At 49.7% G+C, this 60,948-nt stretch overlaps 1 protein-coding gene across 2 annotated transcripts; it reads right to left on the bottom strand.

The window, feature by feature from the left end:
• Positions 1–6,252: 6,252 nt before the first annotated feature.
• On the bottom strand, positions 6,253–57,425 carry LOC111150742 (myelin protein zero like 1). 2 transcript variants are annotated; one of them, XM_022508321.1, is made up of 6 exons: positions 57,185–57,425; positions 20,795–20,961; positions 16,943–17,156; positions 16,115–16,247; positions 13,600–13,702; positions 6,253–7,901 (listed from the first exon to the last, which is right to left on the bottom strand). In XM_022508321.1, the coding sequence occupies exons 1-6, from the start codon at positions 57,423–57,425 to the stop codon at positions 7,800–7,802; spliced, it is 960 nt and encodes a 319-aa protein (XP_022364029.1). In that variant the 3' UTR covers positions 6,253–7,799. The 2 variants fall into 2 exon arrangements, with proteins under 2 accessions (XP_022364029.1, XP_022364030.1); XM_022508322.1 differs by lacking the exon at positions 57,185–57,425 and adding an exon at positions 56,712–56,877.
• Positions 57,426–60,948: the final 3,523 nt, after the last annotated feature.

Genomic DNA, 60,948 nt, shown 5'->3' with positions numbered 1-60,948 from the left:
TCCCACAGGGTCTGAACCGAGCTCGGCGAGCAGGGCCATGTGCCACAGGACGTGGGACTAACGTCGCTCAAGGCCCCATGGACCGGGCAGCTGAGGGGCTGCGAGCTCCCCTGCCAGCGCCGTGGGACACAGTGACTTCCCTGAGGAAGCGCGTGCGTCGCGTTTTGTCTCAGAAACTCCCCCTTCGTGGAGCGCGGGGTGGACGCGGCCACCGCACAGACACTGGGGGACGGGTGCAGGCCTGGAGCCAGCGCGGCCCGCTGCAGGGGAGGGCAGTAGGGAGACGAGGCAGCCCCATCTGAGACGCCGGAGGAAGCGTTGAAACCGGAGGAGGACGCTCATGAGTGACCAGCACATAGGGAGAAGCCCCGTTCCCTGGGGACTGGCGACGTTTCGAGCACTTGGTCTTCCCGGGACCCGCTGAATGGACTGTTCCATCGCCCCCTGTCGCCTGGGCCACAGCCCTGGGGCCCTCAGGAGCCCCCGCCGGTGAGCCGGCTGCCCATCTCTTCGCGGTGCTGCCGCTGCTCTTCTCGCGCCTTCTCTCTCCGGCCCCCGCCCGTCGCTGTTCCCATCCCCCCCCCCCCCCCCCCCTCCCCCCCCCCCCCCCCCGCCCCGCCCTCCCCAGACCCTCCTGGCCATCTTCGCTCCGACCGCTCTGGACGATCTGGCTGGTCGGTGACGGATGTCCCTGACAGCCACATAACAGATCTCCGACCGCCACCCCACTAATGGGCAGGTGCGCTCGCTCCCTGCAAATCCCTGCTCGCTGCTGCTCTGCTAAAGCCCTTTGCCTTCGGGGCGGCCGCCCAGTTTCTCAGCCTGGACCTCAAGGCTGTCAGGGCCCGCTCCTGCCGGATCTGACGTGGCCATTGCGCTGGCCTCTCTCCCCCAGCCCGAGGCTCTGGGCTGTCCCCTCCGGCTGGAACGGCCTCCGCCGGTCCCGAGAGCGTGTGGGGGGCACCACTGACCGGAAGGCTGCTGGCTCCTGCGTGGTCTGCCCTGGGGCTGTCCGACAGAGCTCCCTGAGCTGAAGGAAAGCTGCTGTCCCCGCGCGCCCCGTACCTCCACCTGCGGCTACCAGGCACGCGCGATGTGGTTAGTACGACTGAGGATGTGAACTGTAAATTGTATTTCATTTCACGTAATTTTCATGTCAGTGGTTGCACGTGGCCACTGGCGACCATACAGGGCCGTGCACTAACTTCATTGACCTTAAAATGCCGAGGCAGAACCACCAAAGATGGAACGGGAGCATCTGTAAAGAGTGATACCAGCTTGGATCGAGGGAATCTCTAATACGGAGGAGAAAACGTATCACATTGCACGGGCTACACTTCTCATCGGGATGTGTCTGCCGGGACGCCTGGGCGGCTCAGTCCGTTGAACGTGCAGACGTTCAGCTCAGGTTATGATCTCGGGGTCCCGGGATCTGAGTCCCTGCTCAGCGCGGAGCCTGCTGCCTCCCCTGCTTGTGTACTCTCTCTCTCTGACAAATAAAATACTTACACAAAAAAGAGTATTTCTCCAATTAACGGGATTCCAGATGTCAAACCAGTGCTTGACAACAGCTCTGATGCTCGTCCGATGCCGGGTCACACACTGGCTAGGCTGCTTTATACTTCTACCCTCCTTCCTACCCACCCTTGGCCTCCAGGGGAAGGGACTGCATTTTGCAATGACTTGAACACATGCTCGTGGACGGGGAGGAGGAGGTGGCGTGCAAGGGAACCCTGGAAAAACCCAGAATGAACTGAAATGGACAAAACGTACACGAGGCACCCGAATCTCTCACCTTCCTCACGGTATCAGCCCAGGTATTTCCAGCCAGGTGTGGGCGCACCTGCTTCCCTCCTCCTTGCTCACCCTCACTTAGCTTCATTGTCATTACTCAGCCTCCTCTCCGCACCCCTGCGCGTCCTGAGATGTCCGTGTCCGAGGGGTTCTGGCTGTGCCTTCTACACATGCTCCTTTCTTGGGGTGCGATGCTGTTCCACAGGCTTGACCCTGGAGCTGGGCGTGGCTCCCTGCGCGGAGGGACTCCGTGCGGTGTGGCCCTTGCTGGCCACCAGCACCTACTTGGCCCACAGATATTTTACATTCTTTGGGACCAAAACGCCCGGGCAAACTTTTCAGAAACTCGTCTCCCTCTGGCAGAGCAACTACCTTCAGGAAAGGCTTCTGGGTAGGAAAGTCCAGGCCTTTGACTCTAAAAGAAACGTCCAGACGTGATAGAAACAAAGCCTCTGGGGTTCCATGGGGCCCGCAAGAGCAAGGGCTTCTTTGCTCCCTGCTCCACATTCCTCTGGGTCTCTTGTACATTTTAAGAGATTCCCTACAAAATGAAGTAAACATTTATATTTCTTTTATCGAGTGGAAAGACACTGTTGTTAAAAAACAAAAAACAAAACAAAACAAAACCCTAAGAAAGAACGAGAGTGGATCTAGAGTCAAAGTTCAGTGTCCTCGGAGTCTGTGGCAGGCGAAGGCAAACCTCGGGCCCTCAGCCAGGGGCCTGAGCTGGGCCCTGTCCCCCATTCCCTCAGCAGAGTGGTGATCTGGGCACAGGAGCGCAAAGTAGACGCCATGTGTCCGCCACGCAGCACTGGAGGGCAGGGCTCGGAAGCAGACGTAGGGGTTAAACCCGCCAGACTTCCTTGTCCCAACCGTGGACATGAAAAAAAAAAAAGAAAAGAACCAGCCCTTCCTCTTCATGCTCAGGAGCCCTGCAGGCCGGGGCCACAAGGCTCCCCGCAAAGGAATGACGGACGACCCAACCGGAACCTGAGCCAAGAAGGGACAATGGTCCCACACCGTCTGCAGGAGGAAAGGGAAGCCGGAAGCAGCAGCTCCTCAGGGGCTTGAAAGGTTCTCGTTTCTGTCCTTGTGAGCACAGCCAGGGCCTGCAGGTGCGGGGGCCTCCGCCGGCCTTCTGCCCCCTCCCCCCCATTGTTCTTACAGTCCAGTCCATGGCCCTTCCGCCAGCCGCGGGGCCTTCAGAAGGATGTGGTGGGGACAGGGAGCCGGAAGGGAGCTAGAAGGCCACCACCATTGACCCCTCCCACTCCCTTTCCAAGGTGGCTTGTCTCATCTGTGCCGCTGCCCCGGGCTGCAAATTCTTCAGTCCCGAGAGCAAGTGATGCTTACAGGACTATTTGGGTCGACAGAAACAAGACAACTAGAACAAAAGCCAGGAAGTCAGAAATGGTTTCCAATATGGTGCATCGACCCGAGAGCAGGCCCCTAGGTGTTACCGGCTGAGGGCCTGGTGCTTTCCGTGCTTGCACAGAGGCTGCTCCGAACCGCACTGAGGGAAGAAAACAAACCACAGAGGCCTGTAGTCCTGTCTTTGTTTCGGACACAGGCACGACGTCGTCACTGGAGCCGTGTTTGGATGGGTCCTGATCCGAAGAAACCATTTGTAAAATGCCATTTTTGAGACAAGGGGAAATTTGAATATGAACAGGTTTTAGATGATATTAAGGAATTCTTGTCATTATTTTTAAAGACTGATTTTTTTTGAGAGTGAACGAGAGCGAGAGAGAGAGAGCACAAGCAGGGACCCAGGGAGAGGGACACGCAGGCCCCCCGCTGAGCAAAGAGCCCCATGTGGGGCTCGATCCCAGGATGCTGGGATCATGACCTGAGCGGAAGGCAGACGCTTAACCGACTGAGCCACCCAAGCACTCCTATAGTCAAAGAATTGTTTAAATGTGTTTTTTAAACTTTAATTTAACTAACATACAATGTATTACTGGTTACAGAAGTACAGGCTGGTGAGTCCTCAGTCGTACACAATCACAACGCGTGCTCTCCTTAGTGTCCATCCCCAGCCACCCCTCCACCGCCAGCAAACCTGTTTGATTAAGTCTTTTATGGTTTGTCTCCTGGTTTCATCCGGTTTGATTTTTTCTTCTCTTCCCCCATGATCCTGTCTTGTTTCTCAACTTCCTCATATCAGAGAGATCATATATTTGTCTTTCTCCGATTGACTTATTTCTGTCAGCATAATACCCTCTAGTGCCATCCACGTCATTGCAAATGGCAAGATTTCTTTCTTCCTTTTTTTTTTTTTTAAATGTGTGGTTTTTCTTAACACGTTTCTGTTAGGGGTGCCTGGGGTGCTTTGTCAGTGGGCATCAGGGCTCTTGGTGTCTGCTAAGATCTTGATCTCTGGGTCATGGGATCAAGCCCGCATCTGGCTCAGAGCTCTTCCTCTACCCATCCCCCTGCTCTCTTAAATAAATTGTTAAATGTAATAAGACATTACAGTTATGTAACAAAACTTACGTATTTTTAAACATGACCAAAGAACATCAGGTAAACTGACATGTTTTGGGATTTGTTTTCAAATAATTCAGAAAAGAGGAAGAAGGAGAAAGGGGCGGCTGCAGCGTCACTGAGGCGGATGCGTGGAAGTGGGTTTTACCCTCCCCTCTCGTGCCACTTTGAAATCCTTCACAGAAAACGTGAATATACAGGGAGAACGTGTGTGCGGAACCTGTCATAGAAACAGACGGTCAGTGCCTTGCCTCGTCTCCACCCACGACAAGTGCCACTTTCCTCCCCGGCAAGAGCGCTCCCTCCGCTGTCCCAGGCACTCGGGAGAGGGTTAAGCCATCGGTTCCTCACCCCAACTGGGCCAGCACCGCAGTCACCCAGAAGGATGCGGAGGGAGCCTCGAGGGGTCGGGGAAGAGAGAATCTGAGGTTTCCACTTAAATACTGCCAAGCCCGCCCGGGGGGGCCGCCTCAGCAATCACGAGTGTGCGTTTGGTTGGCGTACTCCCCGTGCAGCCTGGAAACCACAGCCCCAGTGGGAGAAACTCCCCCGGACCCAGTTCCCGGTACTCTACCTCTGTGTGCTGAAGGAGGGTCTCCCTTCCCGGCGCCGCATCACGTGGTCGCTGCACTCCCGTGAGATCCTCTCCCACGGCCGGCCTGAGCGCCGACCCTCTCCCACTCCGGAGAGCGTGAAGGCCAGCCGCCTGTGCTTCTGCAGTAATTTTAGCAAGTTAATAAATCCCTAGAAAACATCATGGCTTATAAGACATTACAGCGTTTTGTTTTCTTAAAGATTTTATTTATTTATATGACAGAGCACAAATAGAGGCAGGCAGAGAGGAGGAAGCAGGCTCCCCGCCGAACAGAGAGCCCGACGCAGCGCTCGATCCCAGGACCCTGGGACCATGACCTGAGCCCAAGGCAGACACCCAACAACTGAGCCACCCAGGCACCCTCATTACCTGTGACACAGCTCTCAACAGACTGTCACCATATTTGTCTTCCAAACTGAGTGTGGCCCCTGCTCCCTGTGTCTGTACGACACCGCCCTCACGTCAGCCCCACTGAGCTCCTCCTGAACACGAGGACTGCCTTTCAGGCACACGACACATTGATTCGAATAAAGAACTTCTTGTATTTATTTGCTTATCTTGGTGACCTAGGCCACAGGGCAGTGTTTCAGAACAAGCCCAGTCCTGCCTCTCTGGACATTATTCGCTGAGTGACCTCCAGCAAGGTCTATACCGCAAGCATGACACGCTTTCCACAAGTGGGGTGAAGAGTTGTCCAAGCAGCGTGTGCGCCGTGCGACGCAGAGTGAGAAATGCCGAGTGCCGGGCCCACAACAAGCGCTCAGTCGGTGCTGGCTGGCGCCGTTGTGCTCCGTCACGCTTGCTCTGTGGCAAGGGCCTGGAGCTTGGCTTCTGCATTTGTTTCCTGTGCTCGGCACAGCCCCTGGGGCAGGACCATTCTCATTCTAAACGTGCTGAAGGAACAGCGTCCCCCTCCCACCCGTCAGTGCTTGCTGAGCCCCGGCGAAGCGCCAGGTGCTGGTCTGTGCCCTGAAGAAGCCGTGAGCCGGAGCCGTGCTCTGGGGCTCGTGCTCCCACGGGCAGAGCCGGCCGAGCACACGGCAGTGGGACCGAGGAGGCCGGAGAGCCGGCCGAGGGGGTGAGGCGGCTGTTCTACATGCGGCCGGAAGTCTCTCCGAGGGGAGCGACGCTCACAGGAAGTGGGGGAGCAAACCACCCAGACAGACACCAAGTGCAAGCTCCAGCCGAGGGGATGGCAGGTGCACAGGGCCTGAAGCCCGCAGTGCGCGGTGCTCCGAAGAGTGAGGAGCCCAGTGCGGCCCGAGGGGACGGCAGGTGCACGGGGCCTGAAGCCCGCAGTGCGCGGTGCTCCGAAGAGTGAGGAGCCCAGTGCGGCCCGAGGGGGACGAATGGTAAAGAAGGAAGACATGACATGATTCAGTAATTGAAAAAGATGTATTAAGATATTCACAAAAGTACAACAATTCTGAAGAAGGAAAAAACAAAAAATAGTAATGAACTAGATGGGTTTTCCCGAGCTGGACACATTTCACTGAAAACCGAGAGGTGGTCTGGGATCTTCATCTCTTAACAAATGCCTTCTGGGTGTCCCCTGATCACATGGAATGTTAAAAGGTCTCGTCCTGCCACTAATAAGGCACAGGAGAGGCAGCTCTGCCAGCTGAGAGCAACCCCACCGTTGTCATCTGCGGCAAGCAAGGGCACACCGGGACACACGAGGAAGGGCTAGGAGGCGCCTGCTACCAGGGCCAGGGGTCTGGCTGGGCGGCAAGGGGGCCGGGGGCCGTTGCTAGAGCGGGTGCTGAGCTCTCAGTTTTAATCGATTCCACGTACTGGGGGAAGTAGGGGGTGGAGAGTAAACATCAGAAAAAGAAAACCCCCCAAAACCCCACCCCAAACTTCAAAACAGTGACAGAGAAGGGAACCCCAGAGTAGAAGTGCTAATAACCCTACCCACTGATTCACAAAAGTCTAGACTATCTTCAGCCTCTTGAGACACTGGGAAGCTATCACGGAGCTATGACTGATGCCACCTCTTGCCGGAGTCATGCCGGAAGCTTTTCCAAAGAGGATCGTCTCACGACAGCTCCGGGTGCCGCAGACTGGCTTTGTAATTACCCCATTTGTGCCTACTTAAAAGGAAAGGAAACTCCTCTCCTTCAGCTGGACGGAGACCCTTCTTCAAGCAGGAAGGACTTGGGCAAAGAATGTTAAGTGGTACTTCTTACTCTCCAGATGATACCCACTCCTCAAGCAAGGCCTGGGCTTCCTCCGTCAACGGTGTTTATGGTATTGATCTGAAAGCATCTAGGAAGTGGTGGCCTTGGCATTTACCCTTTGCTGGTCTCGCTCTACCAGATCCACGAACTGAGAGGATCTAACATGAAAGCTGGTCTCACAACATGCAAAGCGAAAAACCGCCCTGTATTCTAGAGAGAAAAACACCAACAAAGACTTCTCAAGCTGCGTCTAAGGGGCGCGCAAGTCGAGGCTTTCCAGCTCCTGCAGCCCAGCAGGGTGCCGACACTGGTCAGTGTCTCCACTCTCCGACCACGATAAATGCTAAGACTGGCTAAGCCCTTAGACCACAGGGCCACGTCTACTGGAACACTAAGGATCTGCTACCGTCTCCACGAAGGCAAACCGCACGTAAATGACAGCAACAGGAATGTTTCAGACTTTCCCCAACTTAAATGGCCCTGGAAGACAGCACGGAACAGCACGGCGGTTCATATATACGTAGAATCGTAGCATCTTGTCGTCATGCAGCACTGGCTCCCCGTATCAGATCAAATAGAATGTTTATACATATCCTTTATACAGTCTTTTTCTCCTCCCGTGAATAAAACATGTGTTCATCCTTGCCCAGCTCTCCCAGGCCACACGGGGTTATGGGCTCCATTTTCTGCACAAGTGTCCCGTTTCATTTATTTCTTGCTTAGGATATGTTCTGGGTCTTCTCTTAATTTTTCCGGATGTCCGCATACACCACAGACTCTGACTTGTTAATCTTGTCACTGTGATGTCCGCCAGAGTGGTCTAACTGCGCATATATGACTGGGCCCTGGAGGAGAGAAGGACAATTAGGGGTTTGGGAAAACCGGGGGTCCCTCCAGGGGCAGGTGCAGAAGCAATCATTGAAGAGGTAACATTAGGGTTCCAGAGTCATCAAGGAGACCTCTTAGGAACAGCGTGTCCAGCGCAGACCCTGAAACAAGGCTGGGGACTGTTAAAGCCGGTGCCTGGGGGCACGTTACCTTATGCCATCTACTTCTTCATCTGTTTGGGGATTTCTATACAGCAGAATGTTCCTCCTTAGGAATTACCCTTACCTCAATACCTGCCACAAAATCCCTCAGCCCTTGGAACTGACGGATAAGATGGGCACTTATCCCAACCCAAGACGTCCTGAAATCATGAGCCTCAGACTAATGCCAGTAAGAAACCAGCATCCTGGGTATCACTCAAAGATATGCCCAGTCTGAACCGGTCACTTTGTACAAAGAGGTGCTTAGAAACATTTCAAATCCTCTCTCATGTGCCTACTTAGAGTATAACCCTTTCGGTCCGATCCTGTCATAACAAAGATATTGCTTCACTGACATCTAAGACCACGTAACTGAGCCCCCCAGGCGCCCCATATACCACTAATTCTTAACACACTACCTTGGAGTTCATCTAAATATGAAGATCTCCTCAAGGATGTTTGCCGGGGTATTCAAGAAACAAAAACTAAACAACCCCCCCCCAAATATTCATTAGGATTAAACAAAAATTCAGGACATCACAGAAAAGCCTAAAAATGATCCCAATAATCCAGGAGACCCTAAGGTTTTGGCGGGCAGGGTCTGGGTGCCAGTCATCTCCCCAGCTCAGCCTATGCGGCCTGCAGGCAAGTGCCCGCGCGCCTGTGGAACAGCTCACGCCGGGACAGACCGACCAGACTCCTAAGAGAACCCTGATGTTTGGTTGCATTCAACTTATAAAAGACGATTAATCTAGGGCACCGGGGTGGCTCAGGAGGTTCAGCATCTGCTCGGCTCAGGTCATGATCCCTGGGTTCTGGGATCAAGTCCTGCATTGGGCTCCCTGCTCGGTGGGGAGTCTGCTTCTCCCTCTCCAATTCGCCCTGCTTGTGCTCTGTCAAATAAACAAACAAAATCTTTAAAAAAAAAAAAAAAAAGGTAATTAATCTCATAAATTCCCTAATAAGATGAACATACCAGGTCAAGTACGTTTTCCCTAAACTGGGAAGATCTTTGCAGCCTCCATCTGAACAAGCTGAGGGAGAGCGTATGTCACAAGGGTTCTGGCGAAAACAACTTCCATCAAACACTCCGATGCTCGGCGAGGCATCGCTCTGGAACCTGAAGATGGCACTTGAGCGATGGTGAATGAAAGCACATGCCGGGGGCGCCCGGGGCTCAGTCAGGTAAGTATCACGTTTGATTTCGGGATTGTGAGATCGAGCCCTGTGTTGGGCTCCACGCTCAGAGGGGAGTCTGGCTGGAGACTCTCTCTCTCTGCCCCTCCCCCCTGCTTTCTCTCTCTAAAAGGAACAAATAAATCTTTAGGGAAAAAAAGCACAGACTAGGATCACCTGTTAATGCTCTATGGCACTTGGGAACTTTATGGTGTGAAGGAAGCAAACATTTTTGCCTTAGGAGAACAGTCCCTGTTGTGAGTTGACATGGCCATGAGATGCAACGCCAAACAAAACAAAAGCCAGAAGAGAAGTCTGCTAGGAAATCACATGATCTACGTCTAAGCCTGGCCCTAACTGGCAGAGGATGTTTACGTTCCAGAAACAGGTAAGGCAGAAACTAGTTTGAACAAGTACAACTGCAAAATAAAAGGTACAGTATGACTTGATAAAAATAAGTGAGTCAGACGAAGGGTACTCAGGTGCACGCCACCTGAACAGAAACCCTGATTTGCAGTCTGATGGGGACAGAAGAGGCCTTCAGGGCTTTGCCCTGGGCACAAAGGAAATCACCCAGGAATCAACTGTGAGGAATGCCCCAATTCTGCTCCCAAAGCTAGTCTGCTGTTACCTTGCAGATGCTGAAAAATGCCCATATAGGTTGACACCGTGGTTGGATTCTCACCAACTTCGGCCTGGGCAGAACCCTGGGGGCTGACTTGCAAGAAGAGAGGTTGTCTCCGACTCAGGGCCAGCAGGCACGGGAGGGGGAGGTGTCGGCCCTCCAAACACGGTGGGCAAGTTTGCCTATAGAGCAAGGAGCCCTCGTGTGTCCTTCCTCTGCTCCGCTCCCAGCAGGGACTTCCTTCTGGAGAAAGTGATGAACCCAAGAAGAGAAGACTCCCAGCAGCGGGTTCAGAGGTCCCCGGTGGAAGACAAGCAGCACCTTATACCCACAGGAAAGCCCATGACCGAGGAAGCTCTGTCCCTATACAAGCAGCTTCAGGTCAGATCTGAGCACCTTCACTATCAATGGGTAACCAGGGGTGACTAAGCGTTTGAGTAAAGCTTCTAACATCAAAGAAACGATAAGAGAAAAAGGTAACTGAAAAGAAACAGCAAAATCAAGTGACAGAAGAAAACATTTTTTAAAAAAATCACATAAAATATATGAAAAAATGATATGTGCAGAGAGAAGAAAATGCATCCATGAAAACAAGTACAGGATGTTATAGCGATAGAGTAAGAAAAAGCTTTTGAAAATTATTAAGAAAGGGGCACCTGCATGGCTCAGTCAGTTAAGTGTCTGCCTCCAGCTCAGGTCATGATCCCAGGGGCCTGGGAATGAGCCCTGAGTTGGGCTCCATGGAGCCTGCTTCTCCCTCTCCTCCTGCCCCTGTTCTCTCTCAAATGAGTAAATAAAATTTTTGAAATACATACATACATACATACATACATGCATACTGAGAAAACTGCAAATAAAAAACAAGGCAAATACTGACTCCATGAAAAATGAAAAATTATAAAAGGAAGCAAATATATGTGGTACAATGGTGGGGAAAAAAAAGGTACACACAGCTCTGAAATATACCTAAATAGAGTGACATAACCACATCGGGAAGAGGCCTGTGTGTATGTATGTGTACAGAATGTGTGTTAGGAAAAAAGACTGGGAGAAAAAGAAATGTATATTTTCATTTTCCATAGTATGGAGTCGGTAGATAATATCTAAAAGTGAAGAATCTAGAAGTAGTAATATAATAAAGTTGTTTAGAAACATGAAGATAAATACCAGAAGAAATAGTTAAAAGAATGGAAAGCATTCGGCTATTATGTAATTTTTTTCCTTATTCTCTTCTCTTTCCTTCCTTTTTCTGACTCTAGTCAGATGTGGCCCATCTCCTCTGGTGAACCCTTCTCTTCATGCTTCATTTTGGGTAGTTTCTATTGCTGTCTTCAAGCTTTCTGATCTTTTCTTCTTTGGGTTATGCCATCAAATGCTGCTGCTGTTGTTTACGCCCCACCCCCCACCCCATTTTGGTCTTTTTTATATTTGTTTCATTATGTCAAGGTTTCCTTTACATCATTAAGGTTATTTCTAAGATTTTCATGCTTGTTTAAAAGTCCTGGTTCCATGTCCATTGTCTGTCATTTCTCGTTTTGTTTCTATTGATTGGCTTTTCTCCTGGTTATGTTATTATCTTCCTGCTTCTCTGTATGTGTGGTAATTTTTGATTGGTGCTAGACATCGTAAACTCTGCATTGCTGGGTGCTGGATTTTGTTGTATTCTTGTAAAGAGTGTTGGATTTTTGCTCTGGCCTGCAGCTGAAATACTTTCACTTTAGTCTGATTCTTCAAAGGCCTCCTTTGAAGCTTTGTTACGGTGGGCCCACGGTGTCCACATGCTGGTGCCGCACTAGCTCTACTACTAAGGCATGACCAATTGTGAGGACTGCAACCAAAGCTCTGTGTAACACCAGGTCTCTGCATTCTGGCCTTTAGGAACACAAACAGTTCCCGGCCCTGACTGGTATCATAAAATCTGCTGCTTTTCGAGTGGCTCTTTCTCTGACTGGAGGGTGTTTTCTCCCATGCAAGCTAAAATCTCTACTCAGGAGAAGGCTCAACGGAGTCCCACCACTGCACATTTCTTTTTCTCTGTGGTTTCTTCTTCTCTGGTACTTTGCTTCATAAATCCTAGACACCTTGGTCTCCCCAAACACTGACTTCTGCTCCTCAACTCACTGAGACAACTGAATATCGTTTTGCTTCCCCTCCCAGCCCTGCCATCTGGGAACTGCCTCGAGGCAGTAAGCTCAGAGAGTCACAGGGCTCCTCTTATTTGTGTCCTTTCTCTCAGGGATCACAGTACCATACTACGCTGTTTCATTTTCCAATGTCCAAACACCATTCTGGTTTTTATTTCCTTGTTTGTTTTGAACAGGTAAGCAATGCCCACAGCACTTCAAGCAGAAGAAAAAGTTTCCAAGCCTTCTTCAGATGTTATGTCGAACTCTCAAGCCTTTATTCATAACCCTATTCCCGTCTGCAACCCAAATTAGTGAGCTGAAGTATCTGAGACATAGTATGTTCTCTAAGAGAGACAGACAGACTAGGAATTAGTCATGAGCCCTGATGCTATGATATGACAGAGAATGTGCTAGAACCTGAGTTCTAGGCCCAATTCTGTGAACTGCCAGGTGTGTGCTTTTAGGGAGCGACCATCACAGTGCCTCAGTAAAAGCTGTGGAATAAGAGCATGGAGGGGCGCCTGGGTGGCTCAGTGGGTTAAGCCTCCGCCTTCGGCTCGGGTCATGGTCTCAGGGTCCGGGGATCGAGCCCCACGTCGGGCTCCCTGCTCAGCAGGGAGCCTGCTTCCCCCTCTCTCTCTGCCTGCCTCTGCCTATTTGTGCTCTCTTTCTCTGTTAAATAAAGAAATAAAAAAAAAATCTTAAAAAAAAAAAAAAAAAAAAAGATGAGTGCTGTGAAATGCGTAAACCTGGCGATTCACAGACCTGTACCCCTGGGGATAAAAATACATTATATGTTTATTTTTTAAAAAATTAATTAATTTTTAAAAAAAGGAAAAAAGAAAAAGAGCATGAGTATCACCCTCCACAGAACACTGTCATTCTGTCCTTCAGTTCCCTTTAAATCCATCGGAGCTCCAAAACACCTCAGGGAAAAACTGGAATTGGCCAAATTCCTTAGAATGCTTTCTACCCCGGAAGGACAGAATTGGTCCTAAGCTCTGGAATTTCTGCCGTGCCGCAGTTAGAGTCCCAACAACACAGCCGAAACACATTATCAAGCACGACACTAGATCCCATGCTGAGTTCCAAATCACAGTTACTTCTCCTCTGTGCTTTCGATACGAAGTCCACATCCACGCTGCTCCCTGTTCATCGAGCTTACCGGTTACTCAGACACATCTTTACTTTCAGATTCTTCTAGAGAACTCATACCAAAAAACGGTTCCTGTTTTATTTTCAATACCAAGAATATCACTTTTTCCTGCTAATTCCTTGTCTTGCAGGCGCCTCAACGCATAATTTAGTTCACTAGACTTGTTTCCTTAAGCAGTTAAGGAATTACATCTGGCGAAGCCATCCCCTCATTTCATCGGGCCGAGAGGAGCAGCATGACTAGTACAATCCAAACGGTGGAACCCTTTGCGGGCCGGATTCTTCGGCACGCGTTCCCGTGGCCCTCCTCAGCCAGCTCTTGCTTCCCCCTTCCCGGGTTGCTCTCTTTCCTGCCGCAGGGCTCAGGACTGTTTCCTGCACCAGCAAAGTGGCAGGGCGCAGAGCGGGGGACAGGGCTGCAACGGGCCGTTACCTGGGGGGATCCGGAAGGCAGGCTCTTTACCAGACCCTCTGCGTCGGAGGGTGACTTCCGTGGAGCCTCCTTCAGTGGTGACGCGCTCTCTGATGTACTGCAGCTGGTGAGGTGGCAGTTTGGAGAACAAATGTGAAAAAAAAAGAAAATAAAGAAAATAAATGGAAAAAATATATAGATGGGCAAATGACGACAAGATGAAGCAGCAGATACAACACAACACAACAGAACGATGAGGGTCAACATGGTACAGGCTCGAGGCTATTTCTCATCCCTGACACTACTTCTCTCGAGGCGACGAACCCACTGTGTGTGCACAGAAACCAGCGAGGTGCACCCTCTTGGACCCACACTGCAATCACGCTACCTGCTGAGGGGGTTCCAGCTCTCGGGGTCACTTATGCTTCCGCCGCTCTGTGTCTTCCCTCTGCTATCATCCCCCTCGGCGAGCAAGCCAAGCCTTCCTGTCACTGGCTCGAGGCAGACCCCTGCTGAGTGTGCTCCAGAAGTCACAGACCCGCACCCAGGTGCGTCTCCTTCCTTCTGCCCCGTAGCGCCCCAGACTCAGCTTCCCCACGAAGGCTGCAGCCCAACCAAAGAGAACCCAGGAGGTCACGAACACTAAGAAACTGGGATGTCACATCACCCAGGCTGAACTTGGTCAGGCCTCTGGGGGTCTTTCAGAATAAGCATTACCTCATAAATAAAGGCAGAGTGACTGCAGGAGGAAACTCATTAGGGATTCTCTAATGGTACTTGTCGGAGCTTAAGTCCTTTATGATGCATTTTTTAAAGCAACTCTCAGGAGTGGGGAGGTGTGGGGTGGGGTGGGGGGGTGTCACATTCAAGTGTGGTTACTAAGACCAGAGCGACACTGTGCTCTGGGAATGGCGTCTTCTCCGAAACAGGAAGCTCTGAGCTCTGACCCCAAACCAAAATGGTCCGGGGATCTTACACAAAAAGGGTCTCAATCACCAACACCACAATTCACATATGAAAGAACACTGACACACACGCACACGCCACACTCCACACGAAGAACATACATACTGCGATGCACAAACCCTCTAGGAACACTGACAACCCAGGTTCCGGGGATGGCACACTCGACAAGGGGCCTGTGCAAACACAGGACGCATCCGTGGACAAACGGTAGTAACTGCTGGGTTAGCTCAGAGCTAGCGGGTTAGCTGTCGACAAGGGCGAGGGGCGGAACACACACACGTCATGTTAACAGCAACGGGCAGTGTGATTGGTTACCATGTGTCTACTGGGAGTGGAAGAGGACCCCAGCCCTGCCACAGTCCCAGGGTGTCGTCTATGTCAGCTTTTCTTAGGAAGTGGCAGATGAGCAGGATCTGATCCCAGCACACCACGGCAGAAAAAGCAGGGGAGGAAAAAACCACAGTCAGAAGAAAAGCAGCATTCACGATGCCATGCAGGATTCTAAGGCACAGTTCTGCCCCCTTCTGAGCCCCAAAGCAAGAGCCACAGACCCAGGCGTGTCACCACCCGCCGTTAGTCTCACATTGAAAACCAGCCCTCTAGTTACAGGTCTTCGTAAAGCACTCACCATGCAAAGGGGAAGACAGAGTCAGCAGGACAGAGCATTCCAAGCAAACAAGATCTGAATTTGAACACTCAAACTTGTTAGAACACGGCACTCCTACTAAAGACCAGAGCAGTGGAGCCCGGGTTCCTACCACCAGCAGCACGGGGGTCCGGGGCACGCCATCCTCTCGGAGCACAATCCCTGATTCAGGCTGTTGCTGGTAAGCCCGCGCACAGGGGGCCCGGCTCGCACTGCTGCCTGAACCCGGCCTCCACTCGGTCTTACCCTGGGAGTCCTACCTAGCGTGCGTGGGCTGGCCGGCCAGCTGGAGCCAGGGAGAAGTCCTTCAGTTAGACACGCACCCTCTGCTCCGAGGTACTCTCTTTCCGAAGCCATAAACAAAAAGACAATCTACTTCTCTTTATTGCTGGTACACTCTGCTGTTCAGCTCTCACTAGCCCGGTTTCGAGGGTGCAGCCGTGTGTTCGAGAATGAGCACAGCAGTAAAACTGCTCACGAAACAGGAAGAGCGGGAAAGCCCTCACGTCACAGCTGCTGCGGCTGTCAGCGCCGCGCTCTGGGACTAGTGTTTCATATTCACCTAACTGCAAAGGAGAGCCTCGTGAGACCACTACCAGAGACTCAAACCACACTCAGAGCGGGAAAGGAACGTGCGTGGTCTCGCAGTCCTAACTGTGGTCGGGGGGCTGCCGACGGCCATGCCGATCGCCGGACCCAGGACGGGCCTTCTGGAGTGGGGCGGAGGCCACAGCCCGCGCTCACCCACAGGCCTCCGAGCTCTGCTGGCCCCTGCGGGACACACTCCCCCACTCCGATGTGAAAGCAAACAGTAGCTAATACTTCACCATTCTTTCTCCACAAAAAATTCACGTTTTTTAAATTCCTTTCCTTCCCCCATCCTCTCCCCCACCCTGCCCCCGCCCCCAAAGCAGCGTTTCTTACCCAATATAATCCCGTTTAGAGTTTCTCCTTCTATAGAGGACAGCCAGGGTCATGCTGATGAGCAGAGTGAGACCCAGGACCACAGCAGTAACTATCCCCACCACCACCCAAACTGGAAACACGGGCAAGACCTCTGGAGAGAAAGAACAAAATCATTTTAAGGTACTTTGCTACCAAGAGAAGCAGGATTTTATTAAATCAATAAGTGAGTGCTTTAGCGGCTTCCACGTCCTCTGTAGTGTCCGTATTACGAGCTCCTGGCGTCCGACTGACGACGTGCACACACTCACGGGCGAAGGATGCGCTACAGAGCACAGCACGTCTGCCACACAACCCTCCCTCCCGATGCTCTAAAGCCAGAGAAATCCCAGGGCTGTGAATTTACCTCAATTTCCTCCCCAACAAAGCAGACTTTGTCTCAAAAGGAGACACCAGAACCTGCATTTCCTGCTTGTTTTCCAAGAAAGGGAAGGAAAACACTGTCCTGCTTTTGCAAATGTGGAAACTCTCCCTCGAAGGACATGGAAGCCGTACTCACCTTCTTTCCCACTGCCCACCCCTTCCACCCACTGTGAGTTCGGTCTTACTTCCAATTAATACTGAAGAAGGACATTCCTGAATTTGGGTGAGCGGGCTCCAAGGATACAGATGGGGAACCCGGCTCAAGCAGCCGGAGAAGCAGGGGCTCTCCGACCTTGCAGCCGTAGGTACATGGGGGCAGGGCACCTAACTGCAGACAAACATACTTGGAAATGTCACTCCTGCTCTTCAACTGAACCCGAGACAAAGGGGACTGTGTTACCACTGCCAAAACACTCAGGGAAGTACCTTTCTCTACGACATAGAGCCTAATGTGTCCCGGCTGGGCAACAATGTCAGGAGGGTTTTTGACGTCACAAATATAGGTGCCGTTGTGGATAAACTGCATATTTTCTATGTTGATGGACGCGTCTTTCTTGTCCAGGTCTCCAGCCCAGCTGGTCCTGTCCTTAAATGGTGGGTAATTCCCAGGATACACTTGCCCTTGGGAGTAGTGGAAAAACTGCAACCAGAAAAAAAAGACACATGAGCTCTTCTCACAGGCAGGCACCCCACACTCCGTAACGGGCGAAGACTTCATAGAGGAAGGCATACAACTCCACATGACAAGTGAGCTATGGGACAGAAGCCAGGCCAGCGTTTAGAAAGCACGCGGATCGAACCTATCTCAGCTGAAGCCATAAACTCGTGTATCATCTCAAATCTTCTCAATATGCCACCGGTGGAGTGATTACTGCCCATTCTTCATACATAAGGAAAAGGAGACTCAAAGAGACCATCTGTTCAAGGTCACAGTGACAACAGGGGGTGAACCCAAAGTCAAAGTCAGGACCATCTGACCCTTCAGAGCCAGTGACCACACCATGATGGAGACTGTGAATCCAAAGGTTTCCGTCTGAGTTCACAAAGTTTACCACTTAGCTCTAGAAAGCCCCGAAGCAGGTAAAGCCTAAATATCACAGAGCAGTTAGTTAATCTGACGGGCTTCTCCCTCTTACGTACTGGTTTCCCAGGGAAATGTTACAGGTGCACGAGAGGAAGCCCAGACACCCCGATGTCCTCACTTCTCTTCCAAGATCAGCCTTCAGCTAACTTTCCTCACACCAGCTTTTTAGCAAAGGAACTCATTTCTCAAAGCAACCTTGTCAAGCCCAGCACCTTGGAAGCTAGGTATGGTCTAGGGGCCGAGGGATCTCTCCTGATCCTGGGCTTCGATCCAAGCAGCTCTTTCTCCTTACTCCCGGGTGGGATGGGAGTGGGCCAGGGGAAACCTATAAAAACCAATGCAACCAGCTCATCTTATTAAACGTATTCTGATGCTTTTGAGTTAAAAGATCTTGTATCAACAGCCAAGCGTTCAGGAATTGCCTGTGATCCGGCTGGTGTGTAAGTGTAAACTGATCAGCTAGACACGCTAATGAACAACAGCACCTTCTCCAGAGTAAGTCTTGTGGACTTGCTGGGAGCCACCTGACAAGACCGTCTCGAGCATAAATGGAGCCAAGTTTTTGAGAGAAAGTTATTACCACTGGGTGTCTTCCTGGTGAGGTTTTATTTCCCGTGGACTGAGCGATGCCCCTCACACCCACTCTCACTGAAGGCTAAACCCTCACAGCTTTGGACTCATTTGAGTAAACTTATGTGTGCTAAATTTTGCATCTGTGGGAAGCATCTTTTGCACCGAGGCCATGTTCCCATGAAGATGCAGACCGCTTCCCCTGGTCGCCCGCACGACTCCTGCCCTCAGTCACTCCTATGCAAACTCACGGAGAGTCACCCCAGCTGTACCCAGTGAGTAAGTTAGCTAACCTCTGCACGCGTGGACTTGACCTCAGCCTGCCTTCCTTCTCTGGCATAACATCCAGGCTGTCTTCCTTTTTTATGAAAATCCCAGAAGACATAGGTCCACTTAAGGATTTGGAAGTCAGGTGTGATATATTCCAACCTGGAGCAACAGGTCTTGTTTTGGAGACTTAATTCAACAGTGAACATGTAGCTTTCCCGACATCGCATGTCGGGAAGTGAAGCCACTCAGGCTAAAGTTTTATTCCCGAGGCTCCAGTCATCTCTATACACACCGCCAGTTCCCAAAGGAGACCCTCAGGAGCTCATGATCTAGAGATAATGGACAGGCAGTCACTCTGTTCTTTCAGGAAAGGCATCAAGGGGATATTTTTTGCACAAAGACTCTCCGTTAAAAAAAAAAAAAAAGACACTCTCCACTTCCACAGATGACCAAATAGCAGCTTCTAGAGCTTCTAAACCATGCGTTCTCAACAGGGGTGACACCTCTCACCGCAGGGGGCAAATACTGGCTCTGAGGACAGAGAACAATAAGAAAAAAATCTTACTCTTTTTTACATATAAAACAGATTTAACAGTGTATCTGTGGTCTTAAAATTTCATAGAAGGGGGACAGAAATTAGGAAAGCATACTTCAAAGACACTCCGTAGGAAGGGGATAATGAATAATAAGACTGAGAGACACAGCTTGAAGCAATCCCTAAAGCCTAGAGACAGTAAACATTATAAACAAATGTTTCCCTCGGGCCGCCTGGGTGGCTCAGTGGGTTAAGCCTCTGCCTTCGGCTCAGGTCATGATCCCAGGGTCCCAGGATCGAGCTCCACATCGGGCTCTCTGCTCAGCGGGGAGCCTGCTTCCTCCTCTCTCTCTGCCTGCCTCTCTGCCTACTTGTGATCTGTCTGTCAAATAAATAAATAAAATCTTTAAAAACAAAACAAACAAAAAAAACACAAATGTTTCCCTCTGAGTGAGGGGAGACACAGTGGAAATAACAGAGCAACCAGAGGGCAACAAAACAGGGTTTGAACAATTCCCGCCTGTATGGTGTGACATGGGGTAGGTCACGACCCTCTGAGCAGTTTCCCATGCCCCCCAAGTCTGCAGTGGGAAACAAACATGTTCCTCGTGAGGGTGAGGAGGTGATAAGACGGGTGTGCGAGGGGCACAGCCTCCAGAGGGTGCTCAGGGATGTAACCCATCATCACGCAGAATTTATCTTAGAGAGAAGCAGCAGACTCTGTCCCTGCTGAGTACTGACACACTGAAAAGGGAGACCTGCTAGAGCATGTCCATGTGCAGATGGAACAACAGAAACAGGACAAACTGTGCACATGAGCCCCTCAGGAGCCAGACACGGTCCCAAGCACTTGCCGTGACAATCCTCTGCGACCCTCACAGCAGCCCCAGGGGGAGGGCTGCTCGTCCCCATCTTGCAGACATGAATCAGGGGGGCCGGAGTGCCGGGAGGGCTCAGTGGGTTAAGCGTCTGCCTCCGGCTCAGGTCATGATCTCAGGGTCCTGGGATGGAGCCCCGCGGGGAGTCTGCTTCTCCCTCTGTCTCTGACCCTCCCCCTGCTTGTGCTCTCTTACATGCTCTCTCTCAAATAAATAAATAAAATGTTTTAAAAGTACATTAAGAAAAGAACCAGATGGTCCATCCGCGTGGAATCACCACACTGCTTGGCCCGCACTCAGCTGCTGACAGACGAACCTTCCTGTCAGCTCTCTGGCGCTCGTCTCCGTTCGGCCGCTCACCTTAGTCTGAAATCCCCCCTGGGACCATTCCTACCCCCAATTATTCCAGAGTGAGAGCACACAACTCAGGACCCGCTGCACAGGAAGGCCCACGACTGCCGCGGAAGCAGACGGATTCTAAATAAAAACCCTCATACTTAAATCAGAAAGGAGAGTGTGTGTGAGTGTGTGTGTGTGTGTGTGTGTGTGTGTGTGTGTGTGTAAAACAGGAAGAGTTCAAAGAAATACAAATAAAAATGGGGCAAATGAAAGTTGAAATGGGGAGGATTAACCAGGATTGGTCAGCAGGGTTGACTGGAAGCTGCTCCATGGAAGAGGAATCCCATAAGGGGATGTGATGGAGAACAGGGGCCGGTGAGCGGGGCGGGCCATCTGCGCAAGGCCAAGGAAAGAACTGCATTTCAAGGATGCCGAACTTATTTCTCCCCGGAGAGCTTGAAGTAAGAGAAGGGCCCTGGAATCTGAGTGTCAACACAGTCCTTTGGGAAGCGAACCAGCCATCGGAAGAACGTACATTCACGACAGGACAGCAGGGGAGAAGCGGGGAGGGAGGCTCGGCAGGAGGACGTGAGCATGCCTACCGACACAGTGGTGTCGGTCCCCTCTGGCTGGAAGCTCCAGGAGACCGAGGTCGACGTGCCCGTGGTGTTAGCGGACTTGAACTTGCAAGTCAGCTTCCCTTGTGTCCCATTTGCCACGAAGATTTCCTTTGGCGTATACACCTCCAAGGCTGGCACGCCAGTGGTCACTGGAGAGAGAAGACCAAAGAGAGCCTGAGTCGGGCTTAGCGAACACCATGCGCTGACCTATGAGGACAGACGCAAAGACCACGAGAGTCACTCGATGTCTGCTGCACATCTGCGGCTGTCGTGTACTACGCGCGTCTGGCAGAATGTCCCACCGCCAGGTACTGCCCACAAGCAGGGCAAACTGCTGACCACCCAGGACTTCGTTCCTGCTTTTCAGCAAGAAGATATTTTCACTATTCAGCTATACCTAATGTCTGTGTTTTCTTTCAAATTAACCAGACTTGGGGCACCTGGGTAGCTCAGTGGGTGAAGCCTCTGCCTTCGGCTCAGGTCATGATCTCAGGGTCCTGGGATAGAGCCCTGCATCGGGCTCTCTGCTCAGCGGGGGGCCTGCTTCCCCCTCTCGCTGCCTGCTTCTCTGCCTACTTGTGATTTCTGTCAAATAAATAAAATAAAAAAAAAAAAATATATATATATATATAATTAAATTAACCAGACTTTATTTCTTAGAGCAGTCTTAGGGTTATAGAAACGACGAGCAGGAAGCAGAGGGTTCCCATCTCTTCCCTCACTCCCTCGCCCCCTCCAAGTTTCCCTATTAGTAACATCTTTTGTTAGTGTAATACACTGGACCACTGATGAGTCAATATTGTTAACTAAATCCCACCCTTTATATTAAGGCTCACTCTGTGCTATCCATATCATGGGTTTTGACAATGTATCCACTATTACAGTCAAACAGAATCATTCTACTGCCCTAAACTCCGTGTCCTGCCTGTTCACTCCTCTCCTCCCTGCCCCAAGCCCCTGGTAACCACTGATTTTTTCTACTGTTTCTTTGCCTTTGCCAGACCATTATGTGGTTGGAATCATAGAGCAAATGTAGCCTTTTCTTTTTTTTTTTTTTTTAATGGATTTACTTATTTGACAGACAGAGATCACAAGTAGGCAGAGAGGCAAGCAGAGAGAGAGGAGGAAGCAGGTTCCCCGCCGAGGGGAGAGCCCGATGCAGGGCTCGATCCCAGGACCCTGGGATCATGACCTGAGCCGAAGGCAGAGGCTTAACCCACTGAGCCACCCAGGCGCCCCCAAATGTAGCCTTTTCAAATTAGCTGCTATCACTTAGTAATATTTAAGTTTCTTCCATGTCATTTATAGCAAGAGAGCTCATTTCTTTTTATTGCTGAATAATGGATATTATTTATGGGTCTTCACCTCCTGAAGGACATCTTGGTTGCTTCCCTGATGGTCTATTTTTAATAATGTTGAGGGCATGTTTTTTTCCACTTCTTTAAACAGTTCTACCTGTTAAATTTCAACTGCGATCACACTAAACTTTTCTCATCTTCTATATTTAATGTAATTCAAACTATTCTGGGTACAGTATCGCTTCATTTAGAGCCATATTAAGAACACGTGGGTGGCTCAGTCATTAAGCACTGGACCGGAGCTCAGCTCAGGTCAGGGTCTCAGAATCTTGGGATCAAGCCCCCACTGAACCCCGCGATCGGTGGGGACTCTGCTTGAGATTGTTTTTGTCTCTCCCTCTGCCCCTCCCCTTCCCTGCACTATAATAAACAAATAAATCTTAAAAAAAAAAAAAAAAAGCCAGGGCCCCCGTGTGGCCCAGAAAGTGAAGCGTCTGCCTTCCACTGGGCCAGAGGCCCGAGCCAGCCGTGAAGAGCCTGCTTCTCCTTCTGCCCCTCCCTGTAGCCCCTCCTCCACTGTGGACACGCGCTCTCTCTCCCTCTCCAGCAAAAATAAATAAATAAAATCTTTAAAAAAAAAAAAAAAAAAAAAAGCCAAGTTTATTGTTTAACTGACCCGAAATTTCCTTTAAGGGATTTAAGGCAAAAATATGCACAACACATTCTGCTTTCCTTAGTGAAACTGTATCTACTGCTAGTTTCCGTGTGCCATAGAAGAACCAGCTGCACACCCTGGGTCACATTTTCACTTCACCCACTGAGTTCATGCAGTTAGCCTAAGCCCAGAAATAGTTGTTAAAATGTCTATCACTTATAATATAAAAATAGCTCCTTTTTTCAAATCTGTAAGCAGAGCCAACTGCAAGAATTTTAAGGATTGCTGCTAAAATAAAATAATCTTCACTCAAAAAAGACATGTTCATGGATCAAATGAAGGTTACAAAGAAAATAATTTAGCCTAAAAATGAAACCAATTAAAGCCTACATAGAAAAGATTATCTTCCAAATAAAGATTTTTTTTAAGGACACAGTTTGGGAAAAATCCGTACCCGCAGTGTCCCGTTTCTTCTTCGAATGTAACAGATGAGCACAACAGGGAAGGGCACTGTCTACCAGCCAGGCCTGACGATCATGCGCAGAACGTTTTCTTCCTGAGGTCTTAACCACGGCTCTCGGCCGAGGAGAACAAGTCCTCCCCCAGTCCTCCCAACCGTCTTCCAAATGTTTATTCTCAGGACACAATGGGCACTTTTGGCTATTCTCTTAAATAAACTGATAGCCACACTGCACCAAGCAGACTTTTTCTGCTAAGGAGGGTGGATGATTATTATAGAGAACAATGGATTATTATTTGTGGTCCAAACCTCAAAACAAGCCCTTCTTTCAAACAAGAAGCAAACAAAAGATGTTCCCTGCCATCGTGGGTAGGCAGGAAAGCACGCCAAGGCATCGGGAGTCCAAAATGAAGGACAAAGCACAAGGCCAGGCCATCGGACCAGGTTATCCCAGGAAGCGGCACTGGTTGATAGCCCTTACTTACGCTGCGCCATTTTGACTGGTTTCCTCCACAGGGGTGAGCGCTGCAAGGGAAGCCAATCTACAACGCCAATTAATAAGTCTCCTCAAGGGTTTTCTTTGGCCAGATCCCTGCCTCAAGGCTGGCTTGCAAAATCTGACACCTGAGAGGTTATTTAGAGATGGAACTGGGCCAAGGGTCCGAGTTTATAGTCACTGAATTTTGACCATAAAGACAAACCAAATCCCCAAGTGGCTTTTAGACAATCCAAGACAGACTTAATGTTAATGAACAAGTGACTTAAAAAAAAGGTCACTCTTTGGCTGATTAGGACAGGAAGCTCTTACAGCCAGGATTAGGAATTCCAACTCTGGCCAATCAGCAGTTCCAATAAAATAAAATAAAATGGCTCCATACAGACCTAGTTAACATCCTCTCATCCCTGGCTCACTCGTTCTCAGCAGCATTACCCTTGCCCCAGCTCTTGGAGATCCCATTAGTTGTAAAATGAACCTTCCAAAGCCCCAGCCTCTTTGTTTATCTTCTCTTTCCCTGTGATCTTATCCTCAGGCCTATCGCAGCCGCTCATTCCCACATCCTTCCCTAGGCCAGGGCTTTGGCCCTGCTGAAAACTGGGCTGCCCTGCTCCCTGCTCAGGGGCTGTCCCCTGCAGAACAGGGTGTTTAGCACTGACACTGACCTCTACTAGATGTCAGTGGCATCCTCTCCCCTTCTAGCCGTGGCAATCAAAAAATGTCCCCGGACTCTGAAACAGCTTCTCGGGGCCAAACTACCCATAGCTGAGAACCACGGCCCCAGACCCTATTATTAATATGAGCACACCCTCCACAATCTCATGCTTCTCTACTCTCTGACTCCACCTCCTGTCTTTCCAGGGCACGTCCCCCAAGACCCTGATTTTGCCAATCCTTCAGCTGCAGCAGAACCTAAAGATCCATTGACCCTCCAGTCTCTTTATGGTCTCTCATGCTCAGCACGTCTTCGTTTTGTCCTACTCAGACTGGTTCCCAGGTATATGACTGGACCCATCCCCTGGCTCTCTCCCCTCTGTTCATTCAACCCAATCCTGTACCTGCCCCCCACCCCCCGCATCTCCACCGAGACAGCGGAGCACAGACGGAGAAAAGGATACAATCCCACAGGCTGGTTTCACCTGAAACTCATGACCACTAACTTAAAAGGGGGCTCTTAATGCTGTCCAGCAATCCTTCCCCATTTCCCTAGTCCATCTACTTTGCCACTTTCACATCTTCCTCTCTAACCTCGACTCTCCCCCGAACACCGTGCTTCCTATTTCACTGAGAAAGCAGAAGCAAGCAGCAAAGAACTTCCCCAGTCCCCACAGGAAAAGAAACCTCTGTGCTCCTCTCTAAGGCCGGCCCCTCTACACAGGACCTCTTCTCTGGCCTAACTAAGGATGGCAGTCAGCAACTCTTCCTCTTTCTCCGGAATGTTCACTCTCCTGAGTCACCGCCAGCAGCCGCATACACACCCACATCTATATCTACATCCCAGCTGTACGGAAAAAAACCTTGACCCTGCATCTCCCCACCGTGATGGCTGTTTCGTTCTCTTCTATTTTACAGATCTTCAAAGAATGGTCCATATTTACTGTGCCCAAGGTCTCTCCTCCCATATTCTCTTGAATAAACCCAACCCAGGCTTTTATTCTCAGTCCCCCACTGAAGCTCTTCTTGTCAAAGAATCCGATGATTCCATGCGTCTAAATAAACAGTCAGTTCTCAGTCCTCCACATGGCACACAGTTGATGGCTTCCCACCTGGAACAACTGTTCTTTCTCAGTTTGACTTCTGAGATGCCACTTGTTGGTTCTCGTATCTCACTGCCTGCTCCTTTTTAGCTCTCCTGACCTCTGTAGTGGGAGAGTTCCAGACCCTCCTGCTGACCCCTTATCTCTTCTCTTGATGACCTCATCTAGTCTTAAAGCTGTAATTATCCCCTAAATGCTGCGCACGCCTGCACACAGACACACACACAGACACACACACACACACACACACACACACACACACAATGTCCATCAACAGCCTCACTTGGCTCTAACTGGCATCTCAAACAGTATGTGTGGACCGACTTCCTGACTCCCGCTCTCAAACCCACTGCTCCGCAGCCCCTTCCCCTCCGTAAGCGGCGATGCCAGCCTTCCAGTGGCTGAGGCTTCCTGACACTGCTTTCTCACACTCGCCTCCATGCTGTCACCAAACACGCTGTGTCTACTTAGAAACATCTCTCAAGGGGCTGCTGGGTGGCTCCGTTGTTGGGCGTCTCCCTTCATCTCAGGTCATGAGCCCAGCGTCCTGGGATCGAGCCCTACATCGGGCTCCCTGCTCGGCAGGAAGCCTGCTTCTCCCTCTCCCACTACCCCTGCTTGTGTCCCCTTTCACTCTTTGTCAAATAAATAAAATAAAATTTTAAAAAAAAATCTCTCCGAAGTGCTCTGTCCTTGCGTCTCCCCGCACCACCGTCCTGGTTCCCGCCGGGGTGTACGGGCGCTTCCCAAACCGGTGCCTCTGCCTCACCTCCGCCCGGCTTGGTGCGGCCGGTTCCCGGGGGGCTGCACAGATCTCGTAACATACATATCAGATCATATACTGCTCTGCCCAAGCCACTCCACGGTTCTCCGCGTGAGCCAGCATCGGGCGGAAGCCCTCACAGGCCCCCAAAGCCCCACGAGTGTGAACTCCCGGCCACTGCTCAGGCCGTCCCGCCCAGGCTTCTCCCTCGGCCGAGCTGCAGCAGCCGCCCTGGTCGTGTCGTGGCCCCTTGGCCTGTGAGCGACCCCAAGGACAGAGAGATGGGAGGGAACCCGGGAAGCTGTGGGGCCAGGAGAGGCCAGGACAGAGCCAGAGGCGGTGGGGAGGCCGAGCCGGGCGCTCTGCCCGGGGCTCCTGGGGAGGACCTTCAGTGGGTCCCCACGCTTGCAGAGCTGCCGTTAGCCACGGGCTCCGCCCCGCCCGCGGCCAGCGGGAACGCGAGAAGGGTGCTGCTCCTGGTGGGCCGAGGCCGGCACCGTGGGGGTGAAGGTCAGGTTTCACCGTCACAGGGCAGCCCACGCCGCTCCTGCAAGGCCCAAGTTCAGTGGTTTCTGAAACAACTGGGCACGGTGTGCTCTGTGCAGACTCTCCCCAACCCCCGTCCCCAGGAGTGCTGTAAATACACAGTAAAATCACTCCAGAACTCAGAGGGCCGGTCTTCACAGTCATGAAAGAGAGTCCGCTAGAATGGCTAGAAACGCAAACGGAAAGCACACTGAGATGAGGGGAAACTGCTGCTGTAAACCCATCACTCCTCGCCACTGCGGACTGGGTCCCAGCCTGAGCGAGACAGTAAATAGGGCTCGTTTAGGCCGAAGATTTAGGTTCATGGCAAACATCGCCGTGAGAACTTTAAAGCTTTAATTCAAAAGTTCAGATGGGGAAAGTCTCTTGAATCCTGGAAAAACCAACTGCCTCAGGAATAAGAACACAGAAGTGAAACGAAACGAAATCAAAGGTTAAGTGAGGTCTGACGTTTTTCCACCCCGCCAAGTTCGGATTCCGAGTTATATATTAACTTTCATGGAAGTTTCAAACGGTAACCGGCGCTGAGCTTACTTTCTTCCTGGGGGGAAGGAATCCTGCTAAGCTACACTTGCCTTCAAAGGGCAAGACATTGGACCAAGGACAACCCTTCTCCTGGGAGATTAATTCAAATGAAAAAAGCCTGAAAAATCATCTGATGAGGAATCAAAGAGTTTGCAAAATCAACTCACCAGGAGTCATTTCTACAGTAATCAACTATGAGACCCACCATTTTGATATTCTTCTATTTCAGAGGGAGAACCACAACAGTTGAGGAAAAAAACAAAACAACAAAACAGCATCACTGCGATCACAAAGAAAAAGCCAATTCAAGAATAGCTTGGCCAAGAGTCTGTATTTTGATGTGATCTCTTTCTTTTTTTTTTTTTTTAATTATTTATTTGACAGAGGGGGTGGAGAGAGAGCACCAGCAGGGGGAGTGGCAGGCAGAGGGCGAGGGAGATGCAGGCCCCCCACAGAGCAGAGGTCCAGGAATCGTGACCTGAGCCCAAGGCAGGTGCTTAACCCACCCAGGAACGCTGACAGGAACTATTGCAGTATTCTGAATGACTGAAGTAACGCAAGGTCAATAATGCCTCCTCATTAACACGCCAAATGGTCTTATGCCGAGTGAATTCAAATTCTCATACCATGAAATCATTTGAAATACACGGGAATAGCATTATTATGAATGAATACACACTTTCAAAGCCTAGACAGGGACCCTGAAACTTAACGATGGAAGCAGCTCCTTGTCGTTGTCACTACGGGTCCGTCTGTAGTGCCGCTTTGTAAAAACCTCGCCCTTTCAACACTCCCCGCTGTTTTTCCTTGAAACTGAAATAAGGCTTTTGTTTTGAAATTTTTTGGAAACACTTTGATGTTACCAGTTTATTCTCCTGCCTAAGAGTACAATCAAGCAGTTTATTTAAAAAGCTTTCTGGCCTATCTCTTGTTGGCTATTTGCACACAGTGTTAATCTGATCCGTAATATCTCCTAACACAAGCATAAATATGACCTTTTAAAATATACTGAAAGAGAAAAACAAAAGAACATGAAACACAATTCAGATGGGGGTTCTAAGTGGAAGAGGGTGGAGGGGACAGGATGAAAAAGGCACGCTGTTGGTAACGTTCGATTTCCTAGGGTAGGTAGTGAGGGCATGGAAGCGCGTTTTAATGTTAGCTCCGTTAGCTCCTCGGGCGCCTGGGTGGCACAGTTGTTGAGTGTCTGCCTTTGGCTCAGGTCACCATCCCAGGTGGGATCTGGCCTTGCGTCACGCTCTCCACTTCTCCCTCTCCCACTCCCCCTCCTTGTGTTCCCTCTCCTGCTGTCTCTGTCAAATAAATAAAATCTTAAAAACACACACACACACACACACACACACACACACACACCAAAAACATTAGCTTTGTAAACTGAAAACACACACGTACACTCCTCTGTATTTAATTTTTCATAATAAAAATTGTCTTTTTAAAGAAAAGAAAACAACAGTAAGCTAATAAGAGATTTACTTTTTAAATTCCAGAATGTGGGATCCCTGGGTGGCTCTGTTGAGCGTATGCCTTCAGCTCAGGTCATGATCCCAGATTCCTGGGATGAAGTCCCATGTTGGGCTCCCTGCTCAGTGGGGAGCCTGTGTCTCCGTCCGCCTGCTGCTCCCCCTGCTTGTGCTCTCTCTTCCTCCCTCTCTCTTGCAAATAAATAAAACCTTTTTTTTTTAAGATTTTTTTTTTTATTCATTTGAAAGACAGAGAGTGTACAAGCAGGGGTAGGGCAGAGAGAGAGGAGGAAGCAGACTCCGCACTGAGCAGAGACCCCGATGTGGGGCTCCATCCCAGGACCCTGAGATCACAACCTGAGCCAAAGACAGATGCCCAACCATCTGAGCCACCCAGACGCCCCATAAATAAATAAAATCTTTTTAAAAAAGAAAAAGCGTTTCACGTGTCAGGAACACACTCCTCTACACTCTGTCTGCAGTTATGCTCCAGGCCTCAATCTAAAAGTGACTTCCTGCCAGCGCTTGCCCACACTCCGCGCTCTGTGCTCCTGGCATCCGGCCCGGCCGGGCCCTGCGACGACCCTCACATATCTGCTGGAGTGACCAGCTGTCTGTAGCCAGGAGAGAAGCGACTGCGTCCACCTGGTTCATCATCATGTTCTTGTCCCCTCACAAATGCCTGTGTTAAGGTGTTCAATAAACGTTTGTTTGAAAAAGGAAGGAAGGATGGGTGGGCGCCTGGGTGGCTCAGTGGGTTAAAGCCTCTGCCTTCGGCTCAGGTCATGATCCCAGGGTCCTGGGATCGAGCCCCACATCGGGCTCTCTGCTCAGTGGGGAGCCTGCTTCCTCCTCTCTCTCTGACTGCCTCTCTGCCTACCTATAATCTCTGTCTGTCAAATAAATAAATAAAATCTTAAAAAAAAAATTAAAAGAAAAAGGAAGGACAGAGAGAGAGAAAAATTAAACATACCAACTAAACCAGCCACAGAAAGCATACTCGCTGCACAACAAATGCCCTGAGGGTAAGGTCCCAGTGTTCGCAGGGTTGCTCAGGGCCAGGTTAGGACGCTGAGGGCGATCTGGAGGAAGCTTACATAGGGTTCAAGAGTCTTCTTCCAATCTAGATGAGGGAATCCCAAAGGAGACTCATCTTTTGAAATGTTCAATAAGAAAGGGGTATGTACTACTTTAAGACCCCAAATAGACAAAGCAACCTTGAAAAAGAAAAACAAAACTGAAGGCATCACAATTCCGGACTTCAAGTTACACGACAGAGCTGTAGTGATCAAACCAGCATGGTGGCGACACAGAAACACACGGATCAATGGAACAGAGCAGAGAGCTCAGAACATACCCCACAATCACGTGGCCAATTAACGCACAACAGGGGAGGAAGAATATGCGATGGGAAAAAGTCTCTTCAACAAATAGTGTTGGGAAAACTGGGTCAGCTGCATGCAAAAGAATGAAATGAGACCACTTTCTCACACCACACACAAAAATAAACTCAAAATGGGTTAAGGACCTAAATGTAAGACCTGAAACCCTAAAAAATCCTAGAAGGAGCACAGGCAGTAATTTCTCTGACATCAGCTGTAACAACATCTTTCCAGATATGTCTCCTAAGGCAATGGGAACAAAAGTAACAATAAACTATTGAAACTACATCAAAATAAAAACCTTTTGCACAGCAAAGGAAACAAGCAACAAAACTAAAAGACAACCTACTGAGTGTCATTTGCAAATGACATGTCTGATAAAGGGTTAGTGTCCAAAATATATAAAGAACTGTGACAAGAACACCACAAAGAAACCCCACAAACAATCCGATTAAAAATGGACAGAAGAGGGGCACCTGGGTGGCTCAGTGGTTTAAAGCCTTATCTGCCTTCGGCTCAGGTCATGGTCCCAGGGTCCTGGGATCGAGCCCTGCATTGGGCTCTCTGCTCAGCGGGGAACCTGCTTCCCCCTCTCTCTCTGCCTGTTGCTCTGCCTACTTGTGATCTCTGTCAAATTAAAAACAAAAAACAAAAACAAAAAAACCAAAACGGATAGGACATCTCTTCAAAGAAGATCTCCAGATGGCCAACAGACACATGAAAAAGATGCCCCACATCACTCATCATCAGGGAACTGCAAATCAAAACTACCAATGAGATATCACCTCACACTTGTCAGAATGGTTAAAATAAAAAAAAAAAAGGGAAGAAAGAAACAAGTGTTGGTGAGGATGTGGAGAAAGGGGAACCCTCGTGCACTGCTGGTGGGAAGGTAAACTGGTGCGACCCTGTGGGAAACAGTATGGAGGCTCCTCAAAAAAGTTGAACACTGAACTATCATATATTCCAGTAACTCCATTACTGGGTATTTACCTCAAAAAAATTCAGAGGGATACATGCTCCCCTGTGTTTACTGTAGCATTACTTACAATAGCCACATTATGGAAGCAACCTAAGTGTCCATCAGTAGATGAATGGATAAAGAAGATGTAGTATGTATAATACAATGGAGTATTACTTGGCCATAAAAAAGAATGAAATCTTGCCCTTTATAAAACATGACTAGATCTAGAGAGTATTATGCTAAGTAAAATAAGCCAGTGAGAGAAAGACTATGACTTCACTCACATGTGGAATTTAAGACCAAAACAAACTAATGAGGGGGAAAAGAGAGACAAACCAAGAAACAGACTGTTAATTACAGAGAACAAACTGATGGCCACCAGAGGGCAGGAGGGTGAGGGGACAGGTGAAGGGGTTAGGAGGACACTCACCATGGTGAGTGCTGAGTAGTGTGCAGAACTGCTGAGTCACTGTATTATAACCCTGAAACTAACTAATACTAGATGTTAAGCATACTGGAATTAAAAAAAAAAAAAAAAAAAAAAACCTTTTCTTGGAGAAAATAATAATAAAAGAAGGTCTGTGCACTTTCACTAACACACAGGATTACTGAACTCCTCTCAGAGCCACTCCTTCCACTCACAAGCAATGTCCAGCTGGTCACATCTCTATCTTTAGCCTTTTTTGCACCAACAAAGGTCTTTCTGTTTCTCAAATGGGAGGCATTCAAAAGGTCCTGAATCAGGCCAGTCATTAACTAATCATATGACTCCTTAAAGCCCTAGTATTTCTTCTCTGCCCTCTATGTATGGACTGTTCATCCTTCTTTCCTGCTACCGCTTGCTTGTCTTTTTGACTCATTCTTTCAAACCACACGGGGACTCAGCCTCTGCCCCATAAGGACTGACCATCTCCTGGAGAAGAGTGAACAAGTATCTGCAGGCTGTGGCCGGGACATGGCGCTGGCCCCCCAGGTTGTGCCCAGTCCCAGTGCAGACTTGGCATAGCGCAGGGCCTCCATCAAAGGCCAAAACGGAGCATCCGGGTGGCTCAGTCAGTGAAGCCACTGCCTTTGACTCAGGTCATGATCTTCGAGTACCTGGATCGAGTCCTGCGTCGGGCTCCCTGCTCAGTGGGAAGCCCTCTCCCTGCTTCTCCCTCACCTTCTCCCTCTGCCTGCCGCTCCCCTACTTGTGGTCTCTGTCAAATAAATAAATAAATCTTTTTAAAAATTTTTTTAAATTAATTTTTAAAAGGCCAAAATGTCCAGTCAAGCAATCAACACAAATGCCGCGACCCTAACCTGAACTGCGTCCTCCACATCAGGTGTCCCAGCTTTCTCAGTTCTTAGCCAATGGATAAAAGTGAAAAACCAGATCATGTCACTTCTGATAGATTCTAGTGGACTAAAGTGCTCCGTGTAAAGGACACGCAGAAGCCTCTGGGGGGCCCATCTTATGGTGAAAAAATAACACTCTCACGTAGTTTGTATCTCTTATGTGCTGAAACGGCTTATATCATTTCATGCAAACAAGAGACCACTGTACTTAAATCTATCTTTCTGAGCGCTCAAATCTTCTCAGAAGGTCTACATTATGTTAGAAGATACCTGAACCACGATTTAATCCAAATCAGAAAAAAAAAAAAAACCCACAAAATACTAGAGCCAACAACAGAACATGTGACTGGAGAAAAATATGCCTGTGGTCAATGACGAGAAGGGCATTCCTCGCCTCCAAAATAAGGCAAAAAGGATGCAACAAGAAAACACCACTTACTGAGTGCTTCTTATGGGCAAAGCATTACTGAACTAGGGGACATTTAGTATTTTTCAACAACCCTGTTGGGTGTTATCTACTGGACAGAAGCTCAGAGAGAGGCCAAGGAACCTGCCCAAATCACTTCTCTGGCCAATGCGGAGCCAAAAGTTGACTCTCGGATATTCTGACCCCAAAGCACCACTCTCTTCAATATGCTGATTATCAAGTTCTAACTGAATCTTTTATTCAAATAAAATGTGGGCTCTTATGGGGAATCGGATGTATAAAGAAGACAGAGGGAGTTTTCACATACAAGTCAGAATAATAAATAAGGCCCAGAACTACAAGACAGCGCAGTGGTCCTGGGCCTTGGCCGCACACTGGAATCACCTAGAGAGCCTTAAGAGGTACTGATGCATCCGAAACCACTACAACGCTCTCATGGCAATGACGGATACAAGGCACTATGCACTAGTCCAAGCCCACAGAAAGTACAACATCAGAGTGAACCCTAATGGGAATCATGACTACAGGGGGTTATGATTTATCAATGCAGGTTCATCGACTGTAACAAATGCATCACACTGGTGGAGAGGTTGATAACGAGGGAGGCCACGCACGTCTGGGACGATATGCGTATATGGCATATGGATATATAAACTTTCTCTCAATTTTGCTATGAAAAAGTCTATTAAAGGCAAATGCTGGTGTCCGCGTCCCACCCCTAGCCCCAGGAACTGTGATTTAATTGGTAAGGGGTGTGGCCTGGGCGCCAGAGTTTTTAAAAAGCCCTCAGGTGATTCTCAACTGGTAACCACTGAGTATCAGGCTCCACTTTTGTCCTGCAGTAGGTAAGACTGTGCCGGAAGCATACAAGCCAAACCGTGCCTGGCGTCTGGCTGAGTGTAGGTATAGGTATGTTCCGCTGTAAAGCTCTGTTAGTGCATACACACGGACGGGAACTTCTTAAAAAAGACTAGGGCGGTGCACTACTATATTCTTAATCACACACAAGTTTAAATGTATACACAGAAATTACAAAAAATCTGCTTTACTCGGAAGAATGCGTTAGCTGCTGGAATTAAGGTGGCAGTGGTCTCAGAGTCCCCAAATTATTCCTATGACTTCATATCCTAGTATATTGTCCTTTTATTATTATTTTAATCGTTAAAAATGAACTTTAGGAAAGGGGCGGCTGGGTGGCTCAGTGGGTTAAGCCTCTGCCTTCGGCTCAGGTCATGGTCTCAGGGTCCTAGGATCAGGACCCGCATCGGGCTTCCTGCTCAGAGGGGAGCCTGCTTCTCCCTCTCTCTTTCCCTCTGCTTGTGTTCCCTCACCCGCTATGTCTCTATCAAATAAATAAATAAAATCTTAAAAAGCAAACATACAACAACTTTAGGGGAAAAACAGAAATGTCCGTCCAGCGTTGAGAAGCAGAGGAGTCAGAACGCCCCAGGAGCCGAGAGCCCGGAAAGTGCTGTCCTGCTGGGTTCTGAAGCGGACTGCAGAGCTGTAAGACCAGAGTCTGTCCAGTGCAGTGGAAAGCTAGACAAACAGACTGGCCACATTTTAAACACACAGGGGAAGTGAATCAAATAGAGAAGGAAATACTAAATCCTTTTCTAGAGCTATGGGCACTCTCACAGCTGTGTCTGCTCCCTGGTCATCCTTTGGGCAGAGTCTTCATTAAAATGCAAATTCACCCACGCCAACTGAACACCCAGTTTCACAGCTGCCCCATTACTGCGCCAGGCCCACAGTCCTCCGCACGGCACCGGACTTTGCAGTCACACCGCCCTTTCCTGCTTTCCACAGTGAGGGCTTGTCTCCAGGGAGCGGGTACGGGCTTGCTCTCACTTCCCTCAACAGGCTGTGCAGATGGCCCAGCTTCAGGGCACACGGCACACAGACACACAGAGCTGGGACCGAGGCCGTCTAAAATCACACAGAATCTCAAAGAATCCACCCAAACGTGACTTTGGTAAAATCTCCCCTGATCTGACTACCTCTTCTCTGCTGCCCCGCTACTCAGTATTTCTTGTACATCTCTCTGACTGCTGACTATTATGGAGGCCACACCTTTCAAGCGAGAGGCAAAACCTTTTTGGTCCTCGTACAGCAATTACCTCGAGCACAGCCCCCAGACTCAAGACTCCCTGGGGGTGCAGTCCCATCTTATCTGTCCTTCGCGGGCCCAACACACAGGGTACTTCCTCATGGCCACAAAGCTCTCAAAGAACATTTCAGGAAGAAACAAACTGATAACCGCTGAATTTCTAGGATTCCTATAATGCAAACTTACTGTTACTCAAACACGTAAGCATTTTTTTTTTCCCTAAATAAACTGAAGAAACCAACTTGCTTAAATGGATAAGCTAGATACTTAACGTCAGTCAACACGATTGATCAGCACCACCTGGCACTGCCAGAAAGCGTTCAGAGTACAAGTGCTCACCCTTGGACAGAAAATAAAATGTGAGAGAAAATGGAAAACGTCTGCCCCTTCCCCCACCATCCTGCTAAGATGCTGGCTTTGTTAGAATAAAATAACAACAAAGATAATAAAAATGTAAAAGATAAAAAAAAAGACTAGTATTGATTAAGCAACTCATCTCTTGAATAGCAAACGAGGGCTAGCTAGTTCTGTGGGTGATGCAGTCTCGTCAGACGCTCTACATGAACCCACACATGTAGGAATGTGTACAACAGACCCTGAGCGCCAGCAGCTCGGGGGGTCCGGGCACAAGGCAGGACCCAGGAACACGGTCCTCCAAACAGGGATCACACGCTCCCAAGCCTGTACTCCCCTTCCTGCCTGTTTCACCGTTATCTTCCCTAAGAAGCTCCCACGAAAGCATCTCCTTAGAGTAGCAAAGAGAGCACCCGCAGTGACTGAAAGCGGAGTCTGAAGAACGGACCGGTCAGGGAGCGTCTCACAGACGACGCACTTGGGGTCCAGCCGGCAGGCGGAGAAGAACCAACACAGGGGGACAGGAGGGCATTTTGCGGAGAGAAAGGGGATGGTGTTCACGAACGACCTGTGTAGGTTAACTCGGCCGGAGCAGAAGAAAGCCTTCCAACGGGAAAGGCCTGCGGAGAAGCTGGAACTTGGCCCTGCGGGAGGTGGGCACAGGCGCCCGTATTTAAGAAGGTGACATGGTGAGAGCGGACTTGGTGGAGATGGGGCAGAAACAGAACAAGGGAAGGAAGAGGCATTCAAAAGATTTTCTCCCTTCAAAGGATTTTTGCTCATTTCATTCTGCCCCCAACACCGGACAAAACAGAAAAATGTCCAGGTGTGACTCATTTCTAAATCTTTCAAAAGCAAAAAAGCTACTAACAGATCACATCATTTTTACATTTATAAGCCTCCAAATTGAATTTAGGTTATGTGAGGGATATTTTTAAAGATTTTATTTATTCATTTAACAGAGAGGGAGAGTACAAGCAGGGAGAGCAGCAGGCTCCCTGCCGAGCCGGAGCGGATGTGGGATGTGATCCCAGGGTCCTGGGATCATCACTTGAGCTGAAGGCAGCTGCTCAACCAACTGAGCTACTGAGGCGTTGTGAGGGATCTTTTTAAAAAACTAAGTAGCGTAGATATCTAATTTCTTTGAAAGAATTCAGAATTCTGCATGATTACATCTGTCCTATGGCTGCCACAAGCTCCTTGAAGTTGTTTAAAGATTTTATTTGAGAGACAGTGAGAGACAGAGAACACGAGATGGGCATTGGGGAGAGAGGGGGGCAGAGGGAGAGGGAGAACCAGACTCCCCGCAAAGCAGGTGCAGGACCCTGGGATCATGACCTGAGCCTAAAGCGGATGTTAAACCCACTGAGCCAGCCAGGCACCCCGAGAGCTGGATTTCTTCATGGAGTAATGAAAGTGTTCTAAAATTAGGTAGTAATGATGGCCAAACTACTCTTGTGAATATACTAAAAACCACTGAACTTTACACTTTAAAGGGGCGAATTCTATAGTAGGTGAATTACGTAAAACCACGGTTTTAAAAAAGAGCACGCTAGCGAACAACACGTTTGGGACGCGAACAACTTACAGGTTTGCTCCCGTCTTAGTAGAATGTCTCTGGAAAGAGACACCGGGAGCTATCATCAGCCTCCTCAGCAAGGACTCTGGAGACAGAGGGAGGCTGTTCACCACGGACGCTCTTTTTTAACCCAACTATGCCAATACAGCAGTATGCAATTCTTTTTATTAGAAGTCAAATGAAATTAGAAAATGTTTGTAATAGACTAGTTCCTGGGGCACCCGGGTGGCTCAGGTGTGGGGCGTCTGCCTTCAACTCAGGTCATGATCCCAGGGTCCTGGGATCGAGCCCCGCATCGGGCTCCCTGCTCAGCGGGAGCCTGCTTCTCCCTCTCCCACTCCCCCTGCTTGTGTTCCCTCTCTCGCTGTGTCTCTCTCTGCCAAATAAATAAATAAAATCTTAAAAAAAAAAAAAGAAAAGAAAACACAGACCAGTTCCTTCCCCTAGCATAGCAACGCAAAGTTCTGTGTGAAACAACACCCTCGGGGGCTGTAGATGGTAATGAGCGGTACAATTTGCTGGAAGAACAGAAAATTCAGCAGCTCTCCACACAGTTCCATTCGGTTCCATTAATTTTCCTCCCTGGTCTTCTCTTTGTATCTCGGTGGCTCTCTGACGCACAAATTTTCTGTGCCTCTTTTATTTGGAGACCCAAAGTGAACAAATTATCTCCTGTAATAGATCAAATTCCCAAACTTGGAAAAAACACAAATCAAGGGACACCTGGGTAGCTCAGTTGGTTAAGTGTCTGCCTTCAGCTCAGGTCATCATCCGAGGGTTTCGATGGGGAGAGGGGCTGGTTCTCTGCCTGCCTGCCGCTCCCCTGCTTGTGCACTCTCTCTCTCTGTCTCACTGACAAATAAATAAATAAATAAAATCTTAAAAAAAAAAACACCCCAACACCCGCAAACCAAAAACCTATTTTTGACCTGCTCCGTTTCCGACCTGGGCCGGTTCACCCCTCCTTAGGCAACCTGGTGGTCCCCCGCTCCCGGGAGGTCACCAGATTGATGCCGAACTTAGCGCGGACACCCGATCGGCATAGCGCACTACAGCCCAGAACTGCTGGGCTCAAGCGATCCTCCTGCCTCAGCCTCCTGAGTAGCTGGGACTACAGGCACATGCCACTGCACCCGGCCAAAAACCTATTTTTAAAAAATTCTGTGATAGACTCTTCCTCTACCAGATGTTATATTTTAGAGGAAAATTAAGAATAATAAATGGCTCTTAACTTAGGAATAATTTTCAGAATAAATGACCCTTAGAAGAAAGCCAAACACAGCTTAGAAACACCACTTCCTATATGCTTCCCCCAAAATTTCCATCCAAGTGGACTAACACTGCCCCACAAAAGCCATTCTCTACTTTTCACCAGCGATCATAGCACTAGTCCAGTAACAGGCTTCCGGAACAGGCCACTGAACCCCAGCTCCACTCTCACCTGGGGCAGAAGGAAATAGCCCTGCTGGGTGACGTTCTCCGTTCCAGTTAATTCCACAGCATCCAGCTGGCCCCTTCCTCTGGGAGAGCTCTGCGCGGCTCATCTTACCGGACATCCTTTGTTATCTACTCTCTTCTGTACTGTGGCAATGCTCCCCACCCCTCACTGAAGTGAACAGGGGCCCACTGCTTTATGAGGCCGGGGGAGGCATTAATACAAGCTCAGCTCCCCAGCCTACCACGCCACGCCATGCCACGTCCTTCCAAGGCTGGCTCCAGGTCATGGCTCTGCCAGTATCCGTCTCCCCATCTCGCCCCAGCGCCCACATCCCACACCGAACTCCTAACCCTGTCCCCAACACAACACAGCCTGCAACGACATCATGCTTTGTGCACGCTACTCTCTCTGTCTAGAATGCCATCTCCGCCAACCCACTCGCTCAGCGTGGGCCAACGCCTACTTTTCCGTCAAGGCAGCATCAAGACGATCACATCTGTAAAGTCTCCCCTAACGTGGTTCAGATTGTGGATATTGGTCCTGAAGTTTAAATGAAGTTATGCTGAGAAGACATGAAGTTACAAAAATTAGCATATTTCATCAATTCTAAGATGCCATTGATGGTAAGACAGATTATTTTATGTGCCACTGGCAAGTAAAAATGCTGATTCTAACTCACCAACAGTTGTAAGGCATATCCCGATGTCAGAGAGTGAAATATGAAAAACTGTCTTAAAATTAAAGATAATGCAGTAAACCACAAGTCTTGAAGGTAAAGATGCTGTTTTCTATTGACCTGTTAACATATCTCTTGATAATTGTTTCCCACTCTCTCCCAGGCCTTCGGCATCTAAAAGTCTGAATTTTATTCACCTTTCATCCCACTTCCCAACAGTTAGACCAGAACCTAAAACCCAAGATATGCACAGTAAAATAAGAGTCCTACTTATTAAATTTAAAAATGAAAAAATTAAGCATCTGCTTAATAGAATACAAAAAGATATCATAAAACTTAAAAATCATTAATGCCATAAAAATAAGACTTTAAAAAAAAGCTTCTTTGCCTATAATGATCAAGGCAATACCAATTATTTCAGCATCAGGGTTATTAACCCAAACATATAAGGCATGTTAAATATTTCCAATGTTTTTAAAAGACACACAGGACATGGCCTTTTGTCCACGGTTCCAAATACATTCTTTTTCATTTTTTTTTTTAAAGATTTTATTTATTTATTTGACAGACAGAGATCACAAGCAGGGAGAGAGGCAGGCAGAAAGAGAGGGGGGAAGCAGGCTTCCCACTGAGCAGAGAGCCCGATGCTGGGCTCGATCCCAGCACCCTGAGATCATGATCTGTGCCCAAGGCAGAGGCTTAACCCACTGAGCCACCCAGGCCGTCCCCAAATACATTCTCGACATCAGAGTTTGCAGAATCTTCCATTTGCAATAATAGATTAATGTGATACGGTATTTACTTTAGTCCCTGGACAACATTTCTGCCCTATAATGTATATAATGATAACCACTTAAAATTATATTTGTAAGGGCGCCTGGGTGGCTCAGTGGGTTAAGCCTCTGCCTTTGGCTCAGGTCATGATCCCAGGGGTCCTGGGATCAAGCCCCGCATCGGGCTCCATGCTCAGCGGGGAGCCTGCTTCCCCCTCTCTCTCTGCCTGCCTCTCTGCCTCATTGTTACCTCTATCAAATAAATAAATAAAATCTTTTAAAACATATATATATACATACAGATATACATACACATTTGTAATAGAGTCTGATGTTTGCCAACAGCTTCCAAGCTGTCCCACATCCTTGCCCCTAGGCCAGCTGATAAAGTCTAGGCAACTCCTCCTGTGGGTCAGGCAGGAAGTTCCAACCAAACCCTGGCCCGAAGCTCACATGGGAGCCCACGCCCCAGCCCCACCATTTTATCACAGTGAAAGTAAAGCCAGTCCCCTTTCCCTGTTCTTTTAAGCCACTTTTGAACGAACCTGGGAAGCTCGCCCTGCTCTTCCTGGAGAGCCTCATGACCGCTGAGCAGTCCTTTCCATACCCTCTTGCGGCATACAACTGTGACATCTTTGTTAGCACATCTGAACCAGACACTGTGGGGATGGGAGTGCCCACATCTGTACTTCTTCTGATTTCACTCCCAATTAAAAGGAAACAAATTCAATGAAAGCAACGGATAACGACGTTCACTTGCTGTTGTAAGGGGTCCATGAAGGGGACTCCTGTGAGGGACCGTCTGTGAACTTGCTTCCGAGGGACGCGGCCGGCACACCTCCAGTGTACGTGCACGTTCCTACCGAACTCCTACCGAACTCCGGGGCTTCACTGCGTCCCACTATCTAACAGATCATATTTGTTTACAGATCACAAGTTGGGTCCCTTGTAAGGTACTTTGTAACGAGACCTCACAACTGTTGCTGAAAAGCTACCAGTGTGCTTCCGCGCTGCTGTGGAAGCCAGAGGGCTGCGGGAAATCACAAAACCTGGGGCAAAGACCCCTTTGGGTCTCAGCTGCTTTTTTTTTTTTTTTAATTTTTAAAAGATGTTATTTATTTATCTGAGAGAGAGAGAGATAAAGACAGCCTATGAGCAGGGGTGAGGGTCAGAGGGAGGGAAGGAGAAGCAGGCTCCCCACTGAGCAGGGAGCCCCACACGGGACTCAATCCCAGGACCCTGGGATCACGACCCGAGCTGAAGGCAGACACTTAACTGACTGAGCCACCCAGGCGCCCCTCAGCTTCTTCTACGATAAACATGTTCTAATCATAGTGTCTACCTCACAGGGATGTCACAAGCGTGAAATGAGTTAATGTCCCACTAAAGGGCTGTAAAGGGCTGAGAGGAATGCCTGGCCTACGGTCAGCTCCCCACGTGCCTCCAACAAATAAATAAGCCGCTGCAGTACCACTGAGGGACATGTGTGCAATGTGGTGCTTCCGGGCTCTAAAAGGTACCCATCAAACAGACGATCGCTCCTTCCTTCCTGAAAAACTGCTGCATTAGTAAGGGGCCCAGAAATGTTGGTCCCATTTATTTCACGCACCTCTGCTCTCTCCAAGCGGACTCTAAGCACCTTGAATGCAGGGGCGCATGGGTGGCTCAGTGGGTTAAGCAGGTCTGCCTTTGGCTCAGATCCTGATCCAGGGTCCCAATACCGAGTCCCACGTTGGGCTCCCAGCTCAGCGGAGAGCCTGCTTCTCCCTCTGCCCCCTGCTCATGCTCTCTCTCAAATAAAATCTTAAGAAAAAAATAAGCACCTTGAGGGCAGACATCGGTCACTCCCACCATCTTCACTGTATGTGCCACAGATGAAGCGTCAGCCCCCTCAGCTGCAGACGGCAACGCCAGTGGGCCAGCTAGCTTCTGGATGGTAACGGTGCTAGAAGGAGAGGCTAGGAAGGCCGCCCAGCCCACCTCAGTGAGATCGATCTATTTTTCTCAAAACAGAAGGCACTCTAATCTGTAAGTAAAGACTGCTCAGCAATTGTTCATGCAGAGTCCAGAGACAGAGGCCAAGTTAACCAGGATCAGAACACTGGAAAGTAAAACAATACAGCTTGACTACAGGAAACAAGAGGTATCGTTACGTTTATCTACTTATACTCTGCCTACTTGTATGAAGGAGCTGATGCTGGTTACTATAAATATAGATCAATATCGGTACTAAGTAAGATATGGAAATCGGAGAAAATGTAAGTTAAAATAAAGGATCAATGTCGGGGGTAGAAGAACAGAACACAGATGGGCAGGAGATGTGGTCCGTACGCTGGCTGAAACAAAGCTTCTCCTGCCCAGTGTTCGAGGAGAATTTTCTCAGGTACATTCTGCAGGTGGGGTCTGCTGAGTAATGCAAAGGGCACGTCCCCAGGAACAACCTAGAGTAGTAAATCGTGAATTTTATAAAGCAAGCCCTCCAGACACCCTTAAAAAAAGTAAGTAAAAAAGCCAGCAACATGACACCATGGCAAATTCAAAGAAAGCTGTCGTGTAAGGGGTCCAAGCACAAAGTCAAACCAAGGATAAAACGGGGAACCGCTACAGAAGTAAATGGGCTGCCTATCACTTCAACAATCCTTTACAAGTATCAGTTCCCTGAACTAGGCTGCCGACAGAAGTTGTTTGGTGAAACGTTTCCGTTACGTTCTTTGCCAGCGTGGTCTGTGTTGATGATCAAAGGCAGACCACATTCGTAACAGATCAAAGAACAGAGCAGGCTGTAAACACTGGGGCGGCAAATCCAAGCTGTCTGTGGCCATCTCACCCACAGGTGGAGGTGAGCGACAGGCAGACCCTTGAAAGCAATGACGGCACTTTTCTTAGCAGCTCTGGGAATGCTCCGGAACAAAGTACGGATGACTGGTCATGCTGCCAACTCTAGCACACAGAGCACAGGCAATACATTCTTTGCCCAGAAATTTCCCATGGCGAACTTCGGCCACATCGTCTGAAGAGCCCAAGCCCGCAGTGGGAAAGGGCCTGCCACCTGGATCGGGACGGTGAGGGGCCACGCTGAGTTGTCCACCAAACTCTGAGTGGATGAGAAGAGATGGCAGGAGTTTCCCCAAAGCTGTAGGCCTCATGGAATGCAGTGAAGGGATTGAAGGAAAGGAAGGCAGGAGTTTTGCAAGGGAGTGAGCCTAACAACGGACCCCAGACTCCAGGCTGGAGAGGGAGAGAGGAGCAGCCAGGAAGTGGCCAACATAAATGAGAATGGAGAAGTATCAGACATGAGTTCTGGAGAGGACTGAAGTCAGACTCGAAGAAGGAGACTGTGCTAGAATAGGGTAAGATTTGGGAGTTGGTGCATTTTTCTGGGTAATGACAGGTTCAGAAAGACAAGAGGGTGGGGCGCCTGGGTGGCTCAGTGGGTTGGGCCTCTGCCTTTGGCTCAGGTCATGATCTCAGGGTCCTGGGATTGAGCCCCACATCGGGCTCTCTGCTCAGAGGGGAGCCTGCTTCCCCCCACCCCCCACCCCTGCCTACTTGTGATCTTTGTCTGTCAAATAAATAAATAAAATCTTCAAAAACAAAACAAAACAAAACAAAAACAAGAGGGCAGGAGAGACAGTCAGAATAGCAGATGTTTCTTGCTCTGAGCCCTAAGAAACAACTCAAGAGAGAGCACACACCTGGGGACGCCCTGCAGGTGACGGTGATCAACAGGGATATGACAGAGAACGACTCTACTGCGTTCCCCAGCTCTCCAGCCGTTCTGTGGGCTCCCAGAGGCGTTGTGGGGGCGCCAAGGCAGCGCCTATGTGAGGCAACACCTACTGCAAATTGCAGAGCTCAACTTTCACATTTTTAGAAAGTACATTCATTATACCTTAAAATGTTAGGAAGTTTTCATTTTTATTTTAAAAATTCAGAAAGCTTGTGTATTTCAAAACTCTGAACTAATAAACTTTAATAAAGTATAACAACACTTTGCTACTTGGTGACCAAAAATACATCCAACAGACATCTACTGGATTCCTCCTCTGTTCTAGGTACTTTTCTGGGCCTTGGTGTAGATTCACTCTAGTAGGAGGGCCAAGAAAGAGACAGAAGGAAAAAATAAAACACTTTCAGCTATAAACAGCAGGGAGAGTACCAACAAAGGCAAAGGAGGTCAGCAATAGCAGGGTTAGCGGTAATATGCCCGTTGCACTCTGGGCCACACTTGTGTTCATTTCCGTGCATCCTGACTCCTAAGTCCAGTGTTTTTTCCAGGTAACGTTAACATAGGAAATACCCTGAAATCTGATAAAAACTTAATTATTTAAAGAAAAACAAAGAGGTCAATGAATTTTGGAACGAGAAGTATCAACAACACTCAGTGTTCATCTGTACAGAATCCACTCTAAATGACAGGCTCTCGGGGCGCCTGGGTGGCTCAGTGGGTTAAAGCCTCTGCCTTTGGTTTAGGTCATGATCCCAGGGTCCTGAGATCGAGCCCCGCGTCGGGCTCTCTGCTCAGCGGGGATCCTGCTTCCCTTCCTCTCTCTCTGCCTGCCTCTCTGCCTCCTTGTGATCTCTTTCAAATAAATAAATAAAATCTTAAAAAAAAAAATGATTGGCTCTCTGTCTAGGGAAACTCTCAAGATCCAGGACGCTGTCCAGTCCGGTCAAGGTGTCTAGGTGGTCTCTCCGTGTCTACAGGGTGACGGTCAGCACAGTGTAGCACTCTCCAGTGAGGAGCGTGAAGCAGCCAATCCAAGGCACCCTCAGTTCTATTCCTACTAGTGTGGGAAACAAAGAAATTAAAATTCCTTGTCCCCTGCGGCCGGTTGACAAATACTGGAGAGAGGCGGAGTAGAACACTCCTCCAGGTAGTCCCAACTGTCTTACCCTTTGCTAAAGGGAAAAACCACCTTAGCTTGACAAGAGGATTCTGGGAGTCTTCTTCAGCCTGTGAAAGTCCTTCCGGACACTTCCCTTTGTGCTTACATCCCCAGCCCCACGAAGTTTAAAACCGGCCCTTCCTCACGGCCCCGGTGCTGCTCTTCCTGCGCAATGGTCCTGTCCCCAGGCTTCAAAACAACCATCCTTTTGCACCCAAGATGTCTCAAGCATTCTTTCTTGGCCCTGGACTCTGAACCCTACCACTTCAAACCACATCACTGCCCTGGAGAGAAAGCTGTCTCAGACTGCTTGGGCTTCATGACCACAGCCATTAGAGTCACTCGCTGAACATCCTTTGAGCTGATCCCATTTTCCCTGGGCAGTCTTGGGAGGGCAGTCTGCCTTGCACGGGGAGAAGAACGTCACCAACCGGACCCACTTGCCCATCCTAGCCCCCAGCATTCATCATGTTCACTGTGAGGTAGTAAGCCAACACCAAGCTCTGGCTGGGCATCATGCCCTGAGGGCTTGGTGAGTTTCCCCTAAGCCCTATCACTGTCAAATCCAGTGTCTGGACTCCTTGCATCTTCAAGTCCCAAGGCCTAGGCAGACCTGCCTTCTTATTTTCACGGCTTTCTGCTCTAAGGTTTATAGTTCCCACCTGGGTTTTGGTTTAACAGTTCACCAGGTATCTTCTAAACACTTACCACGTTCTAGGCACTGTGCTAAGTGTTGGAGACCTAGAGATTTCTAAGACACAGTTTCTGCATGTGGAGAGGCAATCCCATAAAAAGTTAATTTCAGGGGCGCCTGCGTGGCTCAGTCGGTTAAGGGTCTGCCTTTGCCTCAGGTCATGATCTCAGGGTCCCAGAATCGACCCCCCGTGGGATCGAACCCCCATGGCAGGCTCCCTGCTCAGCGGGAAGTCTGCTTCTCCCTCTGCCTCTGCCCCTTCCCCCAACCCCCTGTGCGCTTTCTCTCAAATAAATAAAATCTTTAAAAAAATAAACAAAAATAATTTTATGTAAAGTGACAGAGAGGAAGCTTAGACGCAGGCTACTTGGCTTTCGCTGGGGGTATCTGCTAGATATGAGCACTGCAGACAGGCCAAAGGGGTTAGGCAGGTACATAAATACGAAGGGTACCTGGGCAGGAGAGTGCATGTATCATACAGAAAACCAGGAAGACAAAACTAGCAACATGCAGAATCGTGCAAATAATCAACGAAGTGCAAGGAAGGGGACGGCAGGGGTTGGGGACAGGACATGAGTCAAGCTGAGGACCTGAGCTCATCCTAGAGGGAACAGGGATGGAGGGTTTTGGCACAGGAGTGGCACGATTACACCTGCCCGTGAATGATCCCTCTGGCAGCAGCTGGGAGGGAGACCTGAGGGGAACATGCAGCATCAGGTGACCAATGAGGAGGCTCCTACAGTAACCCGGACTTCAAATGACTGGAGCTTGTCCAAGCACAATGGAAAGGAAGGGGCAGATTCAGAAACAGAAGGGAAACACTGGCAAGACTGATTTAAATCCACAGCGTGTGAGGGAAAGGGAGGATTCTGAGATGATGCTCAAGTGCTCGTCTTGGGTGACTGAGGGAAAGGCAAAGGGGACAGCAGGAAACAGGGAGAACAATGGTGGGGGGTAGAGTGGAGGCTCAGCGTAGGAAACAACAGATACATGGAGTTGAGTTTCCAACAAACAAAGTTTGGGGTACGTCTGGACATTGTAATGGACACGGACAGTGGGGAAGAGTCTGCAGTTCAGAGTGATGGAGACCTATTTAGGAGTCACCGTTTACAAACCCTTACTGAATGCCTAGATCTAATGAATATGGGTTTGGTAAAAAGAACAAAAGTGGAGACGATCACTGACCAGGAGCACACGGTAAGACGACCAGAGGGCTGCGCGCAGAACCTAAGGGAAACCAATGGTGGGGCTTAGCAGACTGGGAGGAGCGATGGGAACCAGAAGTCACGTCACAAAGACAAAGCGAGTAAGATCGGAATTGTTAACAATGTCAAGGAAAGAAAGAAGTCCAGAAAGAGAAGGTCTGGAACGGGTCACTGGATTTGGCAATATCAGGTGGCCTTTATCGAAGTGTGGCCACAGTCAGACACCACCGACTTGAGAGGGGAAGAGGAAGTGTTAAAGTAGAGAAAAGAACAGAACTGCTTCCCGTCAGGGGAAGTCAGCAACTGGAGATATGGTTTCTTTTTGAATTCATTATTGGTGTGACGGTTAATGTCATGTATCATCTTGGCTTTCAACATTCATCAAAGTCATGAATATGATGATACTGGTTGGCTGTTCCTAATGTCACTACATAAGGTGGGGAAAGGGACATATGAGCTCAGGGATTCCAATGCCAAATTCAAGTGCTGAATAAATGGCCAGAAAACTTATCCGTCTATCCTAAAAGAGACCCTTATCTCCTTTAGCCACAGAGCTGAGACTGCTGAGCCTCGTCCTGAGCGCGGCTGAGTGACAAAGCAAACCGAATTCCCAACCGCAGGCGACATCTACTGTTAAAGGGAAGACGCTGATCAGGAAGGAACAGACCCTGAAAGCTGGGGACCTGAGGAAGGTGGAGATGCCGAACCCCTGAACACTGAGCAGTCTTCTCTGCCGGAAAAACAACGCCTCCACTCCTGTCCGAGGAGACTACCAGTGCTTTGCCCAAACCGAGGAAACTGGGACGCCCTCTCCTGAGGCAGTCTCCCTGAGGGACACTGCTAATTCTCCTCAGGACCTACTCCACCACTCGTCTGTGCTCCCAGGGTCCTGGGATCGGCCCTGCGCCGGGCTCCCTGCGCAGCGGGAAGTCTGCTTCTCCCTCTCTCTGACAAATAAGTAAGACCTTAAATAAATAGTCATAAAAACAGAAAGTCACATCCCCTCAATTCCCAGACTTGAGCCAGTTTATAACCCAGAACCCCTCAATAATGGGGGGACAGGTCCAAACCAACATAAATTAAGAAAAGAATTTGAATGAAGCCACTTCAGTGGCAAACCATTGACTTGATGTACCAAAAACATTTAAAGAACTAAAAATGTATTTTGTAGTTCTTAGTATTTACAAGAGTAGAAAAAAATGTCAGAGAGATGATACTACACAGGCCCACAACCTCTCATCGAATCCCCTTGGTGTCAGATGTGTTTCAGATGTAGAATTTTCCAGATTAAAACAAAAATCAATATAATGCATACACTTTCTATCATCTACCAGCCTCAGCAGGGTCCAAGGCAGCATCCCACAATCAAACACGTGAATACTTCTGTAGTGAAACACAGGATTAATCACACCAAGTGGGATCATGACTAAAAATAGTCTCTCCTTAGTACAGCTCAAATTTTACACCACAGGCGTTTGTTATCAAACGTAGGGGGAAAGTTTCAGCTTTCAGAGATGTGGGAATTTGAAATCACGGATCAGAGGCTGGCCCTATGACGTGAAATGAGGACGAGAAACGGGCCCTCGGCATGTTCTGTTGGGAGCTCCGTGTGCTCGGCCTGGTTAGTCAGTACCACCTCTGCTTACGGTCAGGACGCACTCTCATTTCGCTACGGTGTAAAACTTAGCAACCCTCACCAGTTCTCCCACTCTCACAGTCACCAGGGGGAAAAGAAACTGAACTCTGCAGAGCTGAGGGTGGCTAAGAGCCAGTGCCCACAGCGTACGAGCCCAAGGCTTGACCTCCGGCTCGCGGCGGGCAGCAAAGTGGCCGAGCTTTGGAGCCTCTGCCGGGGGGTCAGGGGGCCCGGCAAAGGTGCCGGCAAGGAAGGAGCCTCCGGTGCGAAGACCCAGAGCCCGTGTGGACATCCTGCGGGCGAGCCTGCCGGAAGTCTGCACGTAGACTGACCTGCACAGCCTCCAGGGGAGGACACAACCCAAGCAGAAAGGTAAGGCTCAGTGGCGTGGTCCCTAGGTCGTGCCTCCTGACGAGGGGGCAAGGGGCCTTTCCGAGCCTAGCGTGATGTCAGATGCACGGTTAAACGGAGTCATGCGGTGTCCCGGGCAGATCAGTGTAAGAGTGAAAAGAATCTAGAAAAACCACAGCATTACCAATCCCTGTGGGGCAGTCGGAGCACTGGGGGCTCAGAGTCTGCCGCTAGCAAGGATGCCTCCAACACGGCAGCTGTCTCCACAGCAGTCGGCAGGGATCCAGCCACCACAGTTCTTGCACAAACGTTACCATGAAGGGAAGGAGCCTGGACACCGCGGGGCAGAAGAAAGACTCTCTGTAAACATTTCAGATATGCCAAAAGCCTCCTAAAAAGTGGCTGGACCCTGAAGGAGAAATTCCGCAATACGGCAGAGAGGCTGCGTATAGATGCTTTGAGTCCCAGCTCTATCATATATTAGATATGTGACCTTGGACAAGTTACACAACCTACCAGATTCTTAGCTTCCTCATCTGTAAAATTCAGAAAAATAGTGATTATTGGGCGCCTGGGTGGCTGGCTTCGGCTTAGGTCATGACCCCAGGCTGCTGGGATCGAGGCCTGCTTCTGCCTCTCCCACTCCCCCTGCTTGTGTTTCCTCGCTCTCTGCATCTCTGTCAAATAAATAAAATCTTTAAAAAAGAAAAATAGTGATTGTCACACAGAATGGTCAATGAGATAAGGCATGTAAGTTGCTTAGTAGAGGCTTAGCACATAGGAAGCACTCAGCCAATGAGGGCAGAGCACAATAAATACATGAAACTGGTTTTATATCCGGATTTCTTTCTTTCCTTTTTTTTAAAGATTTTGTTTATTTGACAGATAGAGACAGAGGGAACACAAGCAGGGGGACTGGGAGAGGGAGAAGCAGGTTTCTTACTGAGCAGGGAGCCCGACGCAGGTTCTATCCCAGGACCCTGGGACCACAACCCGAGCCAAAGGCAGACGCTTAACGACTGAGCCACCCTGCCATCTCTATATCCCAATTTCTAAGGGCTAAGAAACAGGAACTATACCTGACAGAAGACACACACAGGATCCGTATCTGTATCTATACAGGCAGATATAGTATCAGTTAATTAACTCAAAATTTCTCCTTCCTTATATACTCACTCTCTCTCTGCCATTCTTGGCCATTTAGGAGATCTCAAATATTTGCGTCTTAACACATTTTTCTCTTAGGAAATGGAGTCCTTTACTGGTGTTTCTGAGCAACACCCTTTGAAGAAGAATATTTAGCAAATAGAACCTCGATGTGACTGGAGAGGGAGTAACTGTAAAATACCGTCTGGTACAGGGTCATATAAAGTTCTCCCTGAAGCTTAGTCTATGATATAGCACCTTCGCTTTTTTTAGGTGCTATCTGGAAAAGCACAAGATTATTTTAAAGTGACATAATTCAACACTGTGCTCCTTAATGTTTGACCATTTCTTAATTTTGATAAAAACATTTTTTTCGTGTTTTTAAATTGCACATAATGAATTCCCCAGATTCCAAAGTAGAGTATCAGGGATCCTAGCATAAACAATATCCAGTGCAAATGCATCTGAGTTCCTTCAGTTGGTTACAGTCTGATACTAACAAAGCTCGAGTCATGGATTCCAATCTATACGGCAATTATGCACAATAATAAGTAGCTCGGGCTCAACAAAGATACAGCGCATTTCTAAATTCAATGAGCGACCCTAACAACTGGTGCGGTACATCCCAGCTGTCGGACCAGCACGGCGGGGTCTTGAACAACACCGAATGGAACGGCACAGGTCCACTTAGACACGGGTTATTTTTTTTTTTTTTAAGATTTTATTTATTTATTTGACAGACAGATCACAAGTAGGCAGAGAGGCAGGCAGAGGTGGGGAGGGAATTCTCCCCACGGAGCAGAGAGCCCGACGTGGGGCTCGATCCGAGGACCACAAGATCATAACTTGAGCCGAAGGCAGAGGCTCAACCCACTGAGCCACCCAGGTGCCCCCAAAGTTCACAATTTCTAAAGAAGACTCTAAGCTTCAAAGATAGATGGATAAAAAAATTACTGAAGGAGAATTTATTAATGAAAGCATCCTACGTTTCTTGATAAAGACTTAATGGGACCAATGAAAAACTGTAAGTGAATAAAAAATTCAGCAGCCACATGTAGTCAAAAAGATATTGAATAAGTAGGTTCCAGGGCAAAGATACAAAGACAATTAAATTTCTCATTTTAGGCACTATGAATGGTCCCAAAGCCAACTGCTCTCTGTCCTCTTATGGCAGCTGAAATCCCAAGGACTGTGGTCTGGACTCTAGGGCATTTCTAGTATCAAGCACTTGGCAAAATGAGTGGGAAAAAAAGGAAAATCACTCAAGATACATGAAAGCTTCCTATTTCATCAGCCGTAGGGACCAAGACCTGGGGCCATATGATACTTGAGACCTCAGCAGACACTTCTGGTTTTTCTAATAATTAAATTCCCTTTCATGGAGCCGAAAGACCAAACTAATCTATAATACATCCTGTCAGAGCAAATCCTTTATTTTCTCATTTCAAATGATGCCAGTGGTCATAGAGAACAAGATTAAAATCTTTGCAAGGTTTAGGTACACGTGAGATGCATGTCTTACACAGAGAATTCAAATTCTCAGATAAAAGATACAACTTAAATAAAAACACCCTTGGGGCCCTGTAGAAGATTCTAATCATCCAGGAAAAATGTGACCATGGAATCACATAAATCAGCATCAGTGGGAAGAGAAAGGAATGTGAGAAATATTTACCAGGGAGGCCAGCATTTCTAGATGGAGGGCATGCAACAATATTTTTGAAAAAAGTCTTCCCCAATCAAAGCACATTTTAAAAACTCAGTAGGAAAGATCAGCCATTAATGAAATCCCACAGTGTCTCATTTGTAAATTTAAAAAATATCTATTTTGTAATACAAATAAGTGTTCTATAGTTTTTTTTTTTTTTAATTCTGCAAAGTTTTATAACAGGTGAATCATATTTTCCTTAACAGGTGACTCATTTTCTTTAAAGTGGTGACTGCCAGGAATTTAATCGGTCCTTTACTATTCATTTTCAGTATGTGCATCATGTAGGATCCAGTCTCCCTACTGCATCCCCAGAATTAAAACGACACAGGGCACCCAACAGGTGTTCATTTAGTGCCTGTGCTCTATAAAAACACAAATCTTCATGTCATGTACTTTTCACACAGATCTCTCTTTCACTTAAGATTCGTCTTTATTTCCTCTTTTGGCAGTCTCTGAGCCTAGTGACTATCCTAGAGTAAGGGTTAAAACAAGTGATAGAATTTTTTTTTAAGGGCTAAGCTATTTTTTAATTTTCTTCAAGATTTTATTTATTTATTAGAAAGACAGAGAACAAGCAGGGAGAGGGGCAGAAGGAGAGGGAGAAGTGGCTGGGGGCAGATCCCAGAAGGCAGATGCTTAAGGACTGAGCCGCCCAGACACCCCAGGAGTGTTTGTTTTAGTATCCCAACTAGTAAATAAGAACAAAGCTGAGGGAATTAGTATTGAAATTTGTGGCTTTCTGACTGAAGAGGTAGTGTCTCAAGTCTGAATTTTGTCAACAAGCATCAAATAAAAGTCCTATTGATGAAGCACTTGAGGGCTACAACAAACATGATAAAATAATTTAAATATATAATAACTACTAATTCTGAAACCAGTAGTTGAAGTAGTTGAAGAATGTTAATTCATTGCATACATTTCTTTCTTTTTTTTTTTTTTTAAAGATTCTATTTATTTATTTGACAGAGAGAGATCACAATTAGACAGAGAGGCAGGCGGGGGGTGGGGCGGGGGGAGCAGGCTCCCTGCTGAGCAGAGAGCCTGATGTGGGGCTCGATCCCATGACCCTGAGATCATGACCTGAGCCTAAAGCAGACGCTTAACGACTGAGCCACCCAGGGCCCCTCATTGCATACATTTCTGAAGAAATATGAAATGGTACTTAAAGAGTGAAAATATCCAGATAATACATAAATTCACACTTGGGAAAAAGATTCCTTTTTTCAAGACACATTTATTGGGTACCCACCATATGCCAGGCTAATTCCTGTTTACTTTAAACTACTAACAAACTGTTATGGAGACATACCTGTGCCTCATTGCCCTTTAACAAACACTAGCGTCCATCATATCCACTGTGTTAAGCACTAGGAATATTTCTTTAATAAGTTTTTTCAAAAGATTTTACCTATTTATTTGTCAGAGAGAAAAAGAGCACAAGTAGGGGAGCAGCAGGCAGGGGGAGAAGCAGACTCGTCTCCGAGCAAGGAGCCCGACGCAGGACTCAATCCCACCATCCTGGGATCATAACCCAAGCCGAAGGCAGACGCTTAACCGACTGAGCCACCGGTGTCCCAGCACTAGGAATATTTCCATAAATAAGACAAACACTGTCTCTGTCCTGGATTCTCAGAGAGGAAAAAAGAAAAACCAAGTACTTACAAATTCCAACAAAGAAGAAAAAAAGGACCAGGAAATGGCAACAGGGAACTCCTCTGGGCAGGTGGCTGGAAGGAGGCCTCTGGAAAAGCGACATCATGCCCTCGCGGATGAGGAGGAGACAGCTCCGGGCATTCCCGGGAAAGAGCAGGAAGAGGCGGCAAGAACCGCAGGTGCGAAGGGGCGGAGCCGGGAACGAACCTCGAAGAGCAGAAGACCGCGGTGCGGCGGACCTCGGAGCACCAGGGCATGGCACAAGCGGAAGGCAGAGAGGCAGGAACCAGATCCCGCAGAGCACTGCAGCCCCCGGGCAGAAGCTCGTGCGCCATTCGGAGTGTAAGGGGAAGCCATTAAGGCTTTTTAACAGGAAAGCAAGATGATCTGATTCCATTTTCATAAAAATCATTCTTGCAGGGGCGCAGGAGGGGGGGGGGCTCAGTCGTTAAGCCTCTGCCTTCGGCTCAGGTCATGATCCCAGGGTCCTGGGATCGAGAGCCTCATCGGGCTCCCTGCTCAGTGGGAAGCCTGCTTCTCCCACTCCCACTCCCCCTGCTTGTGTTCCCTCTTTCGCTGTGTTGTCTATCAAATAAATAAATAAAATCTTAAAAAAAAAATCCTCTTAAAAAAAAAATCATTCTTGCAGTTGGGTGATTTTGATTAAAATGCTCATAGAAAAACAGTGGGTGAAACTGAAACGCATTTTGCAGATGTGGGGCTTGATGAAGGACCGGGAGGAATCGCGGGGGCGGGGGGGGGGGGGGGGGGGGGGGGGGGGGGGGGGGGGGGGGGGGGGGGGGGGGGGGGGGGGGGGGGGGGCGACCCTAGGCTCCTGGGCCGAGCAGTTAGGTGAGTGGCGGTGCCGCTTACTGAGGAGGGTGGTGCGGATTTCTGAGATCCAGTCTTCAAACACTGTGCGCGCTCCCTTCTGCTTTTTAAGATTTTTATTTATTTATTTGAGAGAGAGAGGGAGGGAGAGCACAAGCAGGCAGAGAGGCAGGCAGAGAGAGAGGGGGAAGCAGGCTCCCCGCTGAGCAGAAAGCCGGATGGGATCATGACCTGAGCCGAAGGCAGAGTCTTAACCCACGGAGCCCCCCAGGCGCCCTGTGTGTTCACGCCTACAGATGGGCTGCCAAAGACACGACAATTGCCCAACCCAGTGAACCCTCCTATTTCATCGCTTCTGACATGGTTAACCACTCCCTCTTGCTTAAAACTTCATTCCCTCTTGGGGCATCTGGGTGGCTCCATGGGGTCAAGCCTCTTTGCTCAGCAGGGGGCCTGCTCCCCCCACCCCGCCTGCCTCTCTGCCTACTTGTGATCTCTCTCTCTCTGTCAAATAAATACATAAAATCTTAAGGAAAAAAACCAAACTTCATTCCCTCTTGATTTCTAAGACGCCTCATTCTTCCAGTTCATGTACTCATCAGACCTCCTTCTCGGTTCCACGTACCCCCGGCTCTGTCCCTGGCCCTCTCTATTTCCTTCAATACACTCTCGGTGGTGACCTCATCGAAACAATCCACAGATTTAACTACTAACTACACGATACCTTCCAAATCTGTATTTCCAACCCGAACTTTCTCACCCCCAGAACCACCCATCCCCCTGTCTTCCACCCACTTCTATTAGGGTGTCTCAGCAGCACCTGAAACCCACCAAACCCAAAGGTAACTTCGTCATCACTGTTCCCTCAAGCCCACATTCATCTGTGAGAAGCCCCACTTGCCAAAAATGGGCCCAGCTTCCCTAGCCCCGAACCTGAGGGTCACCTTTCGCTCAAGCAAATCAATGTGCAAGCCCGATCCAACGTACTTTCTGACAGGTCACCAGCGTGGCCCCTTTCACAGCCCACTGCTTTAATTCACATCTCCGGTCTCCTCCTCGGGATTAAAGCCTCTGGTTTCTTCAGCCTCTCACCGCTCCAACCCATTCTTCGCGGCTCCACAGAGAAAGAAATCCTTCATCCAGCCTCACATACGGCAAACTAGGTCCTTTGTGAGTTAGTGCCTCTGGCTGGCTCTCCGGCCTCAACTGCCCCTCATCTCTCTCGCACTGTAACTCCAACCTCCCACCACACTGACCGACCGACAGGTCCATTCAGGACTCTGTTTCCACTGTTTCCTTGCCCCATGCCTACTCAGCTACGCGTGTCTTCCTCTGGTGGCCCGAGTCCAGTCTGGGAGGATGGCCCTCCTTAGGGCTCTCGCACACGGCTCTCAAAGGGGATTTCTCATCTTACCAACCGGTGCTTCTCCCACTGATGTAAATTACGGGAGGGCAGGGACTGTCCTTCCTAGAGCACTTTTGGTGCTTAATTCCTACACGGTGCTTAGTAAATGTTTGCTGGATAACTGTATCTCCACCAAACTCTGGAAGGTTTTCTATAAAAGGGGACTGCTCTCTGTGCACACCGTCCACGGCCAGAAAAGGTGACTTGGCAAGAAAAAACTTGCCATTGTCTTCCAAAATTAAGCGAACACTAGCTACTGCTTCATGAGACACCCTCCTCTCTCCACCCTCTTCCCTTACTGCGGAGCTGGGCGCGGCCCAGCTGCGTGAAGCCGTTGTTCTGACGATCTTTCACAGGAACGTCCACGAACACCCAGTTTTTCAGTTCTGCCTGCGGTGCTCAAGCCTAACGAAGACCGCCTCACGGCCGCGCCCTCAATAGCAGCGCCCACCCGTCCGTCGGAGGCACAGCATTTCTCATCACCTCATTTTTAGTCTATTTCCTAACTTGTTTGCTTAAAACACAAGGATTGGGGGCGCCTGGGTGGCTCCCTGGGTCAAGCCTCTGCCTTCGGCTCAGGTCTTGATCTCGGGGTCCTGGGATCAAGCCCCGCATCGAGCTCTCTGCTCAGCGGGGAGCCTGCGCCCCCTCCCCCTCTGCCAACTTGTGCTCTTCTCTGTCAAATAAGTAAATAAAACTAAAAACCAAAAACAGGCCTCACCACCCTGGCCGCACTGTGAACCCGTCCTCAAAGGAGACGGAGCACAGACCTGCGACCTGCGGAGGTGAGGCCTCACCCTCCCGGATCACCCCCCCGGGATCGCCGCGTGGACGAGCCTGCCCGGGTTCAGAGACCACAGGAAGGGCCGCCCCGCCGGGAAAGCCCGAGCGCAGACACTGCGACGCACCCGGCGCTTCGTGAACGAGAGAAACGGGGACGGGGGCGCGTTGGGGCCTGCGGGCGAGCCCGACTCGACCGAACCGCACCTCCGAGGCGAGACCAAACGTTCCCTCAGGCCACACAACCGCCCACAAAGGCCCCGCGCAAGGAACCCCGCGACCTTCCGCCGGCACCCACAGGCGGCGACCGCGCCACCCCGGGCCGCCCGAGCCCGAACCCCCGGAGCGGAGCCGGGGCGACCCCGGGCCACACGCGGGCAGGGCGGGCGGGAGCAAGACCGGGAGTCAGGCCCTCGCCCCGCAGCCGCAGGCCCCGGGAGCCCCCCGCCACGCCCCTCCCCCCTCGGCGCCCCCTCGGCGCCCCGCCGCGCCCTTCCCCCCGCCCCGCCGTCCGCCGCGCCCCTCCCCCCGCCCCGCCGTCCCCCCCCACCCCGCCCCGGCCGCGGCACCACTCACACAGCCCAAGCGCCGCCGCCAACAGCGACCACAGCCAGCGCCGGCGGGCAGCATCTGCCCGCCCCGCCACGACTCCCGCGGGCGCTGCCATCGTCCCCCGCCGCCGCCGCGCCCCGGGCCGCCGTCCCCACTGCGCTCCGCTCGGCTCCAGACAGCGCCGGGTCCTCGTCGCCGTCCGCGCCCGCGCCCCCGGCCCCTGCGCGCCGCGCGCCCGCCCCAGGCCCCGCCCCCGCACTCCGCTCATTGGCCTGCGCCGCGCCCTGGGGAGGACGCCATTGGAAGACACCGACTGTCCATCACCCTTCGCCCCCTCCCCGGATCCCCCCTTTTCCCCGTCCCCCCCAGGCCCCTTCTCCGCGCGCAGGAGGCCGGGCTCGGGAGGCGCTCGGTTCCAGCCGCCGGGCCTCCGCCCGCTGGGTGTCCGCCTGGGGCCCGCCGACTCCTCGGCCTCTCGGAGCTCCCGCCCCGCAGACCTCTTGGCAGCCCCCCGGCCGCGGGTCGCGCTCCCGGCGGTCCGCGCTGCGGGTTTCTCCGGGCCCCGAGGAAAAGGGGGCCGTCCGCGCACAAAGGCGGAGGAAACGGGCGCGACGGCGGGACTCGGGCGGCCGCAGGGAGCTCTGCTCCCGCCTTGCCCTGGCAGGGCCCGCCCTTCGCTCCGCTGGGAAGTCGGCGTGCGGCGAGCGGAGAGACCGCGGGCCGGGACGGCGCCTCCATCTTGCCCAAGTCTCCCCAGGCCCCCCTCTCGGCTCTCGGAGCGCTGGGGGCCGGGCACGAGGTCCCCGCGTCGGAGCCGGGCACGGGACCGCCCCCCGTCGTTGCCGGGCACGAGGCCCCTTTCGGAGCTCGGCGCTCCTTCCTGGCTTTCCGTTTGCTTGTCCGTCTGCGGACAACGCGCCCCTCGTTTGTCCATGGAAACGGGGTGGGGAAGTTCCTGAGTCTGGGGGCCTTGGCTGACTCTGCTCACGTCGGTCTCTTGGCCCCAACAGTGTCTGCCGCTCCCCGTTGCCTAATAAATGCTGGGGATGCTCAGTACCCCCAAAAGGCGCCGCGGGGCAGCGACAGGAGCAGGGCAAGAGCACAGTGAGAGAAGAAAAGGAAGGATCCAGGCAAGGATGTGGACCATTAGGACAAGAGAGGGGAAAGAGTATGGTGAGAAAACCCAAATGTAACCTCATTTCAGGGTTTTGTCTATAAAGTCAGTTTTAGACAAAGGGATATTTTTGCTGTTTTAGCCTGCTAGCCTTGTAAGCCAACTCATAATAACTAGCAGTAGTGAGAGAAAACTAAAAAAGCATGACAACCATTTTGCCCTGTTCTTCTCTGTAAGATCCTTATGAAGTGTGTCTGAATGTCACAGGTTGGCTAGAGGACAAATGCGTTAAGTGAATAACTATTATGTGCTGTGGATGTAGAACACCTAGACTTTATTCCCAAAAAGCACACAGGCCTCCAGGGTAGACATACAGGCACTAAATCTGTTTAAATGCTTGAAGAGAAGGAGAAACCCAAGGCCAACAGGGACATTGGTGCTCAAGGACACATGTCCTGTTACAGGCTTCTTGGAGGGTGATGATGAGGGAGCAGAAGGACTGGCTGAAGACCAAGCGTGAGCTGTCACCTGCGGCCTCTTCCCTCCCCCCACTCCTGGGGGGGACACGTGTGACATTCTTCCAGGAATCTCCCAACTATCTTAATGCCTTGCTAGTGGGGGAAAACAACCTTAGCTTGACAATGGCAAGGTGGTACCCTGTAGGTCTACTTTAACATGTAAATATCCTTTGAAACCTCCCTTTTTCCTCACTCCCCCAACCCCATAGTCTATAATCAGCCACCCCTCACAGCCCAGCTCTTTCTGCCCACGGGTCCTGTCTTGGTGCTTTAATAAACCACCATTCTGCACCAAATCGTCTCAAGAATTCTTTCTTGGTCCTCAGCTCCCGGCTCCACCCTACCCAACCTCACCTATACTCCAGAACCACATCAGTGATAAACCCCAACACACACATCTTCCTCTTGTGGGACCCACTGGTGCATGAGACATGTGGAAAAGATGCAGAAAGGATGTAGCATTCGAAGTGGACTTTATTTTTTATTTTTAAAGATCTTATTAATGCTTTTATTTGACAGAGAGAGTGAGGGAACAGAAGCAGGGGGCCTTGTAGAGAGAGAAGCAGGCTGAGCAGGGAGCCTGATGCGGGGCTCAGGACCCCTGGATCCCAGGACCCTAGGATTATGACCTGAGACGAAAGCAGATGCTTCATGACTGAGCCACCCAGGTGCCCCTGAGGTGGACTTTAGAGGATGAGTAAAGGTTCACTGGGAAAGCAACAGCAAAAGCAAATTCAGAAATGGGAAAGCAGTACCAGGTCCAAGAAATTGTGGGTAAATCTTGTGTGGTTTGGAACTTCAGAGGAGGGAGTGAAAGAGAATGCTGGAAAAGTAGGCTGTGGTGGTCTTTTGAAGAGCTTTGGGTTGTTCATTCTGTGGGCAGTAGGGACAGGTAAAAAGGGAATGACACACTCAGCTCTGTGTTTTAAAAGGTTGACCACAGCACACAGGGTCAGAAGAAAGAGGTGAAGGGGCTGGAGAGGAGGACAAGGCATGGAGAAGCATTTCAGTTGAGTGAGAGAGCGACAGGATGGGGGTCAGCTGGATGGGAAGTCTAAACAAGAGAAGAGAATCCAGGGCACCTCCGTGTCTCAGGTCATGATCCCAGGTCCTGGGATGGAGCTCAGCAGGGAGTCTGCTTCTCCATCGCCATCTACCTCTCCCCACTGCTCCTGCTCATACACATGCTCTCTCTCTCTCAAATAAGTACATAAAATCTTTAAAAAGAGAGAGAGAGAGAGAGAGAGAGAGAGAAGAATCCAGGAAGACAGATATGACCTCTAGTTTCTAGCCTGAGTGAATAATGCTACCAGTCCACCAAAACCAAAAGCCAAGGAAGAGAACCTGGCCTTGGAAGACTGCTAATAAGCTGGGCCTTGGACATAGCTTAAAATGCTGACAACACCCCACGGGCCACCAGAAGGCACTTAGATGTCAGGGAAACCACAGAAGGGCTACATGGAACATGAGCCTCATGTGGCCACAAGGTGCTCGCAAGAAACGTCAGATCACCAGTCTCAAGTCATTAGAATGTCCTTGCCGGCAAGTATGTGATGTAAAGGAAAAACAGATTCCAAGGCATCGTTTTCTTGGAAGGGTCGGAGGGCTTGGTCTATCTGAGCACTAGTTGCTGTCAGGCCTCCGTAGGGATTCCCGGGTGACACCCAGATGTGTCCACTCCCAGACTGAGCACACCAGCTCCTCTTCCCTAGATTCAAGCCCCAGCCAGCTTCTCCCCCTTCTTCTCCAGTCCCACATAGCCTGTGTGCACCCCTGCGGGGAGGAAGACCGGTCCGGGGTCCAGAGAGAACAAACAAGAACACCCAGGCTCGGAGGTGTTTTGCAGGGGGCTGGACTTTCCATGGATATTTCCACAACTTCTACAGCCACCAGAGAGTGCATAGAATGAATTTCCCATTAACTCCCTTTTTAGAGCCTTCATGGGCTCCTTCTTGCCCTTAGCATGACGTCCAGACCCTTTGCTGGCACGCAGCTTCTGTGAGCCCTTGCCTGGGGCCCTTCACCCCATACTCCAGCCATGGAACCTCAACCTGCCTTCAGGTCCAGCGCCGGCTCCTGGGGCCTGCAGGGCTCTGTTCTGTGGATTCCTCAGGCCCTAGGCCTTCCTCTGCTCCCAGAAGCTCAGCGTTTATCTTCCCATCTTTCAGAACATCACCAGAGGGTGAATTCCTCTGAAAAGGTTTCCCGCCATTTCTAGTATCTCCCTACACTGCCCTGTGTAGACATGACCACAGCGCAGATACAGCTCTGTACTCGTTCAGATTTCCAGCGATTTGAAAACCTACGATGGGACTCAGGTGTCAAGGTCTTTGCGAACACCACTGAGAGTAATGTGTAGGTGGTGAGTTCTCGATAAAGGTTACTCTTATCCTATCAGCACCTGCTGGCTGTTACCTGCTTACTTGTCTGTCTCCTATATACAATGGTCCCCCTCAAGGGATATAAGGGACTTGCCATACAGTTTTCTGCTTTCCCAGGGCCCAAGACAGAGCCTGACGCATAGGAATGCTGGTCTCCTGTTACCCTCACACTTGCCCTCTGCTCTTAGCCACACTGTCCTCATGGCTGTTTCAGGAACAGTTCAGGTACAAGCATGTCTCCTGGTGTT

The sequence above is a fragment of the Enhydra lutris genome, unplaced genomic scaffold, assembly GCF_002288905.1.
Source record: "Enhydra lutris kenyoni isolate GAN:26980312 unplaced genomic scaffold, ASM228890v2 scaffoldscaffold24, whole genome shotgun sequence".
NCBI classification, from domain to species: Eukaryota; Metazoa; Chordata; class Mammalia; order Carnivora; family Mustelidae; genus Enhydra; species Enhydra lutris.
The sequence above is the reverse complement of the archived record's forward strand: the minus strand, read 5'-3'. Positions and strand labels throughout refer to the sequence as shown.

Coding starts and splice junctions, on each gene's coding strand:
- LOC111150742 (XM_022508321.1), bottom strand. CDS start 57,425: ATGGAGGCGCCGTCCCGGCCCGCGGTCTCTCCGCTCGCCGCACGCCGA. Junction 13,703..16,114: donor TCTAAACGGGATTATATTGG/GTAAGAAACGCT, acceptor CCACCTCACCAG/CTGCAGTACATCAGAGAGCG. Junction 7,902..13,599: donor TGCCTTCCGGATCCCCCCAG/GTAACGGCCCGT, acceptor TCTCTCCTCCAG/GGCCCAGTCATATATGCGCA.